Source organism: Tetrao urogallus (assembly GCF_951394365.1).
Source record: "Tetrao urogallus genome assembly, chromosome: 1".
Classification (NCBI taxonomy): Eukaryota; Metazoa; Chordata; class Aves; order Galliformes; family Phasianidae; genus Tetrao; species Tetrao urogallus.
This window is the reverse complement of record NC_136813.1, coordinates 152,694,828-152,766,916: the sequence shown is the minus strand read 5'-3', so window position 1 is coordinate 152,766,916 and position 72,089 is coordinate 152,694,828. Positions and strand designations below refer to the sequence as shown.

General features: G+C 35.7%; 1 protein-coding gene across 1 annotated transcript; it reads right to left on the bottom strand.

Annotated features, from left to right (window-relative positions):
• Window positions 1–37,695: 37,695 nt before the first annotated feature.
• On the bottom strand, window positions 37,696–59,217 carry SLC6A15 (solute carrier family 6 member 15; the record flags this gene model as incomplete). The annotated part of the gene is made up of 11 exons (XM_079549353.1): window positions 37,696–38,067; window positions 39,160–39,322; window positions 41,951–42,110; window positions 42,408–42,600; window positions 43,407–43,599; window positions 43,701–43,942; window positions 46,277–46,387; window positions 47,957–48,138; window positions 50,172–50,298; window positions 50,828–50,985; window positions 58,929–59,217. The coding sequence occupies 11 exons, from the start codon at window positions 59,215–59,217 to the stop codon at window positions 37,696–37,698; spliced, it is 2,190 nt and encodes a 729-aa protein (XP_079405479.1).
• Window positions 59,218–72,089: the final 12,872 nt, after the last annotated feature.

Here is a 72,089-nt window from a genome sequence, read left to right as displayed (position 1 = left end):
AACAGCTTTTTTATATTTGCTGCTGACTTTTTTTGTAAGTCGATGTCTGCCTTCCCTGGGCCATTAAACTTAGTTTCCATCCCTGTTGTTGGATTTTTTAAAACATTTGTATGTTGCTTATTACTCTTGGGATTAATTTCCTGTACATATTCGTAACACTCTCCAATCGCCCTTTCAAATTCCTCTTAAAGCCCTTCTCTCTTAGGAATAGAAGATATCTGAAAATTGTTAATGTGGTCTGAGTTCATGCTCCCCATACTTGGTCATTAGCCAAGCCAACCAACATTTCCTTAATATCTCTTGTCCCCGCCCAAGATCTTTCACATGCGCATACACATGTGTGTACACATGCACTTCAGTTACAATCACTGCAGGGCTATAATCTACCTGCTCTATTTATGTGGAAAAAGATTAATCTCCTGGGAACTGCAGTAGTGTGGTTGAAAAAAAAAATCTCTCCTTGTACTTTCCTAGTAGACTCCTTTGGAAAAGGTATGAGAAGAAAGACTACACCACGATTCCTTGTTAAATAGGAACACTAATTACATTATCTCGTTCTGAAAAACAGTATTGCAGTCATGCATCTGCACCAAGCACCATCTTGTAATCTGAAAGGGATTTTTTTGTTTAAGCCCAGGAGCAAATTTTGAGTGCTAGATAGATATATGACAGTATTATTTGGTCACAAAATTTCTATACATTTCTGAAGAAAGCTGAAGTCTCTAGGGATCTTCCTGTCCCAGTCTATAATTTAAACTGATATTGATTGGAGTAAAAGACATCATATCTCATGACCTAAGTCTTATGCTAATTTTACTGAGTAGAAATAAACCATACACATATTTATTTAATCCTTCTGATTAGAAACAAGCTTGTTTCTGTGTTTGAAAATTAATCATGGGATATTATATGTACGTTCCATCCCAAGATGTTATCTAAACTGCTTGGCCTCAGACATATCACCTAGCAGAAAGACTAAAATGAGACTCAGAGACTCTGTATGTATTATGTATGCACATGTAAAGCTATATGTAATTTCTGAAGATTTTTTCTCCTTGACTAGTGAAGAATTAAAAGTGAACTAAACCCTGAAAATTTTAAGTGAAGCATAATAACATGTATATAGATCTCATTATAACCACAGAATGAAGTAAGAAGTGCATAACTTTCTACTACTTCCAGGATGATTTTCCACTAGTAATGACATCATTTCTCAAAATATTTCAACGTAAAAATTGCAACATTCCTGTTTGATTATGCCTGTCAGAAGGCATCATAACAGCTGGAGCAGACATGACAGTTATTCTCTTTTGTGAGAATGGGATTTCCTCAACAAAGATACAGTATGTATTTATTCTGTTGGTTTATCCTAGATGACTTTTTGTCCCACTGTATGCATATGATACTTTAGCACAAGTGCTATGTAAATATAATTATTTAGAGAGACTAGATAAACCTACTAGACTAAAAGAGAAGAGGATCTTTTTTTTTTTTTTTTTTCTTTTTTTTTTGGCAGGTAGGTCTGATTAACTGTATGCTTGGCAAACATCACTCTTGATTTTGGTTTCCCAGCAAAATTGAATTCCCTGAGAGATTTTAGCACTTACACTAACTATTAAGCACATCAGTTGAATATCTGTGTTCATTCAGATGCTGCACATTAAAATTTGAAAGGATTTGCTTTGACACAGTTAGGGTCATAACATGAGGCTTTTCCCATTATAGTAAACTTGTAATTGGAATTCTAAAAGTAATACATGTGATTTGAGCTCTTTTGCTGTATTATTGAAAAGCAGTAAAAGTTGTGTCATTTAAAAGCCATGAATCTATTTTTGAGTACTAATACTGAAAAAAACCATCGTTGTTTCAAGTCATTTTTATACAAAATGTAAAATCCCACAGATGTAACAAGCACTGATTTTAAGAAGGATAATTATTTTGCTTTTTTTAACTTACTGTGTCAAGAAAATCTCTTTTTATGCTTTCTGATGATACTCATCAGTTTTGATTATCCTCCTATAATCCCAAGATTGATTGATTTTTCCAAATATTCTGTAAAATGCTCTGAAAGTTTAAAGAAACTGGAACTACAAGTAATATGTTCTCCTCAATATTGTGCATATCGTTGAATATTCAGAAACTTCGAGATACTTCATCAGCTGAATATACAAGGAGTCAAATGCACTTGTCTGTCATTAAATATGTTGAAATGGAAGGGACCCACCAGGATCAGAATGCCCAGCTTCTGTCTCCATACAGGACCACCCAAAAGTCCCTCAGGTCCTATCTCTGTCAGCAGAGAGAAGAGATCAGAGTCTGACTCTTTGCTCTCTTGTGAGGGTTCAAATATTGGAATGGTAATGCATAATCCATCTTTTTTAGAGATACATATGTAGACATTTACATTAGAAGGTCAGAAATCATGCATGTCATTATTTTTCTAAGATACAAATAATTTAGCCTAGTGAGCATTTTTGTTGGTCAAAAGTCAATCAAGATGCAGTAAGAGTATATCTCACTTTCATGTAACTTGAAAAAGGCACTTCAGTTATTGTTGGACCTCTAGGCTTACCAAACTAATGAGAATCTTTGTACAGATTTTCTGAGTTTAGCTATAAGGCATATGACATCAGAATAAATTCGGGTATATTTTTGGCTCAATTGTCTTTTACCAGTAGATGTCTTATAATTCAAAAAGCTATACTAGGATTCTTGTTTTTTTATCATGAATACCTTTGCAAAGCAGGAAAGAAAAAGTAGAATGTGTTTTGATTAGGATCTGTTCGAAAAAGAAATATATTTAAAGCTTGAACTTTGCAGGTGTCATTTTGCCATAAATTCTCACAATGAAAATTAATCAAAAGGATCCCAGAGCATAGTATTTTTTCAAGTTGGTCCCAAAGGAAAGGGATCAGATTGATTAGAAAAATTTACTAGCCAATGGTATGTCTGTAAAGCACAGTGAAACACTACAACAGATACAGCCGAACAGTCCTAAGTGAGACAAGTCGTGTACTGGACATGATCTTTACACAAGTTAAGGTACTGGGCTACGAGGGATTAGCAGATGTGCTGCTCCCAGAACATGACCTGCATCCAGAAGTTGAATGTAGCATAGTGTCATGAGATTTCTAGGTGTAAATAAACCTGATAAACCTGATGAGCTTGGAAATTGTTGAAAACCTGTTTGAGCCCTTCTTCCAACTTAAAAAATGTTTATCTAAATTGAAGATTTTTAATGTGTGAACATTTTTGTCAAAATAAGTGTCCTTTGTGTCAGAAAAGCTAACATGGCATTTTTGTTGTGGATTTGGACTTTTTCTGTGTATAGTGGTCTCACTTTTAATGTATGGACAGAAGATAATAATTTAATCACCGCAATATATATTTCACTGTTATAGTGGTTAGGTTTTGACATTTTATTGTCTTAGTGCTCTTGATTGAAGACAGTCTGCATAATGCAGTTTGTAAGATAACATCTAGGAGGATACTCTAGTTCACTGACAGCAGGGAATAAATCTCCAAAATATACATGCTCTAAGCCCATGAGATTCAACATTCACTAACTTGAATGTTTTTTAGATTATTTCCCTGAACAGAAACGGAATATACTGGCCTTTCAAAATCTTTATTTTCTTTGAGTATAAAATTGTGTTTTGTCACATATAGAATAAAAACACATCATAAAATATTTCATCTGTCCAGAAGAGCAAGAATTTGAATTCTTTTATATGACATATAGGATTAGAAAAAATATAAGTATTTCCCAATACTTCTATATTTCTAGGAACAATTTTTTTCTACAAGCTCTAAAAATATTACAAAGATTGTCACATTCGTGTTATCTTTATCGAAAGTTGCACGTAAACACACCAAACTACAGCAATTTAGCATTCATTAAATGTTCTAATTCTGCTAGTTGTGAAGGTGCATTAATCATAGATGATGTATACAACTCCCAGGACAATTAAATAAAGAGATTAAGAACTATCTGTTCAATAGAGTAACTTCCTTGCTACGGTATGATGGATGTTGTTTATCCAAAAAAAATCAAGGATGCATGAAAACTGTCTTTGAAAAAAAAAAAAAGGAAAAAAATCTTGAAATAGTTTAAACTAATAGTGCATTCCCTGAGTATTTCCAAGATGGTTATAACCACTTTCACAAACCTTCTGAAATTTAATTGTAAATAGCATAACATATTCTGTGCTTTTCTTATTAAAGAAAATGAATTTATAATGCATTACAGTTGTAGGAAATCTACTTCTCAAAGTAATAACATTAACTGGTTATTCTACATTGCTTCTCAGATGTTTCTGCCTACTTTGCCTACACTATTACTGGTGAAGAGATCAATAAATATACAGCAGTTAAGTAATTTGACTTGTCTTAATGAATGCAGAGAGAATACTGTTCATCTGAAACTGGGCTATTGGGCTGCACCAGTTTTCCTTTGAATACAATGTTCTGGATTAAGTAGCCAACACTCTTCTCTCATCAGTTGTTCAATTTTCATGAAAAGTATGTGAATGTGTAAAGCATCATAGTTCAAAATAATTTTCTATTTTAAAAATGCCAAGGATTTTGTAGATCTTGCAGAACTTGTACTGGGGTACTCATTATTGAGCAAAATGATATTTTATGGTAAACATTCTTTACTTTGATTTATCTTCCCCTGTAATCACTAGCAAACACATTACTACTCAAACATTCTTTTTGATCGCTGCCATTGGTTTTATGTGAAGGATGGTATTAAACTGCAGTTTTACAATAGACTGTCAGATCCACAATATTCAAATTTATTCTTGAGGTAAAGTGACAGACAACCAGAGAGACTGTAACTATTACTTCTTCAGAGCAAGTTTTTAATTTTTTTTCTTGCTCATTTAATATGACATATTCCTGAATATTCCATATTCATTCTGTCAATATATGGTTTCTCTTTCTTCCTTGCAATCTCTTCTCAGCTTTTTAATATCTTGCAAAATTTCTGCTGCAAAGAGTGCAGGCTTCAGGGGATTTTTATCTTTCCTTAGAATCAAAGCAGTATTTATGAATGTAAAACACCCCTTTCAAAATGCTTAATAGTTTATCTTCATTATGATAAGTTTTAGACCCCCCTTTCTCATTTGTTACAAAAACATAAAATATTAACTGTCACAGCTTTTAACATAGATATAATTCTTCTCCCTCAGGGGCATGCAGCCAGTCTATGTGCAATGAAACACGCAAACTGAATGGTAGCTTTTCTAGAACATAAGGAAAGAAGGACAAGTGATGGATATTATTCATGGTACATAAAGCACGTAGATAAATCTCACTTAAGTGCATTTCCCAGAAGCACTGCAATTTTCAAAACTAATGCGTGAATACTGTATTTTTCCAGTACCTACATTTTTTAAATACCAAATATTTTCCACATGAAAATTGCTGAGGGTAGTACAAACTTCAGCTTCTGTCGCTGGTTGGAAATGCCACTGTCTTGGCAAAGCTGAGTAGCTGGTTGTTTATCTCACTCAAAATTCTGCTAGACATTTCCTCACCTTGACCGCTTAATATATACCATTCTCAGAACTTCAGCACAGACTAGAAAAGCAAAAACAGACTTCATTGGTGACTGTAGAATTTTTCTTAAAAGCATGACTAAGAAGGAGGAAAGAATGTCAGTTCCATATCATGTTTGAATATTGACTTTTTATCAGACTCTTAAAGAAAACGCATTCAAAAGGGAAGATTTTACTCTCTTTAGATATAACTTAACTATACAGTCCTTTTTTTTCTCTGTGAAGATGGTCATAATTCTTCTTATTAAATCTGTCCCACTTTAAAAGGAATAAAGTTTAATGGCTTTGTGATAGAGAAAGTGTGAGCAAAGCTTTAAAAGGGTGACTGACACTCCCTTTCAATCCATCAACTATTTAATGTGCTCTACAAAGTCAGTCTTTACAGCAATAGGAAACCAATTCACTTCCTTTTACTTAATCTTTTACTAATCTTGCAAACCGAGGCACATTTAGGTTTAAATTCTCCTTATGACTAAATTGTTTTCTTATTCAAACAAAATGCAACATTATCTGTAGGAGATATAAGAGCATATAATACACACTCATGTTGTGATGATTAGGTTGAAATCTTTCTAATGATGAAATAACATTTTGTTCCCTCCACCCCACACTGAATGATGAGGAATTTGAACAATTTGATCTTCATCTAACTGTTACAATGAGTACTAAGTCCTGCAATTTCTTTTTCATCCTTTTTAGAAGAAGTTGACCACCACTTTCCTTTTCAGACAAGGACCTTCATGACAAAAGTACTGCAGAGGGATGAGAACAATAAATCTGAATTATGGGAGAAAGCTTTTCCTTTAGTAGTAGACAACACTTTCAGAAAACTTTCAGGTAAGAATTAAAACACTCTCCACAGAGTGTTTGATTTAGAGCTGCCTACTCATGTTTCCAGACTTTTGTATTTAATTATCAGATTTCCTATCCCTCTTATGCATTGGATAAGGTCTAAGTGTCTCAGAGTAAAGCACTGAAAATGCTCTACATAATGTGACTAAAATCTATTTCTAAATCTAAATTTTCAAATATAAATCTTTTTAGCACCCTTTTACAATAGAAGAGTGAACTTTATGTATAATAAAAGTCACTCAAAGAGATGGAACATGATTAGTAGATATAAGCAAAATTTTTGATAAGTGGGTATAGTATCAATGCTTCCCTTTTCTCACTATCATAAGAAAAAAGAAATGGATTTTTTTTTTTTTTTATTTGTCCAAATGAAATTTATCAAATTATACTACTGGTAGAAAATTTTGAACAATTACAAGTTATAGTGATGCCCTTGATACACTGTTTAGACTGATAGGTAAACAGAACAGTTCTCAACAGTCATTTTCTTTATCTGTGTGGAGTTTTGTTCTCAGTTAACTTCCAGTCCTTCTCCTGAATAAATTGCCTTACAGATCTACTTTTTGTCCCTCTGAAAGTTTCAAGAAGCCAACAGTTAAGATGTTTGCCACCATGGAAGATTTTTCACAACCTGTATCTCCCAACTCACAAGAGAATATTCTTCTTCCCGCAACTCATAATAAAATTCAGCTTTTAAAATTTACACCTAATAAATATGTTGGCACAATATGCATAAATTTAAATCCTCCTACTGTAAACAAATCTTCAGCCTTAGATGGTGTATATACAATTCTACTGAATTTTGGAATATTTATGTTGGAAAAATTTCTTTCTTATGATAAGCTTGATATTAAGGCATTGCTATCTTTCAGGAATGGCTCTTTATCTTCATACAGAAGATTCATTCCTGTATAAAAGAGACTTCTCACTTACCAAAATGTGTTTTGGCAGGTGGGGTTTCCTGAAGTATCTCAGGAGGGCTAGCTCAAAAATGCTAGAAATAACTGGTTGTTAAATTTGTGCAAGAATTGAATTTTGTATTTACTTTTTTTTTCAGTCTCTTTCACCTCTAATTTTATACTCAAAATCTTATCTTTGATGTCATGCGCATCATGAGTCAGGATCAAGTGATTCAAAGGCTATGTCTTGCATAGCTGCTGAGAAATGTAATAAAAGAAGCCAACTTGTTACTGACTTGCAGAGGCACTTCCTTGTGTATAAATCTTGAAGCAGCATAAATTGCTGGGTTTTGTTTGCTGCTACTCCCCCAGTATGAAAGGACTTGTCAAACCTGAATGAAGTGATGTATCTCAATCATGCCTGGGGGTACCAAGTAAGAAAAGCAGGTAAATGAAGCTGAGATTAAGAAGTCTGGTGGTGTACAATAGCAGGTTTGAGTACAAAATATTCTTGTTCTTCTTCTAAGAAACGGTTAACTGTAAGATATGTTAATCCTCTTAGTGCACTTTCAACTTTCACATGCAATTTAAGGACTAGTGTGAACACACAGTCTCCTTCAAAAGTGAAAGAGAGACTGCTTTAGTGTATATCTCTCCCAGATGAAGACTCCAGCAGCTTAAACTAAAAACTTGGCAAACTCTACAATACTAGCTGAAGTAATGTGAGACTGATGGCACTAAATGTAAGGTAGCAAGGGTGATGAGATTGCTTTGGATAAAGTCTTATTGATATGGTTTTCTCTTATTGTAATAAAGCTATCTGTACGTGACTAAAGGAATAGTGAATGATAACTTACATCAAGGAACACAGCATCCTTCAAATACTGTCTAGGAATTGGCTTAGAAAGGGTAAGACTAAGGAGTCAAAGACAGAACCAGGAAATACTATGCACCTGTTTGTACAGATGGTAATTTTTGGCTGTGTCAGCTGAAGCCTAATCTGAGCTGAAGCCCAACCATGTCACCCCTGTGCTCTCTCTTCACTAAACTTCATATAGATTGATGCTCATAAATAAACCCTTTCAGATGATTTTTGAGGGATTCCAAGGAAATCCAGCATATATTTTCCTAGATAGGCTGTACCTAGGTGGGAGAAAAAGGGATATAAGCATCTCCCAGAACTAGATGGATGCTGTGTAAAGCTTCTTCTGCTTGGATTCAAGAAATTTACTGTAAAAAACATCCTTACAGTGCATGTATTATAATTTGCTTTTGTATCCATAACGATGGTATCCATGTCTTAATTCAGTAATCTGGTATTATTCCTATGTGAAAATTTTTCTTATCTAATTCAGGTGTCAAAATATCCTTTCAAAAATTTGCCAAAACATTTGACATTAGATCTATAATGGCATGCACCCATTCACCCACAAACACATGAGTATCTTGCTCCCCTAGTCATATGACTAATCACCTTTTCAGCTTGTATTCATACTAAGACAGCTTCCACATGGTAGTAACTGAGAGCTGCTTTATTCTTTTCCTTTGCTATTGACTTTGTAGGAAACCAAGTGTATATGCTTTAATAATGTGGAATGGCTTGCCAGTCTAGAAATTATGTTGCTAAGTGTGGTCTATGGTATAGTCCTGACACAAGCTAGCAACTGGTGAAGAGATGGGGCTTTCTTGTGTACCTGTGTAGAACACCGTCAGGTACATTCAAAGGCAGCTTTTAGAGAGATGATCATAGGTGATGTACTCTTAGCATTAGTACTTTCCTCCCTTGAAATCAAGGAAGATGGAACACTTGTGAATTTCTTCCTGGTGACTTACTAGCATCTTGAAAGGTTTAAGAATTTACCTCTTTAAATAGGATACATCTAGTAAGTAATACTTACAATATAGCTATGCTTTCCTCAGAACAGCACAGATATTTATACCTTCTCTAGTAAATGTTACATCACCAGTGAGCAGCAGAAAAAATGAAAGAATCCCTGAAAAACAAAGTTTATTTCTTTTTTTTTCCTTTTTTATAGGGAACTAATACTGCACTTCTGGCAACATTGGATGTTGTTCAAAGCAGCAAATTAACAGTACTTCCTGTATCACTTTGTCCCTCAAGAATATGCCCTAAAAAAATGCTGATTTTTCCAAGTTTTTATACAAATTAAATCCAGAGCCCGCAGCAAAAGGAAAAGGCAATATTGGCTGTAATATGTTATAGCCAGTTTCTCCACCCCTCCTGGAACTCCTTACTAAAATACAACCACAAGATTTCGCATTAACCAGTTGTTGTTGTTTTTTTTTCCCTTTATTTTTACAACCTTGTTCCTCTTGATGTCTCCCTTGCTGTGATGGTGCATTACTCCCTCACTGAATGCCTGTGTCTTAGGTTTCTGTTTAACTATCCATCCATCTAACTCAGTATATACATGGATATGTAATACACAGAACTATAAAAGAAGGGGCTTTCTTTCATAATATTTTGATTTCAGACATTATGTTATATTACATGGAGTTTATTGCATTATTATGGAGGAACTGAATATTTACAGATAGAAATTTTAGTCTGATTATCTACTGTCACTTCATTTCCCATTTTTTTCGTGTGTCATTTGTGCTGCCTTCATCTTGAACAAATTTTGGGGGTGCCTTTGTGTGTGAAGATGCTGACAGTGAAGGTAGCCATTCACATAACAATGTTGATTTTTTTTTCCATATACAAAGGCTGCTACAAAAGTAATTATTCCTACTTTATTTATTTTGGCCTGCAGTGTCAGAGGTATATGCTGGTGGTATGGCAGAAGGCTGAATCTACCTGGCAACATTCTGTTACATATCTGTACAGATAGCAGCAGTGTGACAGAATGGTGCTTGACATGGAAACGCGTATAAAGCAAAGCTATGTCATTGAATTCCTTCATGTGGAAAAAAAAAACAGCACCCGTTGACATTAATTGACACTTGCTGTACATTTACAGAGACCAAACAGGGGGTGTAAGCACAGTGAGGCAGTGGGTGGTGCACTTCACCAATGGCAACAGTAACATGAAAAACATGCAACATTCTAGGTGACCATGTACAGATTTCATACCACAAAATGAAAATCATGAAAAGCATGGTGGAATTTATGGTGAAAAAAAATAGTTGTTGCTTGATGAGAATTTGATCTATGCTATTGCACTCTTTATATGTTTTAGTTTCCATACAAATAAATATGAGGCATTACTTTCAGAACGACCCACATAGTACACAAGTAGTTATGAATATTATGTGAATGAAACTGAGAAAATTCATAGAAATATGAGTTTGGTACTATTGAACACCCTAACTTGACATACCCACAGATGTAAAAAAAAAAAATCATTCCTCTTTTATCCTCAGTTATTCACTTAACTGCTTACATTAAGGCAGAAGAAATATGGGGTCAAACTGATTAACTGGTATTTTTTCTTATATTGTATGATTTACTAGGAATGCTTTTTCAACTGTATTTCTTAGACCAAAAACAAATGTGTTGTTTTGTTGTGTTTTTTTTTTGTTTTTTTGTTTTTGTTTTTGTTTTTTTTTTTAGTTTTTTTTAGGAGCTGCATAGGTATAAGAGCTCAAAGTTATTCCTGTCTCTTTTTGAGGTAGATTTGCATTTATAAAACTACTTCAAGTCTGAGACTCCTAAAGAAAAAGAATTGCCCATATGATGATTTATTCTCTTAATACAGATCTCAAGTTTGTAAGCAGAATAATTTGAATTTTTGTAATAATCATAGAATCATAGAATGTGCTGGGTTGACAAGGACCACAATGGTCATCTAGTTTCAACCCCCTTGCTATGTGCATTTACAACAATAATATATATTTAGAATCCTATTTTGGCAGAACAATAATATCTCAATGCTTGTTAACCCTAATAATCTAAATTAGTTAAAAAAAAAAATTTATAAGTCTCAGAATTTCAGTTAAAATAGATGAGAAAATGAGCAAGTTCAAATGGCAGAGCCTACAGTGTAGAGTTGCATTTCATACAGGATTTTATAAACTCAAACTCTTGTGAAACAGTAGAATTAATCACAAAGTAAATATGTAAAAGATTCTTAATAAGCACATTTACTCCTTCCCTCTATCTTTTTTTTAATTCGAAATTTAGACTTCATCAAACCTAAAAAAAACAAATACTTTTTCTACTTCAGAAAGCTGAAACCTGGGCACTGTTTTTTGTAACTTTCCAGAACTTGTGTATATGTTGGCAAGAAAGCTAGCATTCTTGCCAAACTTCTCAGTGTTGGTCAAAAATGTTTGAGGAAAATACATGTTTTATTCATTTAATTGAAAACTAATTTTGTTATTGAGAAAAGGTTAGTAGAAAATATTTAATAAGCTAAATATCACCTGATTCATGTTGTTACATTGATTTATGTTGGAGAAATCATTTATATTATAGTTATAATATATAGTATATTATAATAAAATTATAATTTTTCAGTCATCAAATATCTTTCTGCTGGTATTTAATGACAGTGCTAGCCAGGGCAATACTTTCTCATTTTCTACAATTCTATTCTGAATTATTAAAAAGCCTTGGAACCTTTGAGCTTATTACTCTGCAGCTGAAAAATTTCAGGGAAAACTTGTCTTAAAAAAAACAAAACAAAACAAAAAAAAAAACAAAACACCAAAAAGCATGCCCTTCTAATAATATATTCGATTGCACACAAACTTCAGTTTGATGTTTCATTTGTTCTCAAATACATGCTATGACTTCAGAAAGCAAAGCAATTCAAACAGGGAGTTTTTGTCCTCTGTGAAACAGTAATATAGGAAGTTGTAAAAAGATCTAAATAAAAATGGTGAATTACTAATTAGAAGCACTCATCCATTCTGCCTCACAGCACAAAGGTTGGGTAAACCATCACAGTGTTTGCCACACTCAGCCAACATAACTTTATGTCGTAACTCTGGGATCGCCAGCACACCAGCCTTATCTGGCCAATAAAGATTAAGGATCTAATACTTAAATAATTCACCTGGTTCTCATCAGAGATTCTGACACTAAAAAACAAGCTGAAATAAACAGAATATAGAGGACTTCAGGAATTTTCCATGGAAGTCATAGAATGCTCCAGAATTACAGTCTAAGAAAAATAAAGATCAATTTTATGTCTTGCAAAATGAATAGGAATCTTTCCTTTGAATTTTGTCCGCTATACTATGCTGTACAGTGTGCAGCCGTCATTATTTTGCCAACTTAAAATTTAATAACTACTCCCTTTTCAAATAATGTGAAGATGAAATCCAAAAAGAAAAATAGTACTGTCAGTGTGTGTACATTAAAAGCTTATTAGATTTAGAAATGTTGAATAAAAATGCAGACACAAAATAAGTTATAAAAAAGTAATTAGAAAACAGAAATATAAGATGAGTCAGTTGTCACAGTCAGGAGGACTTCACTAAAAAGTGTGAAATATAGCAGGCAATAGGATGAGTTCTTGTTCTCCCTCCTTTCTAACGACCTGGAAAAAAAAAAAGAAAAAAAAAAAAGAGTACTACAGCCAAAATGTTGTCTTTAATGTTATTTTCAATATTCCACCATGATTTTTATCAGGCTTCTCCCTCAGTAAGAAGTCCTTTTTTCTTTTTCCATGCTGAGGCCAATCTTAAATACAAAGCAAAACAGATCCACGTTTCACTTTTTTTTTAATACAATCAAAATGGTGAGAAGAAACATGCCAGATTGAGACTGATATGTTCCCACCTTTTTTTTTTTTTTAAAAAAAATGAGAAGTTAACAAAATCCCAAGCTATTTCCAAGTTTTCTTTGTAGAAAAGCAAGCTATCTTAAGTGTTAAGCATAATAGGAAATTCACCACGAATGTTATAAAGATCATCGACTTTTACAGAAGTTCCAGTCAAAGATGCTGTAAAGAAAACAAAGTATTTTCAAGAACAAGAAAAAAAAAAAAAAACCAAAACTTTGGAGGAAGCTTTCTTCCAGCACCAGGGAAAATGAATACAATAAAAAAATGATATGTGTATATATATATATATATATATATTTTAATATGTGTAAGAGAAGTACTTCCAAGCTGTTGAAAAGAATTGGAAAATGAGAAATGTCAGGGTGAAAAAGTTTAAAAGGTGAAAATAATGAAATGTAAATAACTGACACACAAATCAGAACCAGACTGGCTAGAATAAATTGAGCAGAATTTACAAGAGAAAGAGGAAATAAAAAGAGGCAGATTTACTTCGGAACTAAAGGCCCTTCAAAGGAATCTGAAATGTAGGAGAAAGTTGACCTAAGTTAAATGATGTGTAGTTAAAACTGGAAACATAATTAAAAATAAAGATGAAATATTACGAGGAAAAAGAATCTGAAAAATCAAAAAAATGAAAAGAACTGAAGAATAAAAACTATTTCTGATGACTGAAATATAAAACCTCAAGTAAATAAAATTAGAATTTGATTCAGAGTACAAAAATAATAAAGCATGAAGAACTGCCTTGTGTTCATTTCTGAAACCAGCCCCAGTGGAAGACTTTTGACCTTCATTATAAATATACAAATCAAAATGGGAAAACTCTTTTTTGTAGGTAAAAAGCAAAGCTGTCATTTTTATTTTTTTTTTTTCATTTGCAATAAGGAGCTTTCCTTTTCATTTTCCAAATGAATAAATTGAAGAAATCTAATTAAAAAAAAACACAGAAATTTCTTTATTTTATTTTTCCTGGCATTACAATGAAAAATACCCTGAAACAGACCAAGATACTATTCTTTCATGCTTAATTTTTTTTTTTTTTAAGAGAGTATATTCTTGAACAATTGCTTGAAATATGAGGCCCTTTAATTTAATTCCTGTAAATTCCAGCCTTCTGTACATTTCTGGACCTATCCGTTGAGTCACTAAACATAGGAGTTTGTTCATATAGAACCTGATGTTTCATTGGCATTTCCTTGTGTATGAAAAGGCAAAACTATTATTCTGTTCATTAAGTAGACAAAAAAGTGAGTTTTGGTAGCTTCTGTGAAATCTCATGAAAGCTGGAATTTGAATTAGGCTGTTTCCTAACCAACCGAATGGGTAGAGTCTTGCTCACCTTTAACTGATGTGATAAAATAAACTATTAGAGGTAAGGAATCCATTCATTTTTTATCATTCAGTAAGTGATGAAGAGCTCTGAAGACTTTGCATCTTTCTGTAGACTCCTTTGAGGGAAGATTAGACATTTAGCTCAAAACCAAAGACATGGAGATATGATTCTGGGTTTAAATGCCTTTTCTTTTCATTTTAACTCTCTATTAACTTCAAAATTGAATGGATGAAAAATAAGAAACCATGCAGCGTGAGTCTGGTAGAGTAGTGTATTTCAGTTATTTTTAGTTTCTGTTCTTAAAGCTTTAAATTGATTGATGGTAGTTCTTATTCATAGTATTTCTCTGAATGTGCTGTCTGTATTATCTCCACAATAAATAGATTCAGTTCTTGTTTCAATGTCATTTTCACATTATATCATACAGATCAGAACTAAGGGAAAGTAACACCTCCAGTATTAAAATACCATTTAACTTTCATTTTCCTAAAATATATTCAAAAACACAATAGGAACTTATTCTGATTCACATTTACAGTACGCATATGTGTTAGAAAGAGAGAGAGATTTTCAATACAAAAATCGTATTAAATAAGTTGAATTGGAACAATAATATACAATTCTCTTTAAATCAAGTATTTTATTGCAAACAGTATTAACTTTGGTTATGACTATAGAAGAAACCCCACATTTTTAAAGACTCTTTTAAAGTCATTCTGATGACCAACCATAACAGTGAATGTGTTTGTTCTGAAAACTCTGAGATGTATGGAAAAAGTTATTACTGTAGTAGATATAATTAAATAGGAAAGATTGCCTAATCTGACATGGAATAAGTGATAGCTGCTCTCCATACTATGGAAACATTTTGTAATTTTGTAGAAATAGAAAATAAAGGACATTATCCTTTATGACAGTATCTTCAAATTTGTAGTATCACAGTCCAAGCTGGCACTGAGCAACAGAACTGGGGAAAGCAACACTGCCTGATGATTTGACTAACATTTGCACATTGACAGACAGCTTCTTTCCTATTCTCTATGATTCAGTTGGCAAAACAAAACAAAACAAAAAGAGACTCATAATGGAGAATTTCTTTCATTTTATTGAAAACATTTCACGAATACCTTACACTGGGACTGCAAACCTACCATGAATCATAGGACTACAATATATGGCTGTGTATTACTGTATAGTAATCACACCTATAAAAGTATTGGTATAGCAGGCTAAAAGAAGAGTTTCAGAATAGGGGAAAGGAAGGAAAGGTGGACAGCTATCAGTGTATCCAAAGCTAATATTACCCAACATAAATGGAAATTATGGGACAAAATCCTACAGAATATTCTCCACGAGATGTCAGATTAGATGCAAGTAACATTCAGCTTCATCTAATTTTTTTTTGCCATATGCTTACTATTTTAACAGTGCCAGTGCTACTGGGTTGTTGCATTCTTGGAGGCACAAAGACTTTTTTTTCCCTAAAGCAGATCCTTTGTTATGGGCAGAAGGGAGTGTTTACTGTGGACAGTTTGCATCTTCCACTGCCTCAATCCTAGTGTATGAAAATCCTTTATGAAAATTAATATTTCCTAAGCACAGGATGAAAAAAAAACCACATTCTTACCTCTTCTGCCCATGGACCAGAGAGAGGTATTGCGCATTTCAAATTCTTAAAAAGCCTGCCAGTTAAAACACTTCAGTTTAGCTTTTGTTTCTGTGTTTTCTCATCCACGGGACGTTAAATCATCTCTATCAAATGTTATTATACTGAATGAAAACTGTCTGGAAGAATAAAATTTATTGAAAGTAGTAGTGAAGTTCTAGAAAAATCATTAACTGCTGCTTGTCACATAACCTTGTGATTTGGAAGCTTTAAATACATTTCTTAGTTATCTAGGACAAAGTAGCAAACATGAATATGACATGCAGTTGTCATTAAACTGAGGACTATTAAAAATCAAGAATGAGAATAAAGGACATAGATGTGTCTAGCTTCCAGATGTTTGTGACTAATGATTTTTAATATATTTATCAGTGTAATGAGAGAAAATATGACATTTTTCTTCATTAAATTTGTAGATGACATGAAAAGAGAGATTTTTCTGAACAAAAATGAGCAATTGTTTTCACTGATATCCATGGTGATACACATCTATTTATAGTCTGTGCAGATAAAAGCAATGACAATAGCCTACACAATGTGGAGGATCATGTTTAAGAAACAGTGATTAAGAAAAAGGCATTAAGGTAATCAGCTGAAGAGTAATCAATTGAAATTACTTTCTGGCAAATGCAATTTCTGGGAATGTCAGCATGAATCTTGTATGTGTAAGAAAAATGTAAGTACTGGGAGGTGTAAATGTAGGTTCCATGTTTTCCTAGTGCTTTTTTTTGTATTGCATTTGTGACATCATTATTTGAAGATGATGTCCACATCTGGTGTTTATTCAAGGGAAAAATTAGAAGGATTTTATTACATTCTGTAGGTAAATGGGAAATAAATTTCTTAAAGTAGAAGAGTCTTTAATGTAGACGATGGAAATTTCACAGCATGAAATGGATGGAGGTTAATGTAAGAAATTCAAACAAATATTTAAGAATACATTTTTAGCACAGAGTAGCCTACTATTGAAATAGGTTTCCTGGTGATGCAATGAAGTCTGCATCATCTGCACTCTTTAAATAAAATTTAGATCATTTTCTACAAAATGTTCTAGCTTGGATACTGGATACATCACTTTGCAGCCTAATGCCTACACCTTCTACAAGCAGATAAAGCTACAGTGATTCTTTCCAGACTCAAAATTTGTGCTAATTCTTGAGAAGTATTTTAAATGGAACTGATTGGTTGGAAAAGCAACACTGAGGAGAGGTAAGAACAAATTTGCAGTGAGGTGCTTGCAGAGATGAAAAACACTGATTTTTTTTTTTTTTTTTTTTTTTTATAAGCACAAAGATCTGCAGCCAAATTGTGCTGATTCTAGTGATGTCCTTATGCATCTAACTGATATATTCTAAGACAAACTAGACAGTTTTTGTAGAGAATCAACAAATTTAAAGGGCAGGAATCCTTTCGTGTTTTTGTTTTGTTTATTTTTTGGTTACATTATCTGCTTATATGTGTTGCACATATGAATAGTAACTGTAAAGAAACATTTTAGTAAATGGTTACAAATTACAAGGAAAATGAATACTACAAATTTCAGGGTACTCATCAACCCACTCTTTCTGTATTGTTATCCCTATACAAACTTCCTTAAAAAATAAGTCACTTACAAGTTTAGCATGTCCAGCACTGCATCTGATAGATTACTGATATCTTCAATTTTCGTCGTTCAAATGAGATTTACAAAGAAAAATAAAGGGGAAGACACATGCTCATCACTATCCATACTGCATATACAGTCTCAGAACATTTGTTACAGTGTAGATAGCCATGTACCTCCATTTAGGCTGGAAGCATTCATGATTTTTGGAGATGTTTACAAAACACTTCAAATAGCTATGGAAAAAATTGATCATGAACACATCCATCTCTGAATAACTAGCACAATATTTTCCCTTGACCTGTCCGGCAATAAGAAGATGACTTTTATGTAATAGTTAACAACAGAAGTCTGCAAAACAAGCGAACAAGCAAACAAACAAAACAAAGGAAAGGAAAGGAAAAAAAAAAAAGCCTGCCATAAAACCTGAAGCAAATTTAAATTAATCAAATAACTCTAATAGACTGCAATGGCTGGGACCACGCAAATGCTTTCTAACTTTCTTTTCTTCCTTTTCTTTCATCTTCCGTGAAAGTAATCAAATGCTATTTTTATATCAACAGTAATGCTGAGCTCTAGAAAATAAGGCTGATTAATGATTAGCCATTGTTCCATATGTTACCATGTGGTTCCTAATGTGCTTTGATTTAAATGCAGGCTTTATAGACAACAGCTTTGTTTCGCTTCCCTCAAAGCTTGCATTTGCTCAAAAAGAATAACTGCCAGAATAAGGCCAAACTTTTCACAAACACCTGTGCATCCAAATGCTGCACTCTACAGGTCTGGCAGAGAGATGACCAAGTTGATCACTGTGCTACTTCAAGTGCTTCTTCTTTTAAGGATTGCTTTTGGTATCCCTGTCTGAGGCAGGGGGGTTGGAACTTGATGATCCTTGAGGTCCCTTCCAACCCACGCCATTCTATGATTCTATGACACTGTGTGTCATGGAAGAGTCAGTGTCTGATCTTTTACTGGATCTTTCCTTCAACGTCCTACTATGCAGTTCTTTGTCTTCAAAGAATGAGTTTAACCTGTCCATCAACAAACAGAAGTGGGAGTTTTTTCCTCTTCAGGGCTGTTCTGAGTTTGGAGTCATCTTTAATACTCATCTATCAGCAGATTTCCAATATCCTTTTCCAATCAGAAATATAAGATATCACTTACTTACATGTTTACCCTGATTACTTGGTAATTACTGGGTTCAATAATGAAGGAGACACTGCAGGAAAGTATACCACTACTTTTGAAATGTAGAGACACTATTGTTTCCATTGGATGGTTTTTTAAATATATGGAACAGTGAACCAGTTTACTTCAAATTAACTAGTATTTTACTTTGTTATAGATGAGGATAAAAAATTCTTTCCGAGTATGAAAACAAATCATTTTTATATCAAATCATTCATCTCCCTCCACAACAAAAAGCTTTTCTGCATCCCTAGAAAAGTTGCAAAACAAACTCTGTAGTCAATTTTGGAAAATTGAATTTTTCTCATAGTAAAGTGTGCCCAGATGGTAAGTACACATTTCTTTGAAGCAATAAAGAGGATGAAATCTCTTTGCACTTCACGCTCAACGGTTGTGATAAATGGCTACGAGTTTTCATGGTTCTTGTTCACCTGTAGAAATATGTCTCCTTTCATATCTTAAAATCAATTTTCTTTTTATGGAGTAAAATCTATTGATGATCTATTGATAACTGGCTTTTTCTGCATTTTGGGAAGTTCCTCTAGTCCATTCTTACTTGACAGAGTGACAAACTACAGTACTACTTGTAATTTTTTCCTCTTTAACTTAGTTATTCAGCAATACTGTAAATTTTCTACACGATTGTAAATAGCTACACGACTGTGCTCTACTCTTATCTCTTTGAGTCCATGAGTACGATATTTCCAAAGCCCAGAAATCTGATTCAAAGAAACTGTTTAAATGTACAGGCAGAAGAAATGGCAGGCTGCAATATCTTCTATGGTTCATGGTGAATTTGAACCATGACTTCTATATCTTCTTATTTTGTGTGGGTGGTCATTTGACAAGTTATCTGCAGGGATATTACTAATACACTTTTATTTGAAGTCCAAGACTATCAGTTAGGATGAAATCATTCTGAAGAACAAACACATTTTATGAAGACAGAAAAAACTTACTTTCAAATGAAATTTAGTCTCATGAAATCCATAGCTCTGGCAAGTGTCTTGGATTGGCTGACCTTCCCATCACCGACAGTTTCTGCAGCGGGTTGAAGAAAACTATCAACAAAACACCTCATTCCCATGAGCATCAAAGAATTCTAGCTGCCAAAAATAACCTCATTTTTACGACTGTGTAAAACCTGCCAGAGTCTAAGTATGACTATTAACCACAACAGTGTGGAGAAAAAAAACTGCTTTGATTTGGTGAAGAGCTGAGTACTCACAATTCCCCATGATATAATAAATAGTCCTAATAAGAAAGTCAGGCCTAACATGGCCCGTGGTTGTCTGAGAAGGGCTACTCAAACCAACACCCCAGCATCTGCAAGTACAATAGATATGAGAATGCTACTTTAATGAATACTAAAGTATTATGCTGGCATTACTGCATGTGGTAAAATTTTTCTGAAAAGATAAATATATCATCCAATTACAAATAAAATCAGACCTTAATATGAGGTTACAAGGCATAATGTTCTCACCCTGATTCCTGGAAATATTTTTACCAGTTTGGGAAAAAAACTGAATATTTTCATGGAAAATTCAGTATGAAATGAGCATCTTTCACCCACAAGGAATTTCCAAACAACTAATTTTGGCTTATCTTGCAAAATGATTACCAAATCCCATCAAACACTCCTTGAAATCTACACATCAGTCCTCTTTTTTTTTTTTTTTTTTTTTTTTTTTTTCGTTTTTCCTGTAGTCCTTCGAGAAAAAGAAGCTTTCTCTGATTTTCCCCTCACTCTATGTGATGTTGACTGAATCGGGTCTGAAGTTACAGTGCCTAACTGTGGTTCTAAACTGCTTGAGAACTCCAACTAATCCTCCTGATGGATGCTTTTCAGGTTCTCATTCTGTACTCAGTACCACAACACATTGTTACATCCAATCCATTTCATACTTCTTATCTCAAGCCTATTTTCCATAAAGCTGAAGTATTATGCACCATACTGTATTGACTGGGCTGGATGCACACTTATGACTACACTTGTAAAAGGAATGGGTAGACACATTCCAGAATATAATGTTCCATACTGTCCATAATGGCTATCTCTATCAATACCTATATTTTTTTCTCCTCTGTTTCCCAAGAGCTGTGTGGTGCTGCCATGTATTGAACAGATTGGAATTGGTGCTTGGGACAAAAAAAAAACTTGGGACAACAACAGTTTTACAAATAACAGTAACAGTTTTACAAATCTGTTTACAAATCTGTTAATCTCAGTTTTTATTGTTCAGTTTTGAATTTATGAACAAGTTTTTGACTGAAATCTTAAAATTTACCTGTTTCTTTCAGCCTGTGAAGAAGCATAGTATTATTATTCTGCAAATCAAATCATTATTTTTCTTGCAATGACTTGTTCCATGGTTTTGCTAGTCCACTCTTGTAGAATCATAGAATCAGAGAATGGTTTGGGTTGGAAAGGACTTTTAAGGTGATCTGGTTCCAGCCCTCCTGTTATAGACAGGGACAACTCCCACTAGACCAGGTTGCTCAAAGTCCTATCCAGCCAGTCCTTGAATGCCTCCAGAGAGGTGTCATCCATAACCTTTCTGAACAACCTTTTCTGATGTCTCTCCACTCTCACAATATAATCCTTCTTCCCACGACTTCTCTGAAGCCATTTTCTACCCGGTCTCTTGGTTGGCAATAGTGGTAGAAAGTTGGAACAGTACATCAATGACACCTGCCCTTACAAAGAGGATTTCTATCCTAACTAGCTACAGCCTAATTAAAAAAGAATGTGAAATGAAATATATACAGATAAACAAAGCAGGTTTCTTTAGTGAGAGAGATCATATTTTCAACTTTCCAATCTGTCCCCCTTGAATGCATGGTTTAAGATGTAAGAAACCTGAACATTATCTGAGGCCCCAGCCTGCATTTAGGCTAAATAAGAGAGTGATGAATATTGCCAGGGGAAAGGAAAAGTCAAAAGAATCCTTGTTCCTTGTGGAGCCCCCAAAGCCTGATAATAGCTGTAAAAGATTTAGCCCTTTATCGCCGTTGATAATATGATTACTTTTGTCCACTCAAATGCAGTTGGTGTCCCTTATTCATAACTTCCTGAGAAAAAAACTTTTAAAGACAAAAATAGAAAAAAAAATAATAAATAGAGTAAGAATACTCATTATTTTATTCCAACTGTTTTTAACGTGTCAGTGAAAAACTTCATGCAATGTTAAAATGTAGGTTATTGTTCAAATTTTATGGAGAAAATAGATATGAAAAGAAATGAATCAAAACATTTCACAGATGAAAACTGTGCTGAAGTTACATTTAGAACTGCCTAATTCAGTTCTTGAAGCTTAAGAAGTTATTTTTCATATTGCAAAGAGAAATTTCCTTTCTGTTATTTCTACAAATTGTTTGTATATGCTTTCCAAATATGTGAACAAGGATTCAGGACATTTTTTGTACTCAGCCTTTTGGAATATCATTCATCTTACATCATAGCTCTGCATGTACATCTTCAATACAGTATCTCATTTTCTCAAAGGAAGTCGGGTGCTGTACATGACTATGTGACACCAAGAAACATGCATTCAAATGTTGTACTTTTAAAGCAAAAAGCCTCAGTTGATTTTTTTCCACCAGGAGAGCAAATGCAATGAGGAAAAAGATTGGTTAAGATCACAGAATCACAGAATCACAGAATCACAGAATCACAGAATCACAGAGGTTGGAAGGGACCTCAAGAGATCATCAAGTCATCAAGTCCAACCTCCCTGCTAAGGCAGGTACCCAACAATAGGTCACACTGGTATGCATCCAGATGGGTCTTGAATATCTCCATAGAAGGAGAGTTCACAACCTCTCTGTGCAGCCTGTTCCAGAGCTCTGTCACCTTTTCTATAAAGAAGTTCATCCACATGTTAGTATTGAACTTCCTGTGTTCAAGTTTTAAGTCAGTACTCCTTGTCCTATAGCTATGCACCACCAAGAAGAGCCTGGCCTCATCTTTGCCTATCACCACCTTTTAGATATTTATAAACATTATTCAGATCCCCTCTCAGTCTTCTTTTCCTTAGGCTGAACAGACCCATGTTACTCAGCCTTTCCTCATATGGGAGATGCTCCAGACCCTTAATCATCTTTGCAGCCCTCCGCTGGACTCCTTCTGGAAGATCCCTGTCTTTTCTGAACTGAGGAGCTCAGAACTGAACTCAGTAGTCTGAATATGACCTCATTGGGGCAGAGTAGATGTGAAGATCACCTCCCTCAACATACTGGCCATGCTCTTTCTAATACACTCCAGGATACCATTGGTCTTCTTGGCCACAAGGGCATACTTCTGGCTCATGGCCAACCTGTTGTCCACCAGGACCCCCAGAACATTCTCTGCAGAGCTCCTCTTCAGTAGGTCATCCCCTCACCTGTACTGATGCAAGCAGTTATTCCTCCTCAGGTGCAAGACTCAACAATTGCTCATTAAGCCCCATCAGATTCCTCCCTGCCCAGCTCTCCAATTTGTCCAGGTCTTGTTGAATGATAGCATAGTCTTCAGGTGTGTCAACAAATCCTCCCACCTTTGTATCATCAGTCAACTTGCTGAGGTGGACTCTGTCCCTTCATCCAAGTTGCTGATGAAGATGTTGAACAAGACTGCACTCAGCAACAAGGCCTGGGGAACATCGTTAATTATAGGCCTTCAATCAGACTCTGTGCCACTCATGACAATGCTCTCAGCTCTGCCAGTCAACCAGTTCTTAATCCACCTCACCGTCCACTCATCTATCCTACATTTTCTAAGTTTCATAACAAGAATGTTGTGGAAGATGATGTCAAATGCCTTGCTGAAGTCAAGGTACACAACATCCACTGCTCTCCTCCTATCTACCCAGCCAGTGATGACATCATAGAAGGCTGGTCAAGTTGGCCAAGTATAATCTCCCTTTGGTGAACCCATATTGACTACTGATAACCTTCTTTTCTTCTACTTGCTTGGAGAGGTTATCCAGAGCAAGTTTTCCATCATCTTTCCAGGGACAGAGGTCAGACTGGCTGGCCTGTAGTTTCCTGGGTCCTCCCTCTTGTCATTTTTGAAGTCTGGAGTAACACTGGCTATGCTCCAGTCGTCTGGCACATCTCCTGTTCACTAAGACCTTTCAAAGATGATACAGAGTGGTTCAGCAATCACCTGAGTTAAGATAGTTAATATTTGCAATGAAACAAGATATTCGTCTTCTCTTACTGTTAGTTCAAAAAAGCTATAAGAGAAAGTACATAGTAAAATCTAGAGGAAACACGCAGACCAAAGGCTGTAGCACTAGCCAGCTCCACACTAGCCATGTGAAATTGTACCAGTGTATTTAGTGTCCCCTAAACACTGCCAACCATGTTTTAAAGTAAGGACACATTTTTTTCCTGGGCCTCAGAGGAAAAATATCAACTCCTTCCTCTCCTTTCAGAAGAGTGTGATCTGACCTCATAATCTAAATCAGTCCTGCATTCTAAAATTATCTATCCTGGTTGTCCAACTTTTTGGCTTGTCTGGACTGCATTAAGAGGAATTGTCTTGGGCATAGTATAAAATATATAATATGGTTAATGTATATAAGTAACAAAATTTTTATTTTTATACATTTTTATTAAAACATAAAAAAAAAGAAGAGAACAAAAACATAAAACTAGCAGGCTGGACATTTATGAACTATTGTTGCATAATCCTAGTCTTAAATTGTCAGTGTCTTATCTATAAACCCAGAATCCAGTAAACTATGTGTAGCTGTGCAAACTCCTTTGCACTGCACTGTAGTTTTCATCAGTGTTTATAACACTCATTGTAACATGGCCAACCATGCTATGCAACCTTCTGTAAGCTAGTATCTGGCCCTTTCTTGGGCTTGTGTATTTGTTCGAAAGGAAAGGTATCTTGTGGAAACTGGACAACGCTATCTATACCAGAGGAATCCTTGTCCATGCTGATCTGGAGGCTTTTACATCAATACAAAGCATGGAGGTCCTATTAGAATATGGAAATATCACAACTTTGATAAAAAAAGTCTGGGCTCTTTGGACTTAATTCTCCTGCCTCTTCTTATTCCTTGTTATAGATGATAGAGATGAAAAGTTAAATGCAAACATCTATAAATCTTCCATATAACATAGTCTTGGCCAATGTTTTTTTGTTTTCTTCTTTGCTTTCACAACTAGAATAATTTTGTCTTAATTGCATCTACCAATGAGTTGAACAGCTCCTCCAAACAGAAAGGAAGCACTTGCCAATAACAGATGAATTCTTTGTAAGACTGTTGATGATACAGCTGCATTAGTTCAAGACTAGACTGTCAACCTAAATTAGGGACCAGAGCTCTGAAAATGAAAAAGATACTGGCAAATGCTGTACAGTTTGGCTCAAATATGTGATATGCAAGCCAGTGTGCATACTAGATGAAAGATTCAAAAACTAAAATATTCATCCTTAATGGTTGCAAAGGGACACATTTTCCAGGGTTAAATTGTATGACACCCACTGAATAAACAGAGATTTGAGGCTTAACTCTCCCACTTTTAGTACTTTCTTCATGGCAGATGTGTATGTAAGAACATTACATTTTCCATCTGAGACTTGCCATTAACAAAGTAAGGTGTTCTTTTGCTTGGTTTATTGAATACCACCTGACTCACCTTCTTAACATCAGATGAACAAAAACTGAATTAATAATTAGTTATTTTCTCAGTCTTGAAGGGGTTTCCTGCTGTGTTTTGTCTGTTAAAAAAATAATAAAATAAAAAAATAAAATAAAAAAGAAAGCATAGAGGAATAGGACTGAAATTTCATGTTGTTTCTTTTACATTTCTCTCCCTTTTTCTACAATCATTGTAAATCATCAGAGGTTAGGAAGGTGCAAGTTGGGGGGTGAGAGTGATGTAACTCTGTGATAGTTATTTCTCTCATAAAAGCTGTAGCAGTATTCAAACTATTTGAGATATGACAAAGCAACTGGCTTTTGTTCCATTCACACGTAAGAGGAGCACTGAAGTCTCAAGCTGAGCATTTCTCCTTGCTATCTTGAAAGAACAATATGTAACTCCTTCTATCTGCTTACCTAGAGCACTATCTGGTAGAGCACACTGTGAATGGTAAATTATAATCCTTCATTAGATCAGGGTGTTGCAGAGCAAGGTCTTCATGCATGTGTGTGGTGGGGAGTATTTCTGGCTTTGTACTGCATTCCACAATGGATTTTGCACTCAAGCCAGGTGCTAGGACATGCCAGCATTATGATTAAATAATTCTATAGGTCTGTTTGTCCCCTGTGAGGCTGCATTTGATGAAGGAAGATCCAAAGTTGTGTGCTTCATGCATGTTGTATGTGAAAGCCTGTACAAAAGTAGACCAAATAGAAAACTTTTGCCCTCTGTCTTGTCATCCATTTTCTTGTTCCAGGGAAGCTGTCCTTACAAAATGACCTGCATTCCTGATATGCACACAGGTTAAAAACTTCTGATGTTTTCCTCTTTAGCAACTGAAATAAAGCAGATTATTTTCATGTCTATGTTACTGAGATATTCAGATTTGATCCCAATTTCTCCTCTGCATTTTGATTTCCATATTTTTACCCCACAGTTCACCTTTTATTTGTTGATGTTTTCTATCAGGGAGTTCAAATATATTTTGAGTATGAGTCAAGATATTGCTTTATTTTACATGATATAAATATAACGGGCTCATCATGTTTCTGCTGACTGCTTTAAACATCACTAGTGTAGGATGTCTCATTGCCTAAAATGATCACTATATCTCAATCTCAGTGAGTTTCTATTTGTGTACTTTCCACTGAAAAACATATTCTTGAGAAGCTGATTCAATTTATAAAGATAACAGAGAAATCTTCTGCATATTAAATACTTCTGAAGATGCTAAGATGGGATATACTTATGCCCATAAGAACATTGTGATACTTTCCATTTTTCTTAAAATCTTACATCTGAAGAAACTGATGAGTCAATAGCCACAAGCCCTTCTGTCTTTATTCCTGATGTTATGTCTTCAAGTAATATCTTCTTCACTTTTTATAGTATATAAGTAACTATGCAAAGATCCAGTAAGTACACTGAACTGTTATGTTTTCATAATACATTTTTCTTCATTTTCAGACATGCACTCTGAAAATTTGTTACACTATGTGCTGAGTTTCTGAAGTACTTTCCCTGGACAGCAGTCAAAACTTTCCAAAAATTTGCAATTGTGTTAGGAGTCAAATCTAAGATATGATATAAGATTTAGATATATTTGCATTGAAACTGAAGAAATGAATTCCAATAGTTAGACAATAATATTCTGTGAAATAAAATTCACCATTCAGTGTTATAACAGTGACGATGAAAGGTCAGCAGCACAATCAAGCACACGTTAATACAAGGAAATATGCTGAGTCAATTCAGCAGCAAGCAGGCAAGGTTGAAATGTAAATGATATTATTTTTTTCTCATTAAATACAAAGTACAATAAAGCATTAACACTTTCCTCACAATTTATTCTAGATTGTTAACCTTCAAAAAGAATGTGCTTTTAAACTCATTTAATAATACATGCATTGACAGTTCACAGAATGTATAAAGAATATGGTTTTATTAACAATACAGTGGATCTGGGTACTGTTTTTGCTAGGGCAAAATCTAGATTATCAACTCATACACCTGTTTTGGACAAATGTCACATAACTGAGCTGCTACAGTAATTTAGCTATTCACAGAAGAAAGAGCTCCATCTCCTATTCCACTCCAGCTGTCTACTACTTCCTCTTGCTTTCACTCATTTCATCCCATGCTGAATAAATTCAATTCACTACCCAAAGAAAATGAAGTGAAATAAAAATTGAAGAGTTCTGTTGAGATACTGAATTGGATCTCTGGAGGCAATGCAACAGATCTCTTCTGTGAAGGTCTGATCAATGGAAAAGTGGAGAAGAATGACAGTGGGAAGATGAAACTGCCTCCTCCTCATCATCATCAGAGCTAGATTTATTCAGTGTCATGCCATTTTACTCTTTGATATCACAGAACCCTCAGACAAAATGCTTGAAATTGATGCATTTCAGAGAATGAGAAGTAATCCCAGAGAGATGCAGTAAGTGTACACAGGCCATGTGTGATCCAGACTAGATTCATTTTAATCTGTGCAGTATTAGCATAAGCATTCCTAGTCTAGCATAGCAACATAGGCTCAGATTATCTGCATTCAGACTGCAAAGAAAATTAAGAAATTCAATGCATATAGACACGATGTAATTTACACGTGTGTGATGCATTCTTTAATGTGGCTCTGCAAATTCCAGGTACTTCCCCAAATGTTAGTGTCTTCTGAAGTTTGGTGACTGTACAATAGGGAAAAGACAGAACGGCAGGAAAAATTTTAACAAATAGTAGAAAGCAATGGTAGTCCACTGTGTTTTTCAATAACTGTGAAAAAGTCAGTGTAACCAGCTGTTTGATACAGATATAGAACCATATGTACCTCCATGTCATGTTTCATAATTTTCAGCTATCTGACTATAATAAATTACATAAAACTCATACAAAGCTGTGGATATTTTTGCTATTGTTTTTTTCTTTTTCACATCAAAGTTTTCATAAATAGAATGTCATATTTTAAAGGTTGAAATTGAAATTTCATGTTTCTTTCTTTAGTGGCAGTGCAGGTTTAGCAATTTCTGCTCTCAGCCCTTCTTTTCTGTCTCCATACTACCAAATCCATTGTGCCAACTGTCTCACTCCAATTTATAGGGGGTAGAGGAAGTTCTTTGATATCTGTACACCCAGCGTGAGATTAAGAAGCAATGGTTCAAATGTTGTTCCGACCAGTTTATTATAAATCCCAAACAGGAAGACATGGAAGGGAAGGATGGCAACTATTAAGAATTAGGGTGATGGGGAAGGGAAGGAGAGTGATAGAGAAGATAGGAAAAAAACAAAAATTGCGCTAAGTGGGGATAGTCACCACCAGGATCCAGCAGCAGTCCCATTGCACACCGTCCCAACGATCCAAGGCAAAAGTGCAGAGGGAGAGAAGCAACAGCTTGGATGGCCTTGGGCAGCAAGAAGGTAGAAGGAAAAAGCTGCAGGGTGAGTCTGGGAGGAAGCAGGTAGCAGGCTCAGGAGAGTCCGTCAGCATGCAGGCATTCCATAGCGAGGGATCTGATGGCAGACACCTTTCTTCTTTTTCTTCAGCATGCAGGCATCATGTTGTGGGGAATCTGTTGTCAGAAACCTTTTGGGGGAGAGCAGCAGCAGCATGGCTGGCCTTAGGCAGCAAGAAGGTGCAGCAGCAGAGAAAGCCCAGGAGGGAGAGGGGCACGATGTGAGGCTTCTCATGTCAGAAAACCCTCCTCTTCTTCATGAGGAATCTGTTGCCAGAAAACCTAAACCTCTTGGTTGTAGGTCCTCTTTTTATCCTTCTTTTGCCATCATGGCATTCCTGGGCTCTTGGGTCAGAGTCACGTGCAGCACCTCCTGAGATGGCCATCTTCCTTGAGATAACCCTACGCAAAAGACTGCTTCCTAGCCATTAAACTGCAGCTTAGCTCTCTCTGTCTTTTTCCCTGGCCTTGTCCATCTGCATCCCTCAGGTGACTTCGCAATCCTTGCCCAAGGACTTGTCCATCACTGTTCTCCAGACAAAGGATTTCTCAACCCTTGCCCAGGACTTGCTTGAACTTGTTCATCTGTGTGCCCAGCAAGCTTTGAGACAATGATGTAAAAGAATAATCTCTTACACCAACACAACATTTTGTGCAGCATTTGTGGTGAATATGGGAACAATCTGATAAACCCCGGATCAGCAGAGAGGAATCAAGAAAATCAGAAGGAAGCTTCTAACAATGTGAGGATTAAGTTGTGTGGGAGGCTAACCTCATGCTGGGATTTCTACAGTGTATAAGGAGGCTTTTTAAAACTGACCATAGAGAATCTGATGTCTAGAGAAGATTTTACATTTTCTCATTAAGCTTCAAAATGCATCTCAAGAATCCTCTTATTTCTGGAATTCAGAAGCCCACTCTTTATCTAGTGCCACTACCTCTAAGCTGTTTGCGATTTGTAAGACTCTTTATGGAATAATCCTAAACTTACTTGAATATTAATCTTCTTGATGAGTAAAGATTCTTAAGTACCTATTGTTCTATTCCTCTTTTGCTTTTCTCCCAGGAAAGCAGCTGAATTGTAGCTAAATTTGTATGCATATGGACATGTTCACATGTATGTGTATACTAGTATGTATATACTAGTCATGTAAGCATGATATTATGTTTTTGCTGTCTAAAGAAAAGGATACCATTCATGACATCTTGGTTAAGATGTTATTAAGGATAAGATGTATCCTATTTACAATTTAAAATATACTTTTTAGCCGAATACTCAGTTTCCACTAAGAGCAACAGACATAAATGTCTCTCACCTGTCAGTTCTGGCAGTTTCTCTAGCTTGACTTAGTTTCTAGTTTCTAGACAGAACAAGGGTTTCTGTCACAGTCAAGTCCCCACAGGAAATGCTGCTCATTTATAAATCTATAATTCTGGAACACTTTACTGACCAGACACATTGCATCTGGAGACTAGGTATCTGGTTTCCATTCCAGGGGCTATGCAGTAAAATACATATCATTTAGGTGTTATAAGTTTTGGCTGATTTCAAGTCTATGAGTAATGACTGGGACTATTCATATCCTTGACAGTAGGAAAATGCTCAGGAGATTTATTATAATGCTATGTCACAGTAACACTGCAACCTCCAAATCAGAGATTTTTGTCACAGACTCACATTTCTTCACTTTGCCTCCTCATATCCTTATACAATGACTTTTACGTGCTTTTAAGTTATTGTTTTTCTCTGCAAACTTTATCATACAGTTTACTTGCTATTTTACCCTGACAGCTGTGTCTTCAATTCAGATAGCTAAGGTAAAATAATTGTGGAAGGCTCCTATATGGGAGCTGTTAGGTCATGGGCTGATCCAGTGATTGAGAACCTGGTGAAAGGGCACAGTCAGCCCTGGGAGCGCAGGTGGAAGCAATTCACCTGTGTGACTGGAAGGGGTGGACCCAGGATCTGCCGCTCCCTAACCTCATTTGAGGGCCAGCAGCTGCAAGGGAAGTATCTCTAATTGGAGAACATCTCCTTTGGAGCATTCAGCAAACCCTGATCCTTGGAAAGGGATAAACAATTCCTTCTTTGTTACCAGATTCTGATGGCTATCTTTCTTGAGTGATGTGAAACTGGTTTAAAGAAGTTACATCTGCTGTCTCCTATCCTTACAGCTGCATTTTTTCAGTCTCTTTCCCCAGACCGTCTCAAAATGCCTTATGAAAAGTAACTATGTCAAAGACACTTCTGTACTTAAAGGGAAATGGATTCTTACATATTCCAAGTCTTTCTTCTCCTGTCCTGATTCACTTCTCATCTCTCTCCTCTTGTATGTTAACACACCTGCAAACAACTTTGATTCATGTATCTTTTCAACAACTGCATCTAACTGTAGGCTGTATCTACCGAAGACCCGATTGCATCCTTATTCACATAACCATCAAATCCTGTTTTCTTTCTGAAGATTTTGTTGTTTTATTTTTCCTTTCCATACCTCTATCTTTCTGGTTTTCTTACTGCCTGTTCAATTTACACTTGTATGGTCATTGAATTATCCTTATTTCAGCAGTATCTTTTCCATTTTTCTTATATTCATTTTTCTTTTAATAAACTCAGTTCCTCATCATTCCATTACTCCTTTATCACTTTTTAACTCTTGTTCTTTGAACTGCAAACCTGACTCTTCGTTTGCATGTATTCCTTTTTGCTTGAATCAAAAATCTGAAAACCAACTAGACTTGCTTTAAAGAATTTTTTCTTCCTATACAATTGTTTGCTAACTGATCCTAGCAACTAAAAAACAATTTTATTTTCAACCTGTTCAATTTGTGTACATATGTGTATACACACACATATATAAGAATATATATACGTACATACGTGTATACACACACAAGGATATATGTATGTATTTATATAAGGAAGTAAATCAAAAGACACCTGTTTTTTCACTGAATGCCTTGTTTGTATTAACAACGTAAATCAAATTTCATGGCATGGGAACACTCATTGCCGTTCTATGTACGTGAGAAAAAATAAACAGCAAAGATATCTACTGAAGCTAATTTTAAGTCTTAAGTCTTAGATACTACTTTTGTTCACATAGTGCTAATGAAGAAAGAGCAGAGATGAAAGGAGCAGTATTTCTATCATAATGTGAGGTATTCTTTACACTCTCACTGCCAAAAGGTTTTAACAACTGCCCAAGACATAAAAAATATTGCTGTTTTTAAAACACAACATTACTAGATATCACAGTACTAGCTTTCCTGAGAAATTTACAGTCACTCCATCAGCTGCTGTCCCTTCTAGGTGTCCCTTACTACCCCTTTACTTTCAGCACTTAGCGATGGAGCACTGAGCTGCCTGCTTCCAAGACCAGACTAGGCACTGGGATACTGACAGTATGTTGCTGTTTTCATTAGCATTAAAGATTTGTTGTATCTTTCATTCGTGGCTATTAAAAAATAAAAACAAAATACAAAAAAAAAGAACAAAAAAACATGAAATAACCATGAAACCATTTTAAAGTACAGAAGATTTGTGGAGCACCGACTTTTTAGAAAGAGACCATGGCAATTCTCAAAGGTAGAGAATAAAAGAATGACATTCTCCCCTTTTAAAAACTCTTGAACACGCCATGTTTTTCAATCGATATGAAATGCGAGCACCATCCAGTGGCAATGGAAGTAAATCACAGCTGAAAAGTTTTATTTCCTCATGCCATCCCCCCAGCCCACAAAATCTAGCTAAACATTTAAAAGTTTTCATTAATTTTTCCTGCATTTCTCAAAACTAGCATGTCTACATTTACATGAAATTGTCAAATATGCTGTAGCAGTAGAAAGGTAGTTTTTTGTTGTTGTTGTTGTTGCTTTATGTGTGTGCATATGGTTTTGTTTTGTTTTGTTTTGTTTTGTTTTAAGCACAATTTCAGCTGCACAATGCATGTTTCTTGGTGTTCTTGGTGTTCAGTAGAGGCAGGTATTTGACAAATATCTAGAAGCTTTCTGCACACAGTTCGTTTTTTAACCATTCACTGCTATCATAATTATAAGTGACTCTTCCCCACTATGACAAGATTACATCAGAATGAAGACATCTGCTAATATCAGTTTGCTGTCATCAAATGACTTGTATCAGTTGTTCTCTAATATCAGGATTATGATTATTTGACTTTTCTGTTTTGTTCATTCTCTTTTCTTCTTCTTTTTTTCTTCTTTGCATGACTTTCTGTAAGGTACCAGTGAACTTCTGGAACATCAGGAAAAACAAAATTCAAGCAATAGGACTATAATCTCCATTTTGCAGTTTACTGCAATTGAGTTTCTTGAAGACTATGGAGGTCCAGAGGCAGGGCCTTCATTTGTGTCATACTTATTCTGAAAGGATCTATTAGCTTTCATTGAGGACATCAGATTTCTTAAAATATATTGGTTTCAGAAACCTTATACTTCGTGCAGTAAATGATATTGGTGATATATTATTTTCCACATGTACAGTTTGGTTCTTAGGCTATTTCTCATTGTGTAAGATTCAAATTCTATTTACTTTTAAGCAAGGCTGCCTTTTGCAATGATCTTCTCCTTAACAAAAGGCAAATTAATTATGGCTATAACTGACATGACACGTAGATATTCTGCCTTTCCAGTTAATAAATATCTGAATCTTTTTTCCTGCTACTTTCCTTTTATCCCTATGGCAAGCAAGTAGCAACCTGTACCCAAAGTGAATTCCCTTGGTTTTAGAAGCAATTGTATACAAAGTTTCATACCTTGTTTCAACAACTCTTTCATATCCAAGCACTTGAATATTACACTTTACAGATACAATGTTTTTAAACAAATCTAGTTGTTTTTTGGCCTATTCCTACCAATTTCTACTTCTTTAGGGAGAGGGGACTGAATATATTTTTAACCCAATGGAATAAATGAAGTTCCAAGGAGCTTCTGCACTTCAATCAAGGTTAAGATTAAACCATGAATCAAACACCTACCGGTAGACGGGACATATATTCTTCAAGCCTGCAAAAGTTAATGAAGCTGAGGTGAAATTTGCTAATTGGAGATGAAAGAAAACAAGTGATTGATAGTGGTTTAAAATGGTTTGAGTGGAAAATCTAAATAGTCACTAAAAGTTTTCAAGGAAACAAAAGGTCAGAAACAAGGTATATATTCCCCAACAGTATTAACTTTCAGCACTAATACTACTTATGTTGCATTAGTCCTTTTTGTGACATTTTTAACAGAAGTGCTTATTTTGCTTTGATAGTGAGACCATATTCTTTCTGATGAGTTATCTGTAACACCAGACATCTCACTTCTAAAACTAAGATCTGCATAACTAAAAGCATGTATCTCTACAGCCAAGTACTCCATAGTAATGAACTTCTGCTCTTTGTAGACTGGCCAGTGGATGCTTCCTTTGCATCTCTAACAAAGATCCATTATACAACTATGAATACTGCCAACTGATCAGTTATGAAAAAGCAGTTAAATTATGCCAGTTCTCCCAAACACTCTAATACATGCATTTGAGAGGACTAAATTGAAAACTACTTTATGTGCAGTTTTTGACAAGTGTTTAAAAAAAACAAAAAGAAAAAAGCCTAATAATTAAAGGTACCTTTATTACTAATTAAAAGTCTCTCAACTAAGTCTAATAGTCCTACTATTTTAATTATTGGAATCTTCTTCAAAACAACATGACAGCTTAGAGACAGAATATTATCCACATTTATCATCCTAAAGACAAAAAGAAAAAAAAAAAAAAAAAAAAATTGTCCTTAAGGAATTTAACCAAGTAGCTAAAGTATTTTGATATTTTGATTTGCTCAGGGTTGGGTATGAAACAAGCAGCTATAGTATGTGTTTCAAAGCAATTATTCCACATGCGGACAAGCAGAAGGCACCTCCAGGGCTACCAACAGTGAAAAGAGCTCTCTTGCACAAATTCTTTTCCCCTGCCAAAGGTCAAGAGGTAGGCAATACATGATAGAGAATACACAGAGCTATGTACAAAACCTGTTTCAGTTTTTGCTCTCTGAAACAGGTAGGCTGGAATGATGGAAAGTAAGACAGTAAGAAATCCTTATCTGGTTATGATTCTGAGATGTATGTTTGTCTCAAATAAAGTAATTTATTTATTGATTTGACACTGAAAAATGCAACTAAGTTTTGTCCTCTGCTTGTTACAGATAGTGAAGTTAGAATTTACACCTAATTTCAAAAAAAAAAGTATCATGTCAGTTTACTTTGACACATCAAACTACTGTATTCATAGTTAAAGTCCTTGTCCATTAGTTTAGTAACGAGAGAGCAAGCTCATTTACTATTTTTGTTTTCGGGTTCTTCAGGAACATCCATTTGGTGTTATTCTTTCAAATAGCCTGGTATTGTCTCAGCAGTGCTATGTTCGAATAAATGGCAAAGGAAATTACAGACAAATGCCTTGTCAATCTCTTTATTCATAGGTTAAAATGTAATGGCATACAGTTCTTAGCAATTACTGACTGAAAAAATTATTGGCATAGAACAAGCATAAACAGAAGGAGACTAATTAAAAAAGCCATCTTGCTTCAATTTTTGATTACATACAGAGTAATATACATATTTACAAGTATATTATATAAATATAATATATATGTAATCTCATAACCACAATAAATATCAAGAAGGTCTCTTTTAGGCACACAGCATAGAAAAAAATGCAGAATCTGCACAATCCTCAAGATTCTTGGAGTGACTCACTCTTACATTGTTTTCACACTGAAAAAACAAATATTTTACACAAAATACGTAGGTTGCTTTGGAAGTAATGCCTCCTATTTATTTCTACAGAAACAACAGATGCAAATACAATAGCACTATCTGATACAGTGAATTCTGAGCTACAAAACACTGTTTTTGAACACAGTCACAACTGTTAGCTATGCATTTGCACCAGTGATGAATGAGAGCCTGCATGCCACACTTGTTACAATCTGTACCAGTGAAGATGGCACATTGTTTTACAGCTGCCAAGACGGCATCATTTCTAGGAAACTGTTGCCCATGCAGTCCATCTTCCATCAGCCTGAAAAGATGGAAGTCAGAAGGCACCAATTCTGGACTACACAGTGGATATGGTAGGACATTCCACTGGCAATGTACTCCATGGTATTCGAACTGTTATGGGGCCTGGCGTTATCATGTCCGAAGGGAAAGGTTAACTTTTTCTCTGGCCTGACCTTGGAAGTTTTAGCCTTCACCTTAGTGAGAGTCATTATGTAGTGGTCAGTGCTGATAATTTGTCTGGGTTACAGGAAGGATCACCCTTTACCATCCCAAAAGGCAGTGCACACCACTTAACCTGCTGAAGGCTGTGTCTTAAACTTTTTCTTTGATGGGGAATCTACATGTCACTGTTCCGTAGACTGCTGCTTTGATTCCAGCTCATACTAGTGATTCCACATCTCATCTCCACTAGTGATGTGATCCAAGACACTGTCACCTTCAGCCTTCCTCCTCATAAATCTGAGCACAGTGTTCTTTTTTTCTGCTGTGACCATTTGTGGGACTTATCTGGTGAAAACTTTGTGATATTTCAATATTGCCGCCATCATTTCCAGTGCATTAGATCTAATATTCAGCTCCATACACAGTTCCCTAGTTGTAATCTATTTGCGCAGATGCACTGATCAAGATGCTCTTCTTTTTGTGGTATGACATTTGTGCATGGCCATCCAGAACATGGCTTACTTCTCACATTGCTATCACCATTCCTGAAACACTACCCACAGCCTCAGTGTGCTCATATCCTCATATCCATTGTTTGGTCTCCATAAACATTCAGCAAGCTTTGCTGAAGGTGAACGTGTACCATTTTTTTTCCCATGGAGGACTTCAGTGACACATCTTTGCATCATATGCGCTTCCAAGTCAGATGCCATTTGTTAGAATGCCCCTCAGCAGCTGTCACATGACACCAAAATGTAACTGATTACTGGTGGCAAGGTTCAACCTCTGCTGCCACACCACCAACATCCACTTCTGATGCCATTGGCCAATATAATAAAATAGGAGGCATTACTTTCTTAACAGCCCTCGTATACAAATACAGTTTATGTAGTCCCCAGTGAACAGGGAATCTTTTCTTGCCTTCCCATAAGTCTACTCCTCGATTTTTCTAATACTATTGCTCTATACAGATATTACATAAGAAAATAGTTTGCAGGTTTTTTTTACTCAGCTAATAGCCTAGGTAATAATCATTGCTAACAAAATAAGTACAGCATATCTACATAAGGTATATACAAACGTGTGCACAAAAGGGTTTGGTGAACTTCTTCAGAGCTCACTTTTAATACTGGGGAGTTAATCTGGAAGCAGAAAAAAAAAAGTCAGTGATATTACCTCAGAAATATTACATTATTTAAGTGGGGAATTTTATCACTGGGCTTCAGTGAAAGAAGGCTTTAAAATTAGAAATTAATTTTAAAAAAACAAATTTTCAGCTACACTGGCAGATGTAGGCTGCCATTGATTTTCCATTTATTCTCTTCAGTGCAAATGAAACTCAGAGAATTAATCCAAAGGGAGTTTTCTCAACCTGTACAGACAGTCATAACATCTTGAAGACTGTCACTATGGAGCACCTGAGATTGCACCTTAGTACGTGAATACGACCGCCTCTCTTAGGGGAGCCATGATCAGCAAGAGGAGAAACAAACAGAGAACTCTTTTTTTTTTTTTTTTTTTGCAATTACAAGTCAGATTCTGGCATATCAGGCATATCTGCCATTAAGTATCCGATACCATAGCGTCCATTTGGAGCAGTGTCCAGAGTTGGTGATCCAGACTGTTTTCGATATATGTTTTTCCCGAAGTTCGGAGATGGCACTTCACTTGGACTCTTCCCATGAATTAGACTTGTATTATCTCCCTCCAGATTAACAGGCTCCTTTATTATTCGGCCTCTTTTGTAGGATACAGATGCCAAGCTACCAGAGCTGTCATCAATAAGGTTGCAGCGGCGCACTATTAAGACTATTGGGACCGGCAGTATGGCTAATACCATCAGAGATATACAGACGATCATCCCCCATGTTGGATAGCTGTGGAACTCTTCTGTAGCCTGTGAATGCAAAGAGAAAAAGATTAAATAAATCTTTACTTTAAAAAGAGCAAATCTGCAGTTCTCACTAAGTCCTGAAGTTTTCAAATATATGCTAATCTGCTTGTCATCTTGCATCCACAATGTGGGCATCACTGAAGGTTTTGAAGTTGAACAACCGTGGAATGTATGATTGGTATTTTCCTGCCAGGGAGCAGGACCAAACTGCCATCCCAAAGTTTCCCACACTCTCAGAGCACTGAAGCAGAGCCCAAATCAGGATTTTCATATTCAACCTTCTGCTAAATTTGCTTGTAATTCCCTGATCCTTTAAAACAGCAGAGCAGCATGCAGTGGCATCTGTAACCATGCCTGGAAAATAGACCTTTGTTTGGTAGGCTAACAGCTGAAGTAGACAGGGACTGTTTCAGATCACCTTGTGGAACTGTTCTGCTCTGTCTAAACTTCACATAAACTGTAACTCATTTACTGGGCCAGTGACTCTACCCCACAAGCATGCCTCTCTACTCCAAGCATGAATCACTGGACAACACTCTCAGTTTGTCTAACAGCTCAATTAGTATTCAATTTTACAATGGGAAAGCCTGCAATTTGGAGGCATACTGAATTCAAAAGTCAGGCCATTGGACTTGCTTAAGATGATCATGGTATGGATTAAAATTCAAGTTTCACATAAGGCACTACCTGCAGGTACCACCACAAGCAGATACTACCTGTCCCCCAAAAGGAAAAGATATCACATTGCTAATCTCAATATTTAGTTCCAAGTAAAAAATTGATGTGGTATCTGAAATACCAACAGTTCTCTGTAGTAAGATAAAATTTAGTGAAAGTGAACAACTTCTCTTGCCCTTAGAACATATCCAACATACACCAACAAACTAAAACTTACTAAAAAACACATATATTCATGTCAAGTGGTTATGTTTTAACGCAAAATAATGACTTCAAAATTTAAAAGATTGTTAATCACTATATAATTATTTATACTGATATATTGAAATTGTAATTGAAAACTTTTTTTTTTCACATACTTCTGAAATACTTCATATCTGATTACTACGATTGCAATGACATCTAGTATATACATACCGTATCTTCAATCCATGCATTGTAGCCAGGAGGACTTAATCCCATTTGGACAATACTAGCTACCAGCAAACATAACAATACTAAAGGTGAAACGTACTTCCACATGTAGTAATAATACTGGCTTGGAGAAAATCCAAGCATATCTTTCAGATCCTCCATGAATCTGTGAAGGAAATAAAAGGTTATCGTTACCCTGGCCACTGAGATTTCAAATGTTGTAGTTGATAGTATCTAATTTGAAAGCATAGACAAGCTGGCAAAATGTATATATAGAAATGCCTGCACTGTAGCTGACTGGAAGGCGTGAAAAATAAAACCTTATTACAGTTCTGAAGAGTTGAGCAAAAAATTACTCCACAGTGTAATGACTCAGTAAACTAGCTTTTGAACACTGAAGATTCAGACATAATACACTGTAACTAATACAGTAAAATAGCGTGAATGCCCTTCTAGTCAATAAAGTTTAGGTTCCAAGTTTAATGCCTCATCCAAGTTATAATGTTGGATTGTTGAAAATTGGGACTAGTGGCATCTTAAAGTGCATTAAATAGATAATTTTTGGTGAGCAGTGAAATACCTGTAATTTTACTAACCAATTAGTTTACATTTACAACTACTCCCTTGAAACACAGGCTCAATTAGTTTGTGAATTCAAATGATACTGTGTGTTACCATGTATTTTCCGAAGAATAATCTTTCGTGTAGAAGTAAACATCAAAGCAGAATTGGAAGACCAAGGTATTTTCTATTAGCTTCTATTAACAAGGTTGAGTGTTACAGGAAATACCCTTTCTGTTTCTGTCACTTTCATGGAGGCTGACAAACTTGAAATTCTGTTTCTGCCTCATATAGACGGCCTTATCCTGCAATGAGTAGTAAACTACATGAGCAGTTTAGGTACTCTAGGCAGTGGAAAGGGTGAGATTTTAGAGGCAGACCAGACCACCTTCCGCTGTAGATGAAACCATGTCATGGACGTAGCCTATGACCTTTTCCAGTTTTTATGAAGGTAGAAGAAAAAGTGGACACTGCTTCCAAAGCAGGCCAAACCTAGTCGTAGCTACTATTCACCTACACCTCCTTGGCCCATTGTCAATCTGAGCATTAGAAAGCAGCTGGACTGAGCAACTGCCAGGCCAAATAAGATACTAGCCCTCCTCCCCTCCTCAGAAGAGGGCCTTAAGGGAGAATGTAGTAGGCTAAATTTAGCATGTGAGCAGCTTGTTAAACCATTCTGGAAATATGTTTAAACTCACCTTTAATTTACAGAAGTTTACAAAAATCTTTTTAATGCTTGCCTAATGCTTGCTGAGACATGTGCCATCACTTCTGAGCACATGTGAAAACAACACATCTTATAAACTTTGCAAAAATAATTTAGAATCCATATGTGTACTGCAGTGTAAAAGAATATCTTTATGCATAAGTTATGGTTTGCATCATATAAGCTGCTGAAATAAGTTTGTGAAGTTTTAAATCTGCCTTCTTATGCCTCCAAATTGCAAGTTATGATCTGAACAAAACTATTTTTGTATTCTTGATGGAGCACATTGTTCCAGAGCCAGTAGAAAAAGAGAATATTTTTAGAGCTAATTCTTTTGGAGTGTGCTCAAGCCTTGATTCTCTTTTAATTCCCTTGTGGTCCTATTCCCTATTGAAATGTGTGCATGAATAAAGTTCTTATAGCAATAAATACATTTTGAGAGCAGTCACACATGTGAAGTTACTGTCACATAAACACTGAAAGAAATTTTGAACCACGTAGTTTGGGCTATTCTATTCTTTGTTTACACCATAGTGAAACACACCCTTAAAAAGAAGCTGAATTTGCAAATGGTTTGTGCCCTCTAAAGATTGCCTTTTCTTTCCGCGTTCCCCAGCTCTACAACTAATGAAACGTAAATCCATTCTCTTCATTTTGAAAGTCTTTCATCACCTTCTTCACTCTATTAATATTTCTTATAAGCCACCAATCTCACATTCTTACAGTTTCTGTCAAATTATGTAGAAACATTAAAGATACAGTGGTCTTCATTGCTCTCCTCAGTCATCACTGCTAGAAGACTAAACTTTTTTTTTATCAAACATGCTTCCTCCGTTTAAGTTTTCATCCTATTCTTTGCTATAATTTCCTACTTTTTCCCTCATGACTAATGCAAAGAACATTTAAAAGCGAGAACACCCCATAATAATAAATAGTAAATGAAACCCTTCTTACTGTTACAGCCACTAGAGTTTGTTTCTCTCAGACTACCCAAAATACTGCAGATTTGTTCAAAATGCTCCTCATCTGCTGCTTAGACCACTTCTATGACTTCTTCAAATCCTTTCCTTACTTTCCTTACTTTACATATACAAATTCCCGATATTTGCCCATCCATCCTTCTTTCCACCTCTAATTTTGACTCTTTTATTGCATTCTTTATTTGTTCTATGGGTTTCACCTGACACACTATGCTTTGTTCCAAACTTGTTCTTTTAAGACTGGAGTCAAGTCCAGAATGACCCACTTGGGCTCCTTTACTGCACCAAGAATAACAGCTTTATAATCATACAGACCAGCAAGAAATAATTGCAAAAATAAATTACTGTTTTCATCCTTAACTCCTACTGCGCTCATTTTGTTTTGCTTTTCTTTGTCTTACAGTTAGTTTACGAAGAAGGATATCTTTCTACTGACTTGAATTTATGTGTTCATAGCAAATAGTTGGTGGTTTAGAATTATAACAGCAATAAGTATTGTAATGAATACTCTTGATATGAACAGGGGAATATATTTCCTCTAACTTACTTTTCTATTCCATAAATTCGGGTAACTGCAATGTTCTCCAAAATGACCACAATAAGCAGGGGCAGAGTAGCTGAGTAGTCATCAAACATCGTGACAAAATAATTTCCAGAGCGCTGCACAAAGATCAGGCCAATAAAAAATGCTACCAAGCAGCAGATGACTGGAATGAAGGACAGAAATATGAGTTGTAAGAACAACAATTTTCAGAAGAACTTAACATAAAGTAATTTTGAACAGAAGTTCTCTATTAAATTGAAGTTCTCTCTTCCAGCTCTTGTAGCATCCAGAAGAAGTATCTACTTGTAAATATTAACATGCACATGTGTGGATGTACAGTCTGGAACAGTCATTTTCTCATCTGTTAAATGTAAGTACTGAAAAGTTTGAAGTCAAAAAATCAAGACTTAGTACTTTTGGCTTACTGCTCTGATAAGAAAAGAAAGGTTGTGAAACTCACCAGTAAGAATTTCTTTCCTAATTTTGAAAGTATCAACAATGGGTGTGATGATGCCTTCAATGGTTCCAAACATACTTCCAAGTCCCAAATTTACCAACATAAGGAAGAACATGACCGACCAGAAGGGAGAAGCAGGAAAGTGGGTCATTGCTTCTGTAAAGGCAATAAAAGCTAAACCAGTTCCTTGAACAGCCTGTCAGAAAAAAAAAAATCCACATTATAATTCATGGATAGTAGCAGTAGTCTTAGCAGTAACAGTTGAGTGACATTTTAACTTCATGCTCTATTAACAATGTAATTTTTTGCTCTTTTACAGGTAATTTTGCATAGAGGTATTATATCAGAATAGGAGATACTGTAGTATATAAAGGACTTCATTTCTGTATCCGTGTTTCAGATTTAAAAGGTTGGAATATTACAAAACTTTTTAATGTCTAAGTCACTAATTTATATTTCAGCTTCAAATGTTGGTAGAATTGCAGAGAGTTCAGTGTTTCAAACTCGAAGTTTCTTTGTAATAAAGTTAAAAAAATGTTCTGTACTTGTATGGTTTATCACAAAGATTTCAAAACAGGATGATGTCAATTAAACAAATGTCTAATAATTAATTAACTATTTCCATTTCCACTGAAGTGATATCTATATAAAATAATATTGAATAATATTGACAATAAAAGACATAATTGAGATGTTGAATAGATAAATCTCTACTTACAATTTGGAAAAATGCCTGCGGTCAAACAGGGCTTCAAAAATTTATCATCTCTTGAGGACTAATGTTATGGTTACAGTATGATAGAAATTAGTGGAGATGTCAAACTCAAAAGTGCTCACCTGAGCAAGAATAAGATCCACAACATAATCATATTTTCATACAGACTGCTATAGGGAAGAGTACCGATTCTGATAGGTATACTTCAGTTTATTTCAGGATTACAAATATTCCCTCTTCCTAAATATCCTAAATATTTTTATTTAAGGTGTATTTATTTCCCTCACCTTGTCAAGCTCATCTTCAATTTTACAAGATTTCAAGCCTAGTGAATCAAACTCCTCTTCTTTAACTTTCTGAATAATGTCATAAACTAAATTGTAATCTTCTGCTGTAATGCTTGAGAAATTGATATGATGTGGGATCATATCTTGGCTCAGATTTCCTGTTTTCAGAAGTTTTAAAATCTTCTCTGAATTTCTGTAAAACACAATAAAACAGAGAAATCAAACTTGATGATCTATGTGCATTCATAAATGAAATTTACCATAAGAATAATAATTAAAAATTGATATTCATACTGGATAACACATTTCTCATTTATGATATTGGCTTTGAAGCCCAGAACTGCAAACACCACCAAGGTTGCCAGCACAGAAGTGAAAAAATTGATGAAGGACACCAGTACAGCATCAAAATGGCAGTTGTTGTCTCTCTTGTTGTAGCTTGAAAAGGCAATGACTCCACCAAATCCAAGCCCTAAGGCAAAGAACACCTGAGTAGCAGCTTCTCTCCAGACCTTGGGCTCCAGCATAATTTCAAGCTGTTTGAAATTAGATACAATATATGTCAGCTATAACATGCACTTCTGTTACACACATAAAACAAAACAAACAAACAAAAAAAAAACCAACACATGAAGACAACCTACATCATAAAACACTAATAGCCCACTGTACCCCACTACAAACATATTTTCATTATGATAAAGCTGAATGTAACACTTTAAGTTGTGTGTACTTACAGCCCAGAATTTCCATTTAATTTATACAATATAAATCTTAAAGAGAAATATTCTATACAATAGAATGAGATACTACTGAAGTTATGTGACAACTGAAATACCAGTTAGTTACATTGTGAAATCAGAGAAAACATCTGTCATTTTTAATTCGTAGTACTTGTCTGCCTTATTTTTACAATACTTGTACAGACAGGCACTAGAGTTAAGATTTCTTTTGGAAAGATAAACCCATTTATAAATGTACTAAGTACATTGCATTTTTTTTTATTTTGTTTTTAATTTAAAAAGCAACAAGTTGAATACGAAATACACATTCTTATATGGAGTTCTATTACATGCAAATATGTAAAGCAAAAATATAGCATGTAAAACAAACACTCAGTCACTGGAATTTGTATAGTGCACAAGTAGAATCTCCCTTATGACAAGTTCAAAGCATCCAGATCAAAGTTAAATGAGTGATGTATTTTAGGAACAACTAATCTACGCATCTCAATTCAAATGTTAACTCCATAAACATTTGCTCTTCAGATGATCAGACTTCAATAAACAGCTTTGTTTAAAGTTATTAGTCACTGTGTATCTAAAATCCTTCTCAACTCTGAATCATAAAAAAGCGCATACTTCAATATTTCGTCTTCTTGAGTTGATCCAGCTCTGTCCACTTAACAATGACAAACCTTACTTCTTCAAATATTATAACCTTGCTTTTTCAAATATTTTTTTTCTAAATTCAAACCTTAATAAAAACAGTAAGACTGAAAGGCTGAAGCAAGCAACAGAAGACTATCTTATTCTAAGAAAAAAAAGTCTGCAGTTGTTATACAGAGATAATAAACACAGTCTTCTAAGTAAACACCCAAAAATAAAACACATTTGAAAAAAAGGGCTTTATTACACTAAATTTGTTACTGTCAAATGTATAGATTTTTAAATAATTTCAATGCTCGAGTAGCTCAACTTGCTCGTATCAGAGTCATGCTACAGATATTCCACAAGAGGGTGCTACAGGACTAGTCTTCATTTTACTAAATCTAACAGGTTTACTTAATAAAACACTTCTCTGTTTTCACAGACTGCATGGAAACAACAAAATGTAGGGGAGTCTGAATACCTAGGTCGTTTCCTGGGAGCCTACAACCCACGTTAAGCTTAAGTACAGAAACATTCTGAGATTTTTATAAAGATACTTCTGAAGGTTTATGTCTACATGTTCTCCATCTGACTTGACATGATTCCTAATCTCAGATTTAAACCATAACTTAGGTTTTGATAATAACAATGATAAATTGGCAGACTGTCTTCAAAGATTGTTTATTTGAACATTTGAAAAAATTATATAATTAAATGATGAAATTAACTATAAAGTGAGGATCAACTGCAGCTTTTGTTGCATGAAAGATGAAATAATAAAGGGTACAGGGTGGATATTAAAGAGGAGTTTCAGTATTGATTCCTTCTCAGGATGCACTGGTACTTTTCTAGTTAAAGAAAGAATACTGACACTGAGAAACCAGATTAAAATTCAAGAGGTCTGCATTCCTTCTCTGCTATAGATTACTCCTTAGTCAATAAGCATTACTTTTCTCTGTTCCTCAGATTTCCCCAAATTTGCCTAAGTAGCCTGCAAGTTCCTGCAGAACCACAACTCTGTAATTCAAGTGAAGTTTATTTCTAAAAGAAATAGATCCTTTCAAAAATGACAAATTAATTATTTAAATCTATGACAGGAATCAACACTACGACACTCCAGAACGAAGCATTTAAATCCTAGAGAATCACAAGATTAAAAATGCACACCTCTTTTCATTGCTGAACTCATCAAGTTTGCTAAACGTTCTCATTCCTATAAACAACACTTTCAGTTGCTTTGTAAAAACAGGTAACTCAGGGAACTACCATGTAAGGGAGGTAACTTCACATATACATTTAGAACACTTGGAACCTTATGGACCTTAGGGCTAGATGCTTTGGCACCGAGGTCAACAGCAATGGAAAAAGGAAACAATCAAACAGGAAAACAATCCATCTTCTATGAAGGCAATATGCTTATCTGAGAGCACTCACAAATAGCCAAATTGCCCCCAAATCTTTAAATACACTGAAAAAAAAAAATATTACATTAGAACATACCTTAGGTGTGAACATATGACGAATTCCATCCAATGATCCATTAAGGAGCAGTCCTCTGACCAGAAAGCACAAGAGCACCACATAAGGAAAAAGGGAACTAAAGTACATGATCTAAAAAAACATTAGAAAGAAATTTAACATGACATCAGTTGATATTATTTTCAAAAGTTTCACACTCAGTACCTTTTGTACATATGGCTGAATTTAAAACTATTTGTTCACAAAGAAATATACAAAACATGCTCCCTGCAGAATAGAGCAAAATCACAAGACTGTACTCATATCAATTCCATACTGTACTAAAACAATACAGTTGCCAATAAGTTAACTAACAACAAACTGTAAGCCTTCTAGGGAAACTGTGAGAGTAGACAAGGAGAAGATGAGGAGAAAGACAGAAACAGTTTCAGAAATGTTTCCCTTTGCAAATGCACTTTAACTCAAGTACACGATACGATAAAGATGGAGTATGAACAGAAAGTCTGAGTTCAAAAGGAGAGAAGCAGCAGTCTGGAAAGTATTCAACAAATGGAGTCAAACCACTAAGGAGTGCTTATTGCAGGAAAAAAAAAGAAAAAAAGGAAAAACTGGGGATATTCTCTGAGCTACAGAATCATTCAAGATCTCATTAGTTTGACCCATAAAAGCAAGAAACCAATATTGCTTTGACTACTGGATGACAAAATGTCACAGGGCCTTGAGAATCCAGAAGCGTAACGCTGCACAGTTTCTAACGGATTAAGGTTTTGTTTTGTTTTGTTTTTACTGTTTAATGTGAAGATCAACAATTCTGGGCTTCTGTATCATCAAACAGAATATATTTATGGCACAATGATTGACTCATTATCTAACAGCGGGAAATAAAAAATTCGTAATCAAATATGATCTTTTACTCTCCGTACTGAAAAGCAAATTTCTTCTCTGCTTTAAAGTTTAGTAAATCAATTCTATTGCTACACTTGAAAGTCATTTCTGTAGCTGAAATACATTAAAGTACACTGAAGAGATCAAAGACAGTTCCTGCTCAACAAAAAAAAAATTCCTAATAGCAAATAATTAGTAGGTGACAGGAATTAACAATAGATCTCATCTGAGGAACAGATCTCAGAAAACCATTCACTGGTCAGTCTATGTGGCTGGATGGGAAAGAAGTCAAAGTGATGTACTCAGATCCAAAGGGATGTTTGGTCATTAATCAAAGAAACAACCCAGAATCCTGACTGTGATAATGACAGAAGCATGGATAATGATGACAGTAGCAATAAAAATCAAATGCAAGGAATTTTGAGGGCCTAGGTAAATTGCAATCATTCTAAGCATTACAGATATACTCAGAAACTTAATTCCCTAGACATTCAGAAGCACACAAGCTCATGCTGCATTAACAGTTCAACACGGCCAAGTTCCAGTTATTTGCAACAGTTATGTTGATAAGAACCAAAATCATTTTTCTTCAGATCTCAATCCCTGCTAAATTACAGTTCACAAGGAAAAATACTAGTTTTAATGCTTAACTAAGAGAGTAGGGATTGTACAAACAGTGGGGTGAGTCACAGCACACAGCTTACTCCTACATATTTAATGAAAGAACAGAGGGCGTGGTGAAAAAAAAATGTAGTGAAATAACTCTTAAATGCTTCAAAGTAAAACACTTGTCATTTAGGTAAACAGCATACTCACTTTGCCAGAAGACTGAATGCCTTTGATCATGGCTAGGCATACCATGACCCAGGCAGCCAGCAGGCAGATAGTCATCTTCCAATTTAAACCCCCACTCTCTGACAGAGAGCTGGAAATATTCAGTGCTTCCCTGTACCAGTAATAGGTTGTTGCAGAACTCTTTTCACACTCTGGCTCCACAACTGTCAAGACACGTTAGCAAGTAAAGATTGGTTTAGGACAGAAGTATTTTCCCAACACTTCACTGTAAACTTGTATCAATTTCCAATAATTTCAATCATGCCTTCAATGCTGACAGAGAAATTGAATTTAGAGAGTAAAAGAAAATGGAAGTGCTATCAATTGAAAGTTCTGGATATAACTTTTTAAAAGACTCTTTTGGTCTTACATACTCCTCTCCATATCGTCAATACAAGTCCTCAGCAGAAATAATTTTTTAGTTAAGTAGATAAAGACTTACACTTCATTTTTAACCCTTTAGATTTTCTATACATAAAACCTCGAGTTATTCTCTGTGAAAATTCTACCTCTGAATTTGAAAGCTGAGTTCCAATAATTTTGAAAAAAATACGAAGATCATTATCAATTGTGTCTGCTTTGACACAGAAATCAAATCGACACTTAATTACAAATGTTAATAACACAGCAATATTAAAGTGATGAGAAAACGAAAAAAAGGCTCCTTCATGCCTATGTTCTTAGGAAAGGTGCTACACATTCCAACAGTTACTTTTACTGTACTATAATTCTGCCTTATTCATATTATCAAACAGTTTAAGAAATTTTGTGCATCCAGGTATATAATACAAAGAAACAGAAATAATTCTTGAAAGAAAAAAAAATTACTTGACATTTTTATAAATTATTTTTGACAATCAATCATATTTTTAAGCTAGGTCCTGAGTGAAGGTGATTAAACAAAACAAGGGAAAAATACTGCAGGCATCAGATCTTCACCAAAATAAACTGTCAAAAGTGTCAGGATGATATCAAATGTAACGCTTTTCTGTGTTTTAGCTAAGTTTAAATGACCTCTCCTGAAGTTAGGCTGAAAAACTCTGTCTTACCATTTGAGGTGGATAAGAACACGTAAACAGACAAAAACTGTGGCTCAACCGTGGTCCTGTAGTCCAATGCTTGTGGAATACAGCTGATTTTAATGAGTGCCAACATTCACAAATACTAATTATTTATTTCAAACAATTGAAGCAAGCAACTCTTGCAAAGACCATTTATAAACATCGTACAGCTTTTCAAATATCCGTAGTTATGGTATTCGTTAAAGGAGGGGGAGAGGAATACAAAAGATAATAAATAAAAATTTAAGATCTGATTTAAAAATATGTAAAAACAAATATTTCATATTTCAATAGCGAGACAAATCCCATGTGTGCAATTATCACAACTGAAATCAAAGTATAGGAAACTTTTCATGCTATTGCATAATACTTCCATATAAGACATATTACAACAACAAAAAAAAAAGACCAATGATCTAATTGTTATTGGTGTACAAAGCAAAAACTGCTTTAGCCATACAAATTTCATTGATGTTTACAGTTTCCCATTTTCTGCTTTGTTGGTAGTGCAACCCCTCTTACTTTATCTCCAGGATGTATGCCATACTAAAAGAAATGGAGAAACAACTCTTCTACCTTTGTTTTTCATCATGAAAAGCAGTATCAGAATCAGAAAGAAGTTATGAAATTGTATTTTACATTTTTTTTTCTGCAACATACTAAGCAACCTGATTTTATTACTTATTAGAAATGCTGTTGACTGCAATGTTCTTTTCCAAAACCTTTGCAATTGTCTTAGATTAGTTATTGTATTTTTTCTTATTAAAATGCAATACCAGCTTTGTGTATAACACTTTTTCCCACAAATATCTGTTTAAAGCACATTTTTTTATCTTTTTAGTTTGAAAATCTCAAACTTGATGTGACTGACAAAATGACAATAGAGAATTAAGAAGGAAACTCTATTCAGCATTTCAGAAAAAAAAAAGAGACAATAAAATCTCTTTTCCATTCTCTTCAGTTATGTCAACAATAACCAGCAATAAAAAGAGATAGTTTTAAAAGCAGACTTTTAATTCATACTTTTTTCCCAATAAGCCCTGATGAAAATCCAGTGAAATTCAGCAGAAAGACTTGGTTTTACTTAGTGTGCGGACTTGTGTTTGCATGATAAAAAAGAATGTTAACAGACTTACATGTATGGGATGCATTTTTTACTAGAGGACACTGGTCCCATGGCAACGGATGCTGAAAAGACTGGGAAAAGTAAAACAGACTCCATCCAATAATGACATTGTAGTACAGAGCCACAAAGAAGCATACCTATTAAAAAGACAAAAAAGAAAAAAAAGAAAAAAAGACATACCAAAAAAAGTAAAATTTATGAACTACATTTTTTAATTCAAAAATTAAAAAAAACACCCACTAACATTACAATTTTGCAGATTTCTGAAGGTCAGACATACAACTTAATTTTCACTAAAATAAGTCAGAATAAGAACTGACTGGGTTCTTCTCCTAAACCTTGTTTAATGACAACTTTCTCACTTTCATTTTTCTCTGTATTTATCATATGACATCTATATTTTCACAGGCTTATTTTTCCCCCCCAGAAGCCTAATCTGTTCCCAAGTTCCTAATCTCCAATGAATCATAAAAAACAAGTTAACTGGTTTAACAAGTACATCCATATAAGCATTTTTACTGTACTAACTTAAGAACTTCCTAAACAGTGTAAATTGACCTTATAGCCTAGCTACAGGTCAGTGCCTTTTCCTTGTAGGAAAACAGAAAGTCTAAATCATACAAATTGGAAGTGAATTAAGGTTTAAAAAAAAACAAACAAACTTACTACACAGCTTGCAAATCCAATTCCTCCAAGTTTAGGGCTGATATAATTCCATACACCGATACTCCCTCGGCGGATTCTCTGCCCCACAGAAAGCTCCAAGAAAAAGAGCGGAATCCCTATGATCAGTAGCAAGATTAAGTATGGCACAAGATAGGCACCTACAAAAGGAACAAAGTAGAAATCTGAGTGAATAAAGCCACAGTCTGACATAACTCATATACCTTCAAGTTTGCATTATTCATTGCAAAGCTTTTTCTATTGCATATAAAGAGTGATTTTACTTGGATGTTGATCATAAATCTTGTAAGATCAGAAAAGCCCTGAGATAGCTTATTCCTAAAGCACTGAAATGTTTCGAGGCAAACTTTACTAAAAGTGAATCATTACCTAATCTTGGTTGTTCGAGTCATTACTTTTGCTTATGTGAAAATCTGGGCACACGAACAAACTTCTTTTGTACAATCATCATTTCCTAAAAAAACCCTCTGAATTTGGACTTGTAACAGAGTAGCAAGCTTGAATTTATAAAGGAAATACAGAGTGTGCTGCACTATTACAACACTGAATTTCATCCAATCTTCATTGCAGTTTCAAAAGACTTTTTTTTTTCCCCACATACACTTCAGATGCTTGGGAAGGGCAGAACACTGATCCTATTCAGCTAAGCAAACAACAACCTTGCCCCATTTCTACCAGACTCTAGGCATGAGGAAGAAGTGAGATAGAGTTATCAGAGAACCAGATAGCCCACCTGGACTACTCACAAGCTCCTGCTAAAGACTTCTGAGAATGCAACTGTTACTTCATCTTTTATAAGTATGTAAAACATTTCCTCTTTTCAAGGTTGTATTCCCAGGAAGTGGTCACATACAATTCTAACTTCAAGGTGTATCTCCATCTATTTCCACCAGCAAAACTACTCGCAAGCAAAATTCACATGTTAAGTGCACTGACAGTTTAGAGCCAAATTTCACCTTTGCTGATGAGGAATATATAGGACTACAGCTGAAACAAAATCTAGGTAGCAGCAATTAGAAAGACAGTACCTAATTTTCAAACGTGTGACTCATATGCTGCAATATAGAGTACTGTGCTGGACACCCAAACTAAGTCTTTTAATCGCAACACTATATGGCTAAAGAAATTCACCTGAGATTTTGTCAAAGCAGTCTACACAACAACAGGTCGAAGATGGAGCTAGTAAAGTGTCTAATCACTTATGTGATGACAGAGAAGCTGAGCACAGTTCAAAAGTCAATTTTGGATTTATCCTCAGCTCTAGCTAAGCAGTTTCCATGCCCCGTGACAACCTTCTAGGGCTTTTTCAAGAGTCTATCAAAACACATCATAATTTACATATCCTTAGTAGGTGGCTCATCTCAGGGAATAGGCTTTATTTTAGAAAAGTTAAACTTTCATAAGGAGTGCAGGAAGCATCAGATTTTATGGTACCACCTGCTCCTATTTAGGTCTATTTCCTATTTTACTATTCATGAAACACACACAGCGAGGACATCAGAACATCATCATCACCTTTGGTTATAAAGAATTTATGAAGATCCTAAGAATAAAGTAACCTGAAGTTTTGAGTCTAAGAAAAATAAGAAAAAAATACAGAGGAAAAATTAAATAAATAAATAAAAAGACAACTACTGATGGACCAGACAAAGAATCTATTGAACTTATCTACCCTACAGTCTGTAGGCTACTGTCAGCAATGAAACAGCTTTTGGAGTTTTATTTTCATGACAATATGATAATGTAATGAAAGCACTAGAGCAGCATCTGATCAAAACCTACACCAGGCTCTGAATAAACTACTAGTTTAGAGAATATTCTGTGTGCTACTTCACAGAGACAAATATCATGGTATAACTGCCTATTTCATATACTGTCTGCTTAAGCATGTGATAGAAATATTCTTTGTCCTGCAGAAACAGCTACATTCCCAGTTTGTACTCTGGCATCTCTTGTGGTTCGCCTTGTATATGCACATAATGTTACAGACACAAAGGACTTACTTCCTACTGCAAAATAAAAAAAAAAAAAAATAATTAAAAACAAACAAACAAATTAAAAAAAAAAAAGGATAGAAGGAAATAGATCTGATGAAAACTGAGAAATAGAGTAACAACATTCCAAAATGAGGGGGCCTGTCAAAGAATGTACAAGACATATAATAGTATTAAGTACTCTTGTTTTATCACCATCATTCTCCCAAAATTTCTGTGAGACAGGACTACACTGATAATTCACACTGTAAACAAAACATGGAAGCTTAGGCTTCACAAGCTTTAAAAATGTGGTTGTACAATTCATTGAAACCAATTGTACATAGTTTTTTTTTGATACTTTAACACTACTGCAAATTATACCTAATACCTTAATTAGGTAGGTATTGCATGGCTAGGCAGAGAAAAGCCTAAACATCTCAAAAAAATTGGGGCCTAAGTGACTTACCCTGTATCCCTCTGGATGACTGCACTAGAGCAGGAACTGAACCCAGCTCTTCTGTGTCCCAGTCCACAACCTTAATCACAAGGCTGCAAAGTTAAGCACATATTTAAAGACTGGGCTGATGTGGTTGCTTTATGGTGCAGTATCAATGTAAGTAGCAAGATTCATCAGTCAGATTCTACTAAATGAGTTAAATGAATGTGGTGCTAAATCCACATTACATTATATGTTACACAACCCTGTAATTCAATATGGATGGCCAGCGGATATCATCTCTTCAGGGCTTGTGCACAGGACCTGCTGAGGTCCTTCTGATCATCCCTATAAGGACATAACAGTCAATGGTGCACATCTGGGTTTAAATACAATGAGGTTTAGATACACAGTTGTATGATCTAATTGTATCAAAGCTGCAAAATGCTTCTCTGTCCTATAGCTCACATACTCCACAGTATCTCATCGTAAGTATTTTGTTGGATCCTTCCCTGAAGCAAGACACACTTCAATAATCTGTAAGACACCTTCACTTCATCATAAAACAGAATCACTATGGAAACAGTTCAGAATGTCTTTTATTTGCCAGTCCATGAAAACACGTGTACTTGGATAGCAATACTGAACAAGGATCATTTTTATTTGAATTAAAACAATGAACTGTACATGCCAGCCTTGAACAGCATCCTAAAATTAGTTACATTCATATTGTCTGACACATCTGCCAACTGAACAACTTTTTGGTGGTTACAGTTTTGTGGTTCAGTATCCCCAGGTCTCCTTTCTATAGTTCAAAAACCTCTCAATTCTAAAATCACTTTGTTTGCATATTTTGGTCCTAAACATTGGCTTTTCTACTAAAAAACCCACTACTGTACATTTTTCATCTCAACTTCATAAGGAAAAAATGTGTATTCAAAATATATCACATTCTTTTTCATTAGAATTAATAGCAGAAATAAAAATGATTTCTTGATTTTCAGACCTAGTGAATATTTCTATTGTGCACAACACAGATTTAATCTTAATTTTTTTATTTAGCCAAGTACCATAATCAGATACCTAATAATTTCTCTTTATACTATAATAAATACTAAGCTTAGCAATTATTGATTATTGAGCAATTATTGATAGAGATGGAATGTTACTATTGCTTTTCATTTAAGTTTTTATAAATGTACAAAAAAAGCAAAAAAATAAGAAAGAAAGGAAGAGGGAAAGAAAGAAAAGAAAATGGCATGGGTTTTAGTGAGTGAAGTGTCAGAAAACAGTTTCAGAAGAATATAACATAACTATTATCATCCGGACAGCACAGAACTTTTTTTTTCCTTGAAGTAACTTGAAAAATCTAAAATCTTTAAAGATTAATTTCACTTGCTGCTGCGGTAGTTTTTCATTACTGTTTCATTTCTGTTCACTGCAGGAGAGTTAAACTAGATGACCTTCAAAGATCCCCTCCAACTCTAAGGATTCTATGATTCTATGATTCCATGATTCAGTTCTTACTCAGTGAAGGTGAGTTTTACCATGCCTTGATAAGACATCAGCGTTCTTGTAACTTACAGCATACTTACTAATAGAAAGCTTGCAAGAAGATCTTACCAATATGAAAATTAACTTATTTTGAATATCAAATGTTAAAATCTTCAAATTTATTAAAGTGAACAACAAAACATCAAAGTCCTCTGAACTACTTTAATTGAATTTATTCACCATTACAAAATACAAACTGCTTTTATCAAGAAAACTCTACTAATAGAGGTTTTATATTTTATCACTAGGTTTACAGCCTATTTTACCGACTGGACGGTGTTCCTGTCAGTAGTCTTACACAGATTTAGCATGTGTGCCTATTTACAAAATTGCATTTAAATCCCCTTAGCCAATCAGCTCTAATGAAGAATTAAAACTTGCAAATTAAAAATCAGGCATTTTCAGTGCACTGAGTAAGATAAAACTAAATTTCATGAGCCTGACGCTACAGTGTAAATTAAGAATTCACAAACCATTGATTACACATTATTGATAAAAAGCTAAGTAACATAGCTGCTGAATATATTATCAGTGCTGGAAATACAAGAGAGTACTCGCTTTATTCCCATTCCTCTGAAATTTGACAATGAGACTAAATTATCCAGTCATTGCCGAGTCTTTAAGAGTTTACATGTTATTTCCTCTATTTCCAGTAGTTCTTAGGAAGAGTTGCTTTGTTTTTCATAAGCTCACAGAATAAAACTGCTCAATCTGCTGATATTTCAATACAAAATCCAGACTTCTTAACTATGAAACTTCCTGATATGATTTCACTCACATCACTCTTTTCAAAATGTACTGGTAATTAATCTGCTAGAGATTTTCTCATGCTAGTCACATCTTTTATCTGTTTATCTTTTGTTTACTTGTTTTTATTGCATATGAAGCAAAGGTGTGTCACTGAATTCTGCCACATGAAAAAAAATGACACCCACTGACACTCATTGATGCTTGCTAAGAGACCAAATAGTGGTTTAGAGAGACCAAATAGTGTATGTGAGCACAGTGGTATGTGGGTGGCGTGTTTCAGCTTTGGTGACAGAGATGTGAAAAACGTGGATGTGAAGAACATCCATGTTCTGGATCACCATACAGATTTTTAAGAGCGTGGCATGCAGGCTCTTGTTCATCACTGGTAAAAATGCATCTCTAAGGGTGGTGACTATGTTGAAAAACAGTGTTTAGTAACTGAGAACTTGGTCTATTAAGTAGTGTTATTGTGTTCTTTGTCTCTGTTGTGGCTCCCTTTGAAACAAATAGAAGGCATTATCTTTGAATAAATATGAAGACCGGGGTCACTTGTCCACAACAGGGCACAAAAGATAGCATGACTTCACAGGCAGGAAAGAATCATCCCAGTTTTGAGATAAGTCAACGTATTAAAACATCATCAACTAAGGAATAAAGCGTACTAGCAGACAGCAAAATGTGGATCAAAAAAAAAGTGAATGTGCTAATGATCTGGGTTAAAGTCTTCCAGATCCTCTCTTCCAGTTTATTCTAAACAATTTGCCCTTTTCTGAACAACCTGAACTTCAGAAACTCCTTTCTCATTCAAACAGTCCAGATGTTGTGATTAGGACATATTCTCAGAGAAATGGGTTGAAGAGCTTCAGGTTCCAACAGATTCCACAGAATCTGATAGATACCAAAAACAAGGAAAGAAGCCAGCAGAACTGAAGCCAGGTGCAAGGGCAAACTGAGTGGAGTATGAGAGAGAACCCTCCCATGTGGTGGTATCAGCTGTTACATCAGCTCTCCTATCTTATATAACTTCACTGTGACTATAATTAAATATTGAAAGACAAAGACCTATGCCACTGTCTAAAAAAACTAAGAGTTGTTATCATGCTGTTAATTATTTTTCTTTTATTCACATTGGCTATATCTTCAGATGACTGAAAACATTGTGAATTCCTTGAAATTTTGCTAGTTTTCACCAACACGTTATATAGTCTACCCTGAGTAGTTATATTTTCTATCAGAATTATTACAAAATTTGTTTTCTTACTGTCTTTTGCTCCAAGTGCAACATGAATTAAAAGACAGAAGTACAGCTAAACTGCTATATCAATTTGTTTCATGTTCTAACTTGACATTTCAAATTTCCTGAAATTGTTATTAAGTTTTTATACAGAAAAAGTGTGTATCTGAAAAACCACACATATTTGTTCTCATATAGCAATAAAGAAGTTGTATAGTGTAAAAATGGTTAATATAAAAAACTTTTTAATTTACTTTGAGTATACTCATTTCTGATGCAAACTACCTTTGTGAGTCATTGAGGAATAATCAGCTTTTTAATCCGTAGGCTGCAACAGAGGAGATTGGGTTTTGCCTACCAGGGAGAAGGTGGATCTCTAGTAAGGATAGTGAAGGAGTCAAAGATCTATAATGAGGTCTTCTGAACACTTTCACACCCTTACTCACTGATCCTAAAACTCCTTTGAGTGCTTCCTCATTCTAAGCCAAGTAAATGCACACTACTGAAGCCTCAAATTCTCTTAATACTTGCTGTGTTACAGCTACATCCCTTGTTACGTTGAAGTCCATTACAGCTGCACACTAGCTTCTTTGATCCCCTCTTACAATAAACATTCTCTGGGAGAGACCGAAGAGTGAAAGCCAAGGAAGCCTTAGCTCTAATCATCACTTGCTTTCCTCTGTCTTGTAAAATTAGCAACCAAGTTAAATTCATAGTTTCAAACTGTTGCAATGCATTAGTCTTGAGCTACATCTTGACTGATCATTACAATGAAATTATCTAGAATATAAACATTTTAATAGCTACATCTTCAACTAGCATCAGTTTGCTCTAGAATTATTTAATAGAAGTATTAATTTTTCAACTAATATTGATTCATGACTGATTCTAAGTTGTCTAGTAAGCTAGATGACATTGTTTCATTGAAAATCTGTGTTGTTTTTTTTTTTTTTTGAGAAACTACATACAACTTCTGTTTTCTCAGTTTTACAGTTACACAGTTTCACAGTTACAGATCAAGAAAATTTTATCTTCCATACAGACCATACGACTTTCCCTCCAGAATAAAGAAAAGAAAGTTGAAAAAAAGTGTGAAAAAAAATTATTGCACTAAGCAAATGTAAAAGAATTTACACTTTATCATGGAGATGGAAAATGTGAAAGTAGAAATCTCCCATTTTAGCTTTTAAACTGAATAAGAGAAAATGGAGAAATATATGCTGATTATACTCTACACTAAATTCTCTACTTCTCATTTGCATCAATCTTGCCATTCAACCTTTGGAATCCAGTATGAATTATATGTTATTCTTCATTTTACTTTCTATATCATGGATTCAGTTTTTGTAGCATAAAAACTACGTTTTGTTTCAAATTCAGCTAATTAGCTATGATAGAATGAACATTAATGTAGTATAGCAGAGTACAGTACAGAAAGGATAAAATACTAATCCCAGAGGAAGGCCTCTAGCCACCTACTTTCTTCTATGCTCAAGACTATAAATGAACAGCTAATAAATAATGTTTTAAGCAAAAGGTAAAATATTTAGGAAAATAGAACTATGTAACAGCATAAAACAGACACACTCCATTAATGTAAATTTTATGATGCAAATTAATCATTATCAGTTAAAAAAAAATTCACTTGCTAATCTACAGGAAGTAAACAAAGAACTACAAGCTAAAGGTAATCAAAAAGAAAAGCTCTGAAGCTAAATAGTAAAGACCGAATGGTGCTTTGGTTTTTAAAGTGGAAGTAGATTTAATGCTTTGATTTATTCCCCAAGTACTATAAAGAACACTTTAGCACAATGATAACCAGGTTCTAAATAATGCATCACCTCCAGAAAGACCTAGCAGGGTTTTGGTTAACCAATAGGAAAGTCCCAAGAGCTGTAAGACACTTTCTGCCTCGAAATAAGAAAATGGAATCTTATAATTATCTGCTACTTACTGTAGCAGGTTTGTCTCACTAAATAAAGAGAACGTGGATTTTTCCTCAAAAGGTGTGGTAGAAATTAAAAGAAAAATCTAACATGCTGCAGTAGGTGTTACTGTATGCGTGCTAACAATAATCTTGTTAAATAATAATGATTAGCTTCATCATTCAGCTACAGCTATCACAAAACTTACCTCCACCATTTTTCTGACACAGATATGGGAATCGCCACACATTCCCTAATCCTACCGAAAATCCAACTTGTGCCAGAATATACTGGAGTTTGCTATTCCAAGCAGGTCTTTCATCTTCCACATCTGAGCCTTCTTCAACATCCACATCTTTTTCTTCCTGATCACCAACCATCAGCTCACTCTTCTTAAAGGCATCATCTGAAGAGTCTTCATTAGAGAGGAGGTCCTTAACTGACTCAATGACCTCATCATCTAGGTCTCTCTTCACTACCTTGCTGTTTTTAGGCATTTGTAATATGAGAAAAATACAGAAGTCAAGTTCAACTGGGACAGATGGAGAAGTGCTGAAGAAAGCTCTCCCTCTGCTGGGCAAAAAATTTTGCAGAAATAGAATAAAGATGCTGCCTGAGTCCTTGATAGCAGGGAATCAAAAATACGGACTTCTTTGTTTCTGAATGTTTGTTCTACTGAAAGTATCTGTGGGAAGAAAAAAAAAAAAAAAAAAAGAAAAAAGAATATTATTATACAATGCAGAACTTAATTTACTAATTGTATGCTCTGGTTTATCCAATTTCCCTTATCTGCAAGGTCTGAGAAGAGAAAAAGAAGAGATATTAAATTGCTTTCACATCGTTGGCCATAAATTCATGTTTTGGTCCTAAGTTTCTATATAAAATGCATTTCATTCACTTGCTGAGGGTTTGGTTTTTTTAAATTATTATTATTGTTTTTTCATTTGTTTCCTAAAGACTGATAGGCCAATTGCTCGTATTTCACTCTGGAAGCATAATCAGATTCTCCTTACTAGACATAACAGGGTGTACACTCTGCATACAATTTAGGAGACCAGCTCCATTCTTTCCTGACTTAGAAGCCCTATGGAACTGCTGAGTTTATTAAAAAAAAACAATTCAAGCAAAGTAGATTAATGTTTGGGGACCATTTCTGAAAGTCATACAGCAATTAAGATGCTGATGTATAGGACAAACTCAGCACTTCAAAAGCAAGGGAGACTTATTTATTCTTCATCTAGGAATACATAACCACAATCATATTTTCAAAGGAGATAGCTTCCTCTCTTCTGAGCTTTAATGCTTTCTTGGAAAAAAGGAAGTAACTAAACATACATAAAACATTTGAGAAGCTGTTATCAAACCCATTGGAAAAGCCTACTGTTTCAAAAGTGCATGTACAGTGAATAATAAAAAACAAAAAACCTGCATTTAAGTATATGCTTTTCTTTAACACAATGAATCATTTATAAGGACTGAAGGACTTCCTTGCAGCTGCCATGCTGAAGGCAGGAATTTGGGTAGGAGTTTTTTTTTCAAGAAATTCAGAAATTCTCTTCTATTCACATGGGACAAAACTGATATGTACAAAACCATCTGCACAATTAAGAGTCTTAAAAGGGATTTAGATTATGTGTTAAGCTTCTTGAAAACCCTAAAGCAGGACTAGATTTCCACACAGAGTCTAATCAAAACTCCTGACTGATGAGAATCAGAAATTACTAGAGGATACATGCAAACTTTCTGATTTTGCATATGAACTTGTTATAATATCTGGTCCATAAGATGAAGATTGTACTATACTGTGTGGAACTCACATAGAGCTGAGAACTGTTCATACTATTACTGAACCGAAAGCACAATAATTGAGACCTCAAGAGTGCTTCAGTGCCTAGTGACAGGTCACAAAGAAAGAAGTTAAGCCACTGGAATGCAGCCCACAGCTTATCCAGTAGACACTCACAAAAACAGCACTAAAACCTCTGTGAGCACAAGTGCTATTATCAGCCTTGGGTTTGATAGGATAATTAACTTTTTGATAGTTTCCTAGGATTCTGAAGCTGAACTTCACTCCAGTTCCCTACTTAACCACATTGTAATCTCCTTCCATTCGTTCCCTAGATTCTTGTCACTGACTTCTCACCTTCCCCATCCCTCTGTCACTACCTCTTCTCACCAACTTCACCTATGGGCACACATCCCACACTTCTAAAGCAAGTAGAGCTGGTCTGTGATCTGATTCACAGCTCACCACTGATGCTGAAAGGGTTCAAGGTCCTATAAATCTTCCTTCTAACATGTGGTGGACCTAATAGCAGGCTTTGTTTTGTCTCTGAAACTAGCTCTTCAGAATAAGTAAGTGTAAGAGTAGGAGCATACAGAACAGTGTAACGGGGAAAGCAATTTTATCTATTTCACCTTTTAGGTTGCAAACTCTTCAAAGAACTGTGTTCTATTCTAGTCGATCTTCAGCAGCTGTAGCTGCAACTGATGTTTAGGTAGACACAGGATGCAAACACCAATAATACATCAATTGAAGCATTTATCCTAATTGAGCTTTGGGATTACAAACCACAGCATCTGTTACTTCAACTGCTACTTCTATTCACTTTCCAAACTTTTCCTTTCTTATCATTGATGAAAATTAATGCAGCTTCTCAGTTCCATTCACTAGTAACAACACTGAGCAGTAAGAAGTTAAAATGAAACAATTTTACCTCTGTTCTTTATATAAAAGTTGCAGAAGTAAATCTACATCAAAATTTGTCTGTATGTCCAAAATCCTTTTTCAATTGTAAGAAACAGCCATTTATCAGTATTTATTAAAATATTTTAGAAGGACACATCTGTACAGGTACTTCAGATACAATAGCTTGCAGGGTAGCAGTATGATTTATCTGCTGCTGTCCCCAGGTGAGTCAATGCCAACAGAAATTGCATCATTCTGCCTGTCCTCTCATGCATTAAACACTGCATTGCTACACTTCAAAATACACTGGGCCTGATATTGTTATTCCTAGCACGATATCGTATTAAGTTTCTTTTCATTAACCTTCCATTAAACAGGCTGTTATCAATAGTAATATCATAGTACAGGTTTGCAATATCTGAGAAAATGCTGGAGGCATGCTCAGCAGGCTGATGGGACAATGTTCGTTTTCAACAGCACTGGTTTGCTAACTGAATATGTATCACCATCTAGACTGCATCAGAGAGTACACTGCTCAAGTCCTTCAGGATACATCACAAATCCACAGGTGAATTCAGAGTTTACAACTTGTTTTCTGTACTAAAGGTTTACAGTAAACCAAACACAGTCCTACCTCAGCAGACTCTACCATCAGGTGCACTTTGTTAAAATGTGGTCTCAGTCGATTTGTTCAAGGGCTCTGATGTTGTGCTGGGCCCTCTAAGAACACACTCCAAGAGACTTGCACAAAACCCTCTTTCTCTGATCACCCTGCACAGAAAGTAAACTCCAAATTACTCAGCCCAAGCAGAGTACAGATATGAATGTTCCCACACTGAATGAGAAGACAACTGGTAAAAATCACCCACTGGCAGAGCTGGATAATCAAGAATCACCGAATAAACTTTATTTTGTACAATACCATTCCTACCTATAAAATACTGTTTTAGGTTCCCAAGTAACTTGGCTCTTGTCAAGTACAGAGATGGAGTTCTTGATTATGATCAAGACATAATTAAGAAACATAAAGCCAAATTCTGTTAAACTGCTCTTTGAATTCCACTTCTAGCTATCTTCTATATAGACTTGTATAAGTAATAAAGCATTACAGACCGTTTCCCCTAAGTATCTCCAAAGTACTCTCCCAAGATAAATAAAACCACCACATTTACCAATTACAGAATCTGGTATCAGACTCAGGCATTACTGTCATCATTTTAAGCTCTAAGTCTTATGTCTTGCCATGTATGGTAAAATATTACTATATAACACCATTACCAGCACAGTGCATTTAAAAGTAAAATGTCAAAAATACAACACAACTATTTAAATTAAATTAGTAGCTATTAAAGCTATTTCTTGTGGGTTTTTTGTGTTTTTTGTTTTGTTTTGTTTCCTATTTCAGATCTACCTCATAGAATTAGATAGCTGATTTCATTCTTGCTTCTGAGCAGTATAACTCATTCTTTTTATAATTTAACCGATGTCATGCATCAAATGAAAACACTAAAGGAAACTTTTTATCATATGTATTGGAGACCATCAATTTTCTCTGGAATTATCCACAATTTAAAGCAGCAAAGAAAGATGCTATCCTTTTTCTCATGTAAAATACCACTTCAAAAACCTAAAGTTAATCTTAAATTGACCTGACAATCACCTCTACTGTTTGAGGAAATTTAAAAGAACAGAAATCACTGCAGATTACCAGGGTTCAAAAATCTGAGTTTTTGGAAATAAGTTGCCAAATCAACCTAACTAGATATTTAAGATGTCTTATTAATATTAGCCTTGATATGTTAAAATTTATACTTCTTTCTGATACTGAAAGATAAAAGGACTTTTCTGCTACATCAAGAAAACCGCAGAATCAAGCTTTCCTTCTAAGACAGTGGGAATTTTGTTATTTTCCTTCATGGAAGAATCAAGTCTTAACACACCAGCATGCAGAGGGAAAGAAACCTAATTAGAATGCCATATTATTAGCAGATTAAGCAACAATGATCCCTTGCAATACAAAATTCAGACCCAAATTAGCTCCTTAGCAGATCTGAGCTCTCTATACAACTTTTAATTCAGGTTCAAATCCAAATTTTGTTATGCTGGCTCAGGGAGATAAGAAAGGCAGTCTCAGCTGACCAAATTGCACGCATTTCCATTAGGACTTGAGACAAGTTTGTCAGCTAAAGCACAAAAAAACCCATTCAGGAACATTTTGCTTCAAAACATTTTCTCCTAATCTTCCTTAAATGTATTTTCTAGTAAAGGAACTGTACTAGGGTTAGCTGTAATCAAAATAGAGCAGTTCAGTAGATTTATCTACACTCAGATTTTAACAAATAACAAAATAATCCTCAAATCTTCTTTGATAAAAAATGGTTTCTATCTTTGTCTAAGCTAGAAGAAGGAAAAAAAGTGTCTGTACTTCACAAAAGGATATCAAGAAAGTTCATACAAACTAACTTTTAGAAGTTATAATATGCTGTTGTAACATCATAAATTGAGAAAGGGAAATAATGGATACCTTTTTAAGTTCAGCGCTTGCCATTAAAGGCAGGGAGAAAAATATTAATGCTCATTTCTTCAGAGCTCGTTGATCTTCTCTGATGAAGCAGTCAAGATACTAACGTGCTACCCTAGGGGTAGCAAAATGCAATATAGAGCTGCAACAAGTTGAAGTTATTTTAATCTCTGATTTGAGTGTAGATTATGAGAGCACAGTGCACCAGCTAAGTCCCAAAAGCTTAGCAAAACTGCCTGTTTTGACTAGATCTCCACCCTGACCATCATGATTCAGCAGAAGACACAGAACAAAAAGTCAGGATTCTCACCACAGCAGAAATTCAGAAAGATCTTGACTGAAACACACATCAAATTTAATGGATGAGAACTACATGCAAAAGTGATGAAGATGAAACACATAAAATGCACCTTAAATATGAAGTCTACAACCAATACAGAAAATGAAAAACTACATTCTAGGAGCCAAAGACTCCGCAATAAGGAATCGGGTAACTGGTGCCAACAGGATGGGATAATATTTAAGTGAGAGAAAAAGAATACTGCAAGAACAAAGCAGGTTTTGTGGGAGTACTGAACTCGTGAAGAATGGTTATTGCTGGAGAATCTGTGAACAGATTTCAGCCAGAGTTACACCAGCTTACAGTACACACTTAGCAAAGCGAATCAGTGTTGCAATGCAGCATTGTGACTTCTGCACCACAGTCTTTTTTGCCTAGTCAAGTCCATTTGATCTATCCACTCCAGGAGTCATTATTCTGCTCTTCAGTATGAATTACAGGATCTAACACTTTGCCCTAGCTGGTTTAATGCAGCTCGTTAGCAGTAGATACAGAACCAAAGGCTATCTAACTCAATCACAATGAAAGATAACTATATTCTGTGGATTCTTTAGTGATTCTGGGGCATGCTAATGTACATTTCACTTTTTTTTTGTTTGTTTCTGCTGTCCATAAAGTTAAATCATTTAGACTACAGCAGAAGTATTTAAATACACAAGATTAAATTCAGACCTGATTTAAGTATGGGTAGTTACAGACTTCAATGACACTGGGTCTGCTTAGTATCACTGGAAATCTGTTCTCAGTTCCTACAAAATGTTCTTCCTGTTGTATATCAAGAATTCACCAGCAATTTCTTTTCCAGACTAGTCTCGTCCAGTTACTGGAAAATGTTTTCTACAGTCAGAAGAAAAATACAATATCTTAACAGGAAAAGTAAGATTTCCTTCTTAGAATTGTTCAATTTCATCAGCATCACTGAGTGAAGAGAAATATCTGAGAGAGAAGGTTACAACCTAGATCTCTTGAACATCATTTTTTTCTTTATGCTGCTTGCAATCTCTGAACTTTATTGATCTTACAGTAGTTTGTCACCAGCTTTCATAGGTTTCTCTGTATTTTCTTCTCACAAATCAACCCCACTGCAATACTTAACAGAATTGTAGGGCACACTCTCTGTAATTTCCTATTCAGATGGAGAAAACTATCATTTACCCTGATAGGTTTATTCAAATACCAAATGTAGTAGCTACCACTCTTCCAGCTTAAGTTGCGCTAGCAATTCTGAAGGTACCAACCGTTAACTGGTAAAGTATGATAGTCATAACTGTTGGCAATGTGAAACAAAATCTCTAAATTAACCATATAAGCCACAACACAACCATGATTTTTATAAAATCTTTTTACACACTTCTGAGATGGGAGAGGAAATGAAAATATCTTAAATAACTCAAGAACTGAAGTTATTTAAGTTACAAAAATCAAGTACTGAAAGTTAGACATTTTGCCTCCTGCGCATCTAATGGATCAATAAGTAAAGCAAGCTATCCTTGGAAAAAAAAAACCAAAAACTGTGTTTACTTCTTTGCCTCCTTTTTATACATAAGCAATGTATATATATATATATGTAAACTGTATGTTATCAGAAATGCGGCTTGTCCTCAAAGCAGAATGTTTTACTTAATGACATAAATCATTCAAATTAAATTTGAATTTAAAAAATAAAATATTTAATCTCAATTCCATTATAGAAAATCCAAAACTATAAAGTCCCTATTCCAATTTCTCATCCCTCATTCATTTTAGCATACGAGTATGCTGAATCATTAGCATTGCAGTATATGTTTCTGGCACTTGAAATAGTAATATCATTTGCCAGCAGCAAAAGTCAGTTTTCCCAAAGTGGGAAAAAAGACCACTGGCACCATGAACTAGATTCAAGGCCTTGCTGTACACAGCACTATACAGCCTTGCTCTTTTCTCTTTTCCATATTCTTCATAGAATGAAGAATAAGAACAAGGAGCTCTGTTTCTATTCAGGGTTCTGGGAAGCTCAGCCCAAATATTCTCATTCCCTAAAAACTCTTTTAATAGTTACCATTGTTATTTCATCCTATTTTGTATGGACTTGTCAGATTTTGAATATCCAGCTGTTTGAAAGAATAATGTTCAGTTATTATTACTCACTGATATGTTCTCCTAGAACACTTCCTGAGTAATAATGGCATGGCTACTCCAAGCAAAAGAGATTTGCTAAAGTTTTGGGATGCCACCTGCTGATATGTCAATGATGACTTTCAGTACGAATACAGACCATGAAAGCGGGGTCTCATGATCCTTCTGACTTTTTGGGGTTCTTTTGCAAACCAATGGAAAATTTAAAGGTCACATAGAATACCTGCTTCTAATATTATCATCGTTTTCTTTTACAACCTTCTGTATATATATAGTTTACGAGTAAGTTGTTCTTCCAAAAAAAAAAAAAAAAAATCAGCAGATATCCTATATTTTGGAACAAGAACATTATTCCTTGATGTAAATGGAAAAGCGCAGTGGAAAATAGTGGGGACATAGGTGTGCACACATAAATCTGTGGATGCTCTTGGTTGTGCACTAGAGGTTTGCAGAAGAGATTGTGTCTTCCTGAGAAGATTCCCACCACAAACACTTCCCTAGAGTTTTAATTCCATACCACCCCCCAGAGCAAATAACCCAATGCACATTAGCAAAGTAATTTATACCAAGAGGATTAGCTTTAATAGTAGATTACATGTTTTCTTGCTATTATCCCCCAAATATATTTCTGAATAACCCGTGATTTCTTTTTCCTTTACTGATATATTCAACTTCTTAAAAATTTTGTGCATACAAGCTATTGCAATGTACAGCAGAGAAAAGAGTTGACAGATCGTTCAGACTATATGATCCTCATCTGCACTACTACTTTTTTGCTTGCTCACCTGAAAGAAAAAAAAAAAGCCTGTAAGAATGACAAGACACTAGAGGTCAACAGGAATCAGCTTAGCCTGCAAAAGCAGTTTCAATGTGCTTTAGCAGTTTTACTTCTTCAATTTCTGAATTGGTGGAGCACCCAAACAGCAATTAAATGGCTTGGTTTTTCTCCATAGATCAAAAACCAATTGAATTCTTTCTTCTTGAATCTGAAGTGCCTAACTGAACCCGAATGAAATTTTTTATATGCAGCAAATGCAGACTCATGCTGTAGTTCTAACGTTGTCTTAATAAGTTCTCCGTGTAAATCACAATCTTATTATCCAAGAAAAAAATAATCTACCTACATATTTGGTAAAGTTTCCTTTTTAATAAGATATTGATAATGTATATCTGAGAAACACAATGCTAAATAGGAAAAAAAAAGGGAATATTGTTATCATTTTCTATTAAGTGGAGAAAGCAGGATAATAGATGGATAATATATCCAGTGCATATGAACATTACATCAGATAACTCATGATAATTTTATTTTCTTCATTTATACTCTTCTTTTGAGTAGAGAGCAGAGATTTCGATCTCCATCCTATAGCATGAAACAGTGCCATATTCACAGTGCCTTACTGCTTAAAAATAATTGAGCTTCTCTTAGAAATCAATACTATGGCAGCAAGCTTGACGCACAGCAATATCACACAGACAAAATAAAATGGCTGATAAGGACGAGGTCTTGACTACAGTATCTTTTAAAAATAAAGTGCAAATTACTGAAATAGAGTAAATTCCATTGCAAGCTCTCAACTGGCTAATCAGTATGACAGCACAGGCATCGCATTTACTTCCACAACAAAAGCAAAGCATTGCAATGAAATTCCAGTTTACCCTAATGCAAATGTGGGCATGGGAAATTGAAAGGTTTAATAAGAAAAGAGATGAGATTTTAAAACTTGGATGAGAAGTGCAGACATCAATCTGTCACGCTGTGGATATTGCAGAGGGCTGCAGTCATTACAAGCCCCAACACAATATACCTGCCAGACGCATGGAGGTTGAAAAAAGGTCCTCATTACCATACCCACCCAAACATGGCTGACACCGGGGCGCGCCGGTCCTGCGCCTGCCGTGCTGCTCCGGCCACCGCGACCGAGGGATGCGGGATGCGGGCAGCGCTGGGAAGTTCCGCGCCGCTCTCTGCGGGCGACGCCCGATGCTCAGCGACAACAGCGCTGCGCAGCCAGGCCCGAGCCCTCTCCGCCCGGCTCCTGCAGCGTAAGAGGCTGCGGAGGGGACGGGGATGGATGCGACTGGCACATCTCTGCCCCGCATCTGCCGGAGCCCGGCGGCAGCCGCTCGCAGAACGCAGACCCTGCCATGCATCCGCCCTCGCCCCGCTTCTGCTACTGAAACTCGCGCTGGAGGTGGTGTATACGTCACGTGCGGGTGATGAAGGAATGAATGAATTTTTTTTTTGCCACTCGTGGTAGGAAATGAACGTATATCCACCGCCAGAGTAAAGAAAAAAAGAATTAAAAAAAAAAAAAAAAAAAAAAAAAGGAAGAAAAAGCGCACCGTACATCCGTGCAACCCACCGCTGAGTTCAAACACATGCGGGCGCATGCTATTGTCTCCCGAGGGGCTGGCTCTCTGCTCGCGGAGCCGCAGGAAAGCGGGCTTCGAGAGCAGGGCATCCCGCTCCGCTCCTCGCCCGGCGGCACAGACTCAGAACGGGCGCGACCGACACTCCCGCCGCCCACCGCCGCACCGGCCGCGGGCGCGGCTCCGCGGGGCCCCTACGCCCGACGGGCGCCGCCGCCTTACCTCCTCCGCCCGCCGCCGGCAGTGGGAAGGAGCCGGGTGCTCGCGCGGGGCAGCGAGAAGGACTACGCGAGCGAGGGGCTCAGCGGCGGGCAGACGGCGACGGCGCGCACACGTGCCCAGCCCTGGCTGCGGCGGCGACGTTTAAAGACAGACATAAAAGCGGCGGGGGGAGAGGAAGGGGGGAGGGTGGTGGCGGGCCGGGGGAGCCGCACCTCCTGACGCAGGGAGGAGCCCCCCCTCCACCGCCTGCAGTAGCATCTCCTGAGCCGGAGGCGGGCGGGGAGGAGGGCAGAAACGGCGGCGGGAAGGGGCGGAGGAGAAAGGAGACGCCCCCCACCTACCCGCTCGTTTGCCGGCGCCGCCGGGGCCTACGAGCAGCTCGGAGCGCATGTGCCTCATTCATGAGCAAGGGCAGAGGGGCGCGGGCCGGGAGGGGATGCCCGGGAGGTTGTGCAGAAGAGTGAGCGGTGCAGACCTGAGGAAAGAGCGGGCGGTCAGAAAAAAGGGCGGCGGCAGAACAGCCGCGGTGGGTCCATCTCCGGGCTGGAGGCCGGGATGCTCTCTGCAGAAGGGGTCAGAAGAGGTCAGTGTGAGGAGCACAGATGGCATCAACCAGTGCTGGCGGTGGTGGTGCAGAAGCCTTTGTAGCCTTAGCTTTCATCGCTGCTACAAACCATATGGGAGTGAAATCGGGATATGTCTCTTTAATTTTCCCGTGAGCTTCCTATCACTGTCTGTCCACTGGCCTTGCACTGTTTTGCTTCTTTGCAAGCTTTTTCTCTAAAAACGTTCATCAGTTCTGGTTAGCAGGAAAGCAGGTTTGCTTTGCTGAAGATTGACACAATGGAATGGAGAATTAACCTTCCTAGTGTTCACTGTAAATTAGGGCAACACTAATTGCAACAATTAAATGCATGCTGAAACTGAATAGAATTTCCTTACACTGCCCAAATCAAAGAGAGATTTTTCTTCAGTGTTACACAGTCTCCCTAGCTGACTTGAATTTTGCTGAGAAAGGTGTGATGCAAAGTTCTGTTCATATTTCTACTATATTTTCAGAAGTAGTTCGTCATTGTGTGGCATATTCCTCATCATTAGTGGATTTTAATAAGAATTTCCAGAAGCAGTGTTTCAGTTATGTGCAGAAACAGGCCCCATCCACAGAGAATTCAAGGATGGAGCTCTGAGCAACCTGATCTAGCTGTAGGTATCCATGTTCATTGCAAGGGAGTTGGACCAGATGATCTTTAACAGTCCCTTCCAACTCAAACCGTTCTATGATCAGATACTGCTTGGAACTCAGTAACAACTTACCTTACAGATGTTCTAAATGTGAACCAAACTTATTTATACTAAGCACCAATAAGCAGAAGAATTTACGTTTTCTACTGCCACATAATATGAATTAGGCTTTTTTTATTTGTTTGTTTGTTATATTAACTAATGATTTATCATATGACCATACAGCTAATTGCCACAGAAAAAGGTCATTCCTGGATCCTTTTGAATTCTGTGTACAGTTAACGATGAGCTCAGATCTGTAATCATATTGTCAGTTATTTGATGACTAATTTTACTGTGAGAAAGGCATCATTCAATTTCTAATGTCCATCAAACAGATCATCAGTTACTTAGCTTTTCTTTCAGCAATTGCAATTCTGCTAAAAACATTTTAATAAGCAAATATAAAGTAACACAAGTGTAATCATTCAGCAATGTTTTCCTCTGCAGACCTTCTGCAATCCAACAACTTACATTCTGAATAGATGGGCTGGGGCGCTTTTACTGCAGCTCTTGTAAATAGGATATTCTTACTACAGATCTTGCCATCACCTTTGTCATCTTCTTATTAAGTTTACTGAAACTTAACCATCTTCAAATCTCACACTGATTTAATCTTGAAAAGCAGATATTTACAGATTCAAAACTAGAAGTTGAATGTGTGTAAGTGACAAAAATATGACTTGCTGATATATTTTTTTTTAATTTTTACTTTTTGGCCATGCTTTTAAGCACTAGAAGCCATTGATGAACAAAAATATTGCGATTAACCCTTACAATGTTGAGATATATTGTAGGCTAATCGATTATTCTGTAAGGCAAGTGACTACGCATAAAGAGAGAATGCCTCATTTGCTGGTCAGACTTGATGCATCTGCTCTGACTGTGCTGGTGACTCAGGAGATCTGAGGACAGAAACAGTCTGAGAGGGAAGCAAGAAAGGACAGCATAAGAAATGTCCTAAAGTAAAGCTACATTTTGCTGGATGTAAACATGTCTAACATCTTCTAAGTATTGAATAACTCTTGTCTTAATAACATACCAAGTTCTTTAAAAAGCTCTTCTGCCCTGAAGTATTTGTATTCATTACTGTGATAGTATGTCATTCCATAAGAGGTAAAAGTAAAAAATAGCATTTTTCTAGCTAAGATGAAGTAGACTTGCACATACCAAAGTAAGAATAAATATGAGTGTACAGCAGTAAATTCAAATGGAAACAGTGGTAGCTGACTATCATTATTACTGGTTAAATCATCCTTAGAGTTCATTCATGGTCCAGGGCATGAAATTCTAGGGCAGAATGGTTTAGTGGTTTGAAACTGTAAAAAAAAAAGGCTCTGTAAAATCTGTTGCATGATTCTTCAGTTAAAAATGTCACTTCTTGTTAAATGAGTCTTTTGTAAATAGATATAGTTGATAATCTCAGTGCATGACACTTTTTTTTTCACATGGGAACTAAATATGAAATCAGGTAACACAGCATCTCACACCTTTTGAAGCTGTCAATATTTTTAATGTTCTCTCTATCTCTGTGTTAGTATTGAAATTTAGTTTCAGCTATTCCACTCAGAATATTGCATATTGTAAGCTGATATACATAAGTAATTATCCACCGTGCCAATCTGCTCCAGCTATACCGTGATGGCTTAAATCTCTGGCAGACTGCTTTACACCAGTGCTTTATATTTACAGATTTTAAACTATGACCTGATGCAGAATAGGAATGCAGATGCTACGCACAATCCTAATGTTCTGTACTTATCTCCTTGATTGTTCTGAGGACTGTGTTCTATGTGAATATTGATTCTATGCTACTTTCAAATTTTGA